Raw genomic sequence first — 72,089 nt, 5'->3', positions numbered from 1 at the left:
ATGTCTGTTGAGCAAATGTAGCTTGCAGACATTCTTTTTTTTCTGTCAGCAGATGAATGCACATTTCAAAATGTAGAAAACACAGAAACCAATCTCAGGCATGTACTCCACCCTTTTAGAATCTGTAAGAGATCCTTTTTTTAATGAATCAGTTGAAATTCATTAATATTCATGCATTGAAATGAAATGGAAGCTAAGTTATGGTAAGAAGGATTTGTCAGTGGATGGATCTCCCTCCAATCTTTTCTCCTGACATCCATTAGTAAACACAGGACACAAATGTAAAGAGGTTATTTTGAACCTGTATTAAACACTGGTTAGATACCACAGCTAGATCTATGTCTCTAAATCTGATCATCTAATTCTATAGAAGCAGTGAAGGTCCTGCAGAGGATACAGATTTGAAATTTTAAGCAAGACATATTGTGGGATATTAAGTGGAATATAAGAAAAATAGTACATCTGATCTGGAACTCATTGTTCTTGGGATTAATAAAAACAATCATTCTGGGGCATCAAAAGGGAATGGATAGGTACTTGAAGGAGAATAGTTTGCACAATAATGAGGAAACAATGGGAGAATGTTTGTCACAGGATTATTCTACTAAAAGACAGCATAAACTTGATTGGCCAAATGGTCTCCTTCTGTAATGTGATACTTCCATGATTCTGTTGCTGACAGCCTCAGACACTGATGGTTTGCAGAGACTCATATGATTAAATAATCCAATCAGAGAATCACATATTATACATCCATACTAGCAAGTGCTTGTACCATAAGTGGACAGTTCACAGGCTACATGCTTCAGATTCTTTTCTCTTCATACCATTTGAGGTAATTCTTGACATGGTCGGTCTCTGATGCTCCAGAGACAATGACATTGTTCTGATCATTAATTCCACCAGTCAGGATTAATTCCAAATGGCTCCTTATTTCATGCATGGATAACAACATCTTGAGAGATGTGTTATTATTTATTCCAATATGTCCTGGTAGAGCATGTCCTAGGGTATGCAGTCACTTCCCAATCTTATCAGATGGCCTAACCAGAGCACTGGTCTTTGTTCAAGTTGGACTGCTGTGCACAATAAATTTGCCCTCTAATTAACTTTTATGATGGTGACTCTATCATGCCATTTGATATTGAGTGACGAAAACTGCTTAACATTTGCTCTTTGTGTGTAAATGTTGTCAATGTTTCACTGCCACACATGAGAATGCTAACACATGGGCTTTTACACTGGTAGATGACTTTACCTGCTTTTTTCACCCTGACATTGATGGCAGGCTTTTCCAGTCTCCCCTAACTTCTCGAATTAAAATTCATCTTTTCAACCATTTCAATCATGTCAAGTGCAAATGAGGAAGGGCATTCTACAATCTGCAGTCCCATCATCATGATAGCCAAGCATTTCTTAAATGATCCCAGCATTTCTGCCTTAACTTTGCCATGGAACTCAAATTTGTATGCCTGTCAATCAATTATGGAGAAGAAATGTAACACCAATTTTAAGTTTCCTTCTACTGGTTTCATCCAGTTTCTTATGAACTAATTATCAAAATTTTAATGTGAAATAATTTTCAACATGCTAACCACTTTATGATGCAACCATTCCATCACTTCCCTCCAAAGTGGAAAAGCCCAAGTTTGACAAGACTTACTTCATATAATGCTTCTCTGATGCAAGAAACCACTCTTGCTGTTCTTCCTTGAACTTTTTCTGGGCTTGACTGTCTCCACTGTGTCTCTTTCACTGGAACAAGATACACCATACAATGTGTATTCATTTGGCTTCCTCCAACTTATACTCTCCAATTTTAGCAATGTAGTTCATCATTCTATTTGCTTTGTTGACCTTGCAGTGATTGAATAGATGTAATGCTGCCCATGTTGAAAGCCCTAAATCTGTTTCATCTTGACTGAGCTATCTCAACAGCAACCTTGAAGTCACTTATTTGTTCTTATCTGATTAACTGTTGATGACTTGTCCATATTCCATTCCTTTTTCTTCTCTGCGTTACAGTTTGATGGTTCATTCAATACACTTAGTAGCCTCCAAAATTGCATCATCAGAATCAATTGCCTTTCAAACTTGGTGTCGTCTGCAAATACATTCCATATGAAGTTTCTGAATCCATGGGAAAGATGGAATTGATCTATGCCAATTATGTCTAAGATTCTGAAGGTGTATTGGCAGACAGTTTTACAATCTGTCTGGTTTTCTTTGCTACTGACTTCCATGGAAAGGAAAAGTGAGAGTGGTGTAAAGCAGGCTATTGATTTACTGTGCCACTGCCATAAACTCGATCTCACCCCAGGTTATGTTTGCAAATTAGAAGCAGTAGGAAGTGCAAACACATGGACACAGAATCATAGAATAGTTAGAGCATGGAAGGAAGCCTTTCAGCCCATGAAATCTGTACCAGCACTATGTGCATGTTAGGCAGTCCCTCAAGAGTAAGGATGACTTGTTTCCATTTTGCCGTTGTGGTTTCTGAGGTGGCTAATGAGGTCCATGTGGGAACTGCAGACTCTTCCACAGATGAGACTGGTGGTGATTGATGGGATAGGTGGATACAGAGTTTGTGAGGTGGTTCTTTCCTTCCATCACCTACATGGGGCGTCTGTGTATCTGCAACCATGGCCTCAAGCTTCTCAATATCATCCCTAAATTTCCTTCTCCAATTTGAGTGGTCATAGGCCAGACATTCCCAGGAATCAGCAGCCAGTGTTACACTTCTTCAAGGAACTCTTGTAACAGTAATCTAGATGGCCCCTCTCCCTTGCAACTTCTTTGCTTTCAGATATTCATCCATCTCCCTCTTTAATGCTACATTTGAATTTGCCTCCATTACTCATTTTGCAGTGCCATCCTGACCCACATTGCTTGCTCCATAAACTGTTTTTACCTCATGTCACTTTTAAGATAAGATATAAGATAAGATTTGATTTCTTTATTAGTCACATTTCTTCATTAGAAACACACAGTGAAATACATCTTTTGTGTAGTGTTCTGGGGGCAGCCAACAAGTGTCGCCACGCTTCCGGTGCCAACATAGCATGCCCGCAACTTCCTAACCCGTACGTCTTTGGAATGTGGGAGGAAACTGTAGCACCCGGAGAAAACCCACGCAGACACACGGGGAGAACGTACAAACTCCCTACAGGCAGTGGCCACTTCTTGTCTCCTCTATCAATCTGAACCGGTTCTTTTTATATGTTTTTAAACTGCTCAAATTCCCTTGCAATCTGCTGTGTTCCAAAGGGAAAAATCCAATTTCTCCAGTCCCTTGTTCCTGGAAGCTTTTTGATAAATCTCCTCTGCCTTTCTCAAGCCTTCACATATTTCCGAAGATTTGGCACCCAGAAATGAACACATAAAATTTCGGCTGTGACTGAACCCGTGTTTTATAAAGGTGCTTTTGTACTCTGTGGCTCAATTTATGAAGTCCAAGATCCTGTGTGCTTTTTCAACCACTTTCTTAACTTGTCTTGCCACTTTCAATAAACCATGCCCATTTACCCCCAGACCTCTCTGTTCTTATATCCCTTTTAGAATTGTGTCCTTTAGTTTATATTGCTAGTCTTTGTATTAAAATGCAACACCACATTTCTCAGCATTAAATTTCACCTTCCACCTCTCTGCACACTCTACCAGCCTCTGTATATCTCATTAATATCAATTACTATTATACTCTCAGTTCACTATGCTTCTAAATTTTGTGTCATCTGAAAATTTTAAAATATTAGTGTACACAGCGAAGTACAAATCATTTAAAAATTATGTACTTAAGTGAGGAACCTCATGTGTCCCCCACAAATATGTATACATGAAATACAATCAGCTGCTTAAACTCAATCTCTGAACTTCCAGAAAGAGGCCTTCACCCCACTGTGTGAGAAAGTACAGATTACCAACAGACTGCATAGGTGGAGAGCAGGTGATGCTAGAACCTCCTAAGCCAGGAAAAAAGATTCCCTGATTGTGGGACAATTTTGTAAGGAACTTGCTGAATCATAGTCCCCAATCCAGACAGAGAGGTCCTCTCCATGCTTTAGTCCTTAACATCTACATAATTTACCAGTGATCAGCCAAAAGTCCCCAGATGACATAATACAATCCCTCACATCCTCTTTGGCGGGATCACCTATACTGGTTACTGCACATAAATGAATGAATCCCTGTCTGCTGCATTTACTGAAATGGTTCACCACAATTACTTGCAATTGTGTGGAGCTCACCATGACATATCTGTGAGGACATGAAATTTATCTCTGCATTGCTCAAGTTAATTGGGATTCTTACACATGGAGAAGTTAACACAGTCACCTCTTGCAGGTCCTTCCTATAGTTGCCCTAACTGGTCTACTGGTCCTCCTCCCAGCAAAGGCAGGTATTGGTGATGAAATTCACTGTCACTTTCACTGCACCTGCACTGTCTTTGACTGACTGAGGAAAAGAGTGTTTGAAAATGAAGGCCTCAAACCTGGCACAAATTTCTGGGCCGCTAGAAAGCAATGATTCCCTACCCTCCTGTATGCTTCTGTATGCACGGATTGCCTATAGCAGCTACCTCAAATCACTGGAGAGATACCAGCCATGTCCTCCAAATGGCAGAGATACTAGAAATGTCCTGGGCCAATGTTGAGGTGCTAAGTACACGTGGTCGACTCCACATTATTTGCCTGGCCAAATCTGGACTCCCATAACATATATGAAAAACACTTTGATGCTGGAGGAACTCAGCGGGCCAGGCAGCATCTGTGGAGAAAAGCAGGTGGTCAACATTTCAGTTCAGGACCCTTCTTCAGGACTGCTTTTCTCCACAGATGCAGAGTACCTCCAGCATCATAATGTTTTTCATCTAGGTTCCAGCATCTCCAATCCCTTGTTTTTCCCAAATCATACACTCTGATCTGATGTCTGTCACCAAGTGAACAGAAGAATTAGATTCAAGGTTACTGCAAAAGCTTACTTGAAAAGGTCCACCATCCTCACCAACTTGTGGGAGTCTCTATCCCATCACTGTCCAGAATGAAGAAGGAGCATTTGAAATGCCACTGAGAAACTAAAGTCCAAACATTGGGAGCACACAGAGGCCTAGTGTAAATAGTGGAAGGATTGTACCACCTCCCAAACTGTCCACCCACCTGCCTTGTTAAGAACCTTCTGCTCCACCTCTAACAACCTCAACAGCCAGCTCAGAATCCACAGAACTGGAGTGAAAACAAGTCATCCTTGACCCTGATGGACTGCATCATAAGAAGAAGGAGAAGATGACAGGCTAAGCACACCAAAAAAGGTTGAAATCCAATTTTTAAAACCTTAAAACTTTCTTTATACAGCACGGTAACAGGCCCTTCCGGCCCAACGAGCCTGCTCTGCCCAATTACACCCATATTAATGTACTAACCCATACGTCTTTGGAATGTGGGAGGAAACTGGAGCACCCGGAGGAAACCCACGCAGACACAGGGGGATCGTACAAACTCCTTACAGACAGCGGTGGGAATTGAACCCCGATTGCTTGTTCTGTAATATTGTCACGTTAACCGCTACGCTACCGTGCCACCTCCATTTCTAGGCAACTGCATGGTAGCATCAGGGATTTGTATCCTTTCTACTTCATTCCACTGAAGTCAATGAAATGAGCTTCCGAAGCAGAGTACAATGAGCTGATGAGCTTCATACAGTCCCTTTGGAACATAAAGCAGAATAGCTCAGACCCACAGAAGCCTTGTCTTTTGAATAAATTTTGCCACTGTTTAGATCAATTAGACTCATCCTTTACAATCGATGCACATACTTTACCCAGTGTTGCAGTAAAGCAGATGGATATATAGATTCTGCACTTGTTTCAAAGAATAAATATCACATTATCCCGTTTCCACATCCATGAAACTTTCACTGTGTTCGTTGCTAATTGTTAATGTCTAACAAAGGTCTTCCTTGTCTCCATTAGTAGATCGTTTTTGTGTCCAAGGATTCATTTAAAACTCTGGGACTTCCAATATTTCAAACTGAAGTTGGTCAATCTTTATGTCAGGAGGTGTGGTGGGGTGGTGGGGGAACCGATTAGGTTGATTTTTCCCTACGATAGGATCAGCTAACATGTCAATGAATGAACCTATCTGGAAAGGTTCTGCACTCGGCGATACACTTACATACTGAAGTGTTGTTAAAATAAAAACTTCATATGCTATTATACCAGAGAAGTAAAATAAACTATTAATGTAAATACTTATTTTTCTAATTACCCAATGTCTGCAAATCGTGAAAAGAAATTAAAAGCTGAGCTGACAGATTTTATTTGTGGTGAATCTTGTTTGATTCTTTACCTTCATTTATAGTAGAGTTTAGTGTCTTCTGTTAACACTTAACACCATTTTAACACAGCCTTTAACCTGCAATAGTTGTAAACTGTTAAAATAATGCTCATAAGAACTTTGCACAAACATTAGCCAGACACTTGCCTAATGAAACCTATTCAGTGATACCATATAATGTCAGAGATCTCCAGAATTAGCCAAACTGAAACTTTCAGTATGTGATGACAAATACCTGAACATCTCATATCTAATTGACAAATATTAAATAAGCAAACCAGACAAGAAGTATTTAATTTTTATATTGAGAAAGCCTGGAATGAGAAAAAAAATGACTCAGTTCTGCTAAAGACTGCAGAAAGTGTATGAGTTACTTTACTTTGATCCCACAAGAAAGGTTAAGTCCTATCTACCCAATTGCGTCACAGCAAGTTTTGATTGTCAGCAAAGAAACTGCACCTCATGGCTTCAAGAAAATAAGATCAAAGGATATCTACAGTATATGAAGACTATTTGCTTTGCTTGGATGAAACATAATAGCATGGATAAAACTTGCCTTTGCTTCATAAGTTCTATTACACAAGACACCTATCCTGAGTTCATGGTTAATGCACAGAGACCTAACAAACAAACAGATTAATTTGCAAGTAGTGTGTATGCACCAAATTATTCCTTTGAGTTTGGTAGCTGTTCAATTTTGAGTGCTAGGGAAAATATAACAGGAACATAAATTAAAGTATTGATGGATAGGTTTACAAAGCAATGGCATTAAATCCGTTACCACACCTATTTGGATTGCTGTCTTTAAAGACCATAAATACAGCTAGATGAATGCAGTCGTAAATTACTGTATCTATAATTTAACTCTTCTAACCATTACACTGAGAAAAATAGCCTAAGCAATTGTGTATGCAGTGATTTTATACAATAGACAGATAAAGATTAAATAGTGCAACGTTGCTTTTAATAAACTAATCACACGTTGCTTAACATAGCTTGAAATGTAGGTCAAACTTCACATATGCAATTTAAGAGATTCATGCTCCATGGCTTCAAAACCCACCAGATTCCCACTGTACATTGGCCAGGTCCCTAGCAGTATGACAAAGTCAAAATTAATCTTCGGACATGAGACAAGGCAGGTCTTATTCGTGCTCCCACCCGCAACATAGCCTATTCAATTTCTTTTCCACCAGGGTAAATGACTTGCATTTCAAAATACCTTTCACAATCTGAGGATGTCCCTTTTCACTTCATAGTCAATGGATGAATTTTGCAGACACCATTGTAAGTTAGGAAGCACAGGAGCTAGAAAGTACACAACAAGCCTCGACAAATGTGATAGTGAAAAGATGACTTAGATGTTTGAAGGATTTATATTAATCATCTAAGTCCCCTATTCTTCTTCAAAGTAGCACCATGGGATTTTATGCATTCATCAGAGAGGGCAGATTGAGTCTCAGCTTGATATCTCATTCAAAAGATAGCGACTATGTAACACCAGTTCAATGGCATACAAGAGAATCAGCTTACATTCCTGTCCTCAAGTTTCTGGCATATGATTTGAACTCACAAGCATCTAACTCAGGAGGAGAGTGCTACCAGCTGACTGGCATGATTCACTTCACTTGCAAAATACACAAGCTTGCAACTCAGATCACAAAGGAGTAAGTGCAATTGTTGCACTCCTGGGTCAAGCTGGAACATATTTAGATATCAGTCATTTGGCAGTTACACTACTAATTTCTGACACAGATCACTCACAGAAATGCCAACATTTCTGCACACAAGAGAATCCCTTAATCAAAGAATTCCACCACTAAAAATGTGAGAACATGAGTGAAGCAACAGTTTCAGGCTAATGTAAGATGCAACAGGTACAATAACAGAAATGTAAATTAATGTTCAAATATCAGGGGAGAGTATGCTAACAATAATTTATATTCAAGTTAAACCTCTTGAATGGAAGGCCATTGTTTGCTTCTTTCATCTTGGCAAGCCTGATAAGGTCATTAAATGAAGTAGCAGGAGTTCATAGCACAGTCAGAAATTGGCAGGTATGACGTTGTGGGCATCACAGAGTCACGGTTGAAAAAAGATCACAGCTGGGAGCTAAACATCCAAGGATACACATCCTATTGAAGAGACAGGCAGATGGGCACAAGGGGTGGGGTGGCTCTGTTGGTAAAAAATGAAATCAAATCCTTAGCAAGAAGTGACATAGGATCAGAAGATGTAGAATCCTTGTGGGCAGAGTTAAGAAACTGCAAGGGTAAAAAGACCCTGATGGGAGTTATATACAGGCTTCTGAATAGTAGCCAGGATGTGGGGTACAAATTACAACAGGAGATAGAAAAAGCATGTAAAAAGTGCAATGCTATGATGGTCATGGAGGATTTCAATGTGCAGGTAGATTGGGAAAATCAGGTTGACACTGGATCCCAAGACAAAGAATTTGTAGATTGCCTGCGAGCTAGTTTTTTAGAGCAGCTTGTGGTCGAGCCCACTAGGGAAAAGGCAATTCTGGAGTTGGTGCTGTGCAATGAACCAGATTTGATGAGGGAGCTTAAGGTAAATAAACCCTTAGGAGGCAGTGATCATAATATGATAGAATTCACCCTGCAGTTTGAGAAAGAGAAGCTAAAATCGGAGGTATTGGTATTGCAGTTGAGTAAAGGTAACTACAGAGGCATGAGAGGGGAGCTGGCCAAAGTTGATTGGAAGGGGACCCTAGCAGAGCAGCAATGGCAGGAGTTTCTGGGAGTAATTTGGAAGACACAGGATCAGTTCCTCCCAAAGAAGAAGAAACATTCTAAAGGGAGGATGAGGCAACTATGGCTGACAAGGGAAGTCAAAGACAGCATAAAAGCAAAAGAGAAGGCATACAATATTGCAAAAATTAGTGGGAAGCTAGAGGACTGGGAAGCTTTTAAAAACCAACAGAAGGCTACTAAAAAAGCAATAAGGGGAGAAAGATGAAATATGAAGGTAAGCTAGCCAATAATATAAAAGAGGATACCAAAAGTTTTTTTCAAATATATAAAGAGTAAATGAGAGGCAAGAGTGGACAATGAACTTCTGGAAACTGACAGTGGAGAGGTAGTAAGGGGGAACAACGAAATGGGGGACAAAGTGAATAAGTATTTTGCGTCAGTCTTTACTATGGAAGACACCAGCAACATGCCAGAAATTTGAGAGGCTCAGGGGGCAGAAGTGAGTGTAGTCGTTATTACTAAGGAGAAGGTGCTTGGGAAGCTGAAAGGTCTGAAGGTGGATAAGTCACCTGGACCAGATAGACTACACACAGGGTTCTGAGAAGGATAGCTGAAGAGACTGTGGAGGCATTAGTAGTGATCTTTCAAGAATCACTAGAGTCAGGAATGGTTCCGGAGGACTAGAAAATCGTAAGTGTCACTCTTAAAGAGGGGAGGGAGGCAAAAGACAGGAATTTATAGGCCAGTTAGCCTGACTTCAGTGGTTGGTAAGATGTTAGGAGTCCATTATTAAGGATGAGGTTTCAGGGTACTTGGAATCTCATGATAAAATTGGCTGGAGTCAGAATGGTTTCCTTCAGGGGAGATCTTGCTTGACAAATCTGTTGGAATTCTTTGAGGAAGTAACAGGCAGGATAGACAAAGGAGAGTCAATGGATGTTGTTTACTTGAACTTTCAGAAGACCTTTGACAAGGTGCCGAACATGAGGCTGCTAAATAAGATAGGAGCCCATGGTGTTACAGGAAAGGTACTAGCATGGATAGAAGTTTGGCTGACTGGCAGAAGGCAAAGAGTGGGAATAAAGGGGGCCTTTTCTGGTTGGCTGCTGGTAACTAGTAGTGTTCTGCAGGGGTTGGTGTTGGGTCCACTACTTTTCGCATTATATGTTAGTGATCTGGATGATGGAATTGATGGCTTTGTGGGCAAATTTGCAGATGATACAAAGATAGGTAGAGGAGAAGGTAGTGCTGAGGAACCAGGGAGTCTGCAGTAAGACTTGGGCAGGCTGGGAGAATGGGCAAAGAAGTGGCAGATGGAATACAGTGTAGGGAAGTGTATGGTTGTGCACTTTAGTAGAAGGAATGAAGTCGAAGACTATTTTCTAAATGGGGAGCGAATTCAGAAATTGGAGGTGCAAAGAGATTTGGGAGTCCTAGTGTAGGATTCCCTAAAGGTTAACTTGCAGGTTGAGTTGGTAGTAAGGAAGGCAAATGCAATGTTAGTATTCAATTTGAGAGGACTAGAATATAAAAGCAAGGATGTAATGCTGAGGCTTTACAAGACGTTGGTCAGACCACATTTGGAGTATTGTGAGCAGTTTTAGGCTCCATATCTAAGGAAAGATGTATTGGTATCGGAGATGGTCCAGAGGAGGTTTACGAGAATGATCCCGGGAATGAAAGGGTTGACATATGAGCAGTGTTTGATAGCTCTGGGCCCGTACTCGCTGGAGTTTAGAAGGATGAGGGGGGATCTCATTGAAACCAACCGAATATTTAAAGGCCTGGATAGAATGGACATGGAGAGGATGTTTCCAGTAGTGGGAGAGTCTAAGACCAGAGGCACAGCCTCAGAATAGAAGGACATAGCTTTAAAACAGAGATGAGGAGGAATTTCTTTTGCCAGAGGGTGGTGAATCTGCGGAATTCATTGGCACAGATGGCTGTGGAGGCCAAGTCATTGGGTGTATTTAAAGTGGAGGTTGATAGGTTCTTGATTAGTAAGGGCATCAAAGGTTATGGAGAGAAGGCAGGAGAATGGGGTTGAGAGGGAAAAATAAATCAGCCATGATCCAATGGCAGAGCAGACTCGAAGGGCTGAATGGCCTAATTCTGCTCCTATGTCTTATGGTCTAAATTTCTCCTTCCTCTGCATGACAAGAACTCCAAGTTAGTTGTTATTTCCTCCCATCATTGCTGTGTCCCAAGTGGATCACTTTCAAAGAGGGCACCATTCTTTACTGCCTTCAGTGGAATTACAATAGCCTTATCCAAAAATAGAGAAAACTGTTCTTTGGAATTCTGCAATACTTGCAAACACTGGGGAATGAGCTTCCATCTCAATGGGTCACAAACCAAACTGTGGCAATAGGTACTTGTTATACATCCCAATCTACCCGCACAATTTTTCATCCTTTTGGAGTCTTTGGAATCAAGCTGGAAGCCTGACATGCTGACTGTCTAATGCTGCCCTTTTTGTAACCACGCAAAAGATTAAGTTCATACCCATGGCTTTTCTGACGCTATATAAAATCTGTACATCACCACGCATGCTTCCTTTTAGCTACTACTTATTACGTTTGACTAAATACAACAATTGTATGAGATCTTATGTCAAGCAACTGGTGAAGTAACTCTGGGTCACAGGTAGTTTTCATGGTCATTTTCAGAAAAGACATGGGGGGGTGGGGTGGGATTGGAGATGGGGAGCAGCACTGCAAAGAGCATTCAGCCTTGCTATACCCTTCCCCAACCTCCTGCTGGTTTCCAGTTGTGCTGTGTGCTTGTCCAACAGATCTAATTTGCCTTCTGTTAAAGCATGTCTCAGATCGGCATAGCATGCCAGTGGTTGTGCAGCAGTTCAAAATGAAATACCTATCCTGCCCTTTCAACCAGAGGAAGCAGGCAAGCCAAGATTAGGAAAGAGGAAAGTAAGAAAACAAACATATGGGAACATGAAACAATAAAGTTGGATTAAATGGAAGTAAATGTTTTCATCTGGGCATTCCTCTTAAGTTCATTAAAAAAATGAACCTTGTTAATTTTTAACATGGAAAAAGAATTGCTAACATGGTGTTCACATGGTTAATGTACCACATAAAGTGCATTTTCAAATTATAGGTTGTCGGTATCTGGTAGTTTGTCTTGCATATTTTAAGTCAATTCTAGGGATTAGACACATATGTGCTTTGTAAATCTAAAACAGTGAAGTGAAACAGAATAGAGAAAAACATCGCAACCACAAAACCCATTAACAAACTGAAAGCTTTTTTAATAAAAAAAAATCTGATATTTATTTTGTTGCTTTTAGTTACATTTATAATATCCTTTTGGAATAAATCTGAAACATTCAGGCTGGAAACACACAAAGATATTTGACAAACTTAATTCAGAGAGAGTTGAAAGCTTTATGGATTCTTGAATAAATTTCACCTGTCTGTAGTATGAAGAATATTTCATCTTGGTTACTGTATTTACTTTAGCCTTGTGTGTAACTTGTTTGAAGTTAAGAGTCCCCTGAGATGGAATACGTATTTTAAAAGTTCAGTATGAAAACCTGAATCATTTTCCAGATATCTTACTTCTTCATGGTATTCCTCTTAACTTATCCTGAAGGTATTTTCATATTTTTGAGTTTGCACCACAACATAGCAATAAACTGAGCGGCCTTTCAGTGGTAACGAAATAAAAGGAAGACTTGTATTTATAAAGCACCTTTCAAAATATCAGGACTTTGCAGCATTCTTTGCTATCAATAAGGTACTTCTTTTTGTAATTACTATTTTAATGTAAACAATGTTTCACAAGTGTAGTCCCTGGCCAGTGTTGCCATTAGCCTTCTCTTGATGGGTACTGTGTCATTTCTGAGCCAGAAGTCCCACACGCTGCTCTTTTTTCCATATAAATTCTAAAATGTTACTTATTAAATTGTTTATCTGTGTAACCTCTTGAAATAAAAGGGCCTGATCATGCCTCATCTGGACCACTCCTCATGCTTGTACGTAGCTACGTTCCACTTCTGCGCTACTTTTAGTGAGCTCAAAGGTTTGACTGAGCTCCAAACCTCCATCCATCAGGTGGCACAGCTGCAAGTAGAGCCGCTGCCTCACAGTGCCAGAGATTTGGGTTTGATCCTGATCTCGGGTGCTGTCTGTCCAGAATTTGCACGTTCTCCCTGTGATCACGTGGGTTTCCTTCGGGTGCTCGAAGATGTGCGGGATGGTGGGGGGGGGGGGGTTAATTGGCCACTGCAAATTGCTCCTCGTATTTAGCCAAACATAATAAGAAGTGATCGAAGTTTGGCAGTGTTGAGTGAATGTAGGAAGAATGGAATTAATGTCAGGTTAGTGTAAATGGGTGGTTAATGGTTGAATGGACTCAGTGGGCCAAAGGGTCTATTTCTATGGTCTATTTCCCTATAACTCTACAACTCTTGACTTTGCTGCTACAGCTTTCCCACAGATCCTGAGGTCCCAGTCCACCTGGAAAAGTGTTTTGACGGCTCATTGATAATCAGGTACATTTACAAATAGAAGAAATAGATTAGAGTAATTTAAAAAAAACTGTTAAAAAGAAAGAAAAACTTAAAATAGAAAATTTACTTCAAAATGTACTCAAGTTATAGAAATTAATTAAAACATTGCGAAAATACAAAGAAAATCCATTTACCTGCACTCAATCCAGGTTTGATGAAGCTGTTTGAGTGAATGGGGTTACACTACATACACCAGCTATCAGTGGTAAAAAAAACTGATGGGGACAGATATAAGGTGTATCCCTCCCCTCAGTTCAGCACAACAGATCCCCATTCCTGGACTCAGTGGTGAGCCCAATGGCAGAAGTGGACACCAGATGTATAGGCTTCTGACTTGTGTTCCTGATTTCTGTGTAGCAATGCACAGGCACAGAAGATAGGAGAACACATACCCACACACTGTGGCTGGATTGTGTTTCTCTACTGCTGACTAACAAGCAGGACAGTCTGGCCTAGTATGACACTGTTTCCACAATTGCTTCTAGATGGGTATTTCATGTCCTAACACATCCTTGCAAAAATAAATCTTCTAAATTTTCCCTTTACTATTTTAGTGACAATTTTAATTTTGCACCCACTTTATCATGAACATAGCAAGCAATCAATTAATTATTGGATTTACCTCATGAAAAGCTTTCATAGTTTTCAACACCTCTTCAGCTCTTTTGTTCTACTGAAATGGAACACAGATTCCATAGATTATCCTCAGAGCTAATACTCCTGACCTCTGGTATTATCTTTATTTGTATTTCCCCGTGGCATTTATATCCTTCCTGAAATAGAATGTCCGAAACTGTAGACTAAATTGGACCAAAGTCTGACCAATGATTTGTCTCAGCTTTACCATTTTCTTCTCATTTCTGTTCTGCATGGCATAGATCATAAAACCTAGAGGCTTGTCTGTGTTTTATAAACTTTAGAAAACTTCCCCTTCTGTTTTTAGGATTTCCCATAACTGATGTCCCTAAGCCTCTCTGTTATGATCCTTTTAATATTTTAGTGACTTTTGCCATTAAGGTTCACACATTATGTTGTGTTGCTTGATAGTTACAGCACAGAAATATGTAATTCAGTCTGTTAAGTCCATTCTGGTATTTGTGCTCCACATGAACCTTCTCCCGTCCCTTTTCCTGAAACCCAATGAACATATGTTTCTATTTCCTTCTTCCTCCCAGTTTCTTCTTAAGAAGCCCCTCTGTTATTTGGCTCAGCTTCTCCTATAATGACAGTGAATTCCAAACCCAAACCACACTCTGGGTGAAGAGGTTTCTCTTGCATTCCCTATTTGAATAAGAACACTTGGGAAATCTTCAGGAGAGAAACAGCCTAGTGTGGAACCTTAACCTGGTGTGGAAGCAATGCCTTCAGCTGTAGAAAGAGATAATCAGGATATGAAATTGGCAGATTCATTAAAAACTGCAAAGTTCCGCAGGTACTGAAGTTGGAAATAAAAACAGAACATGCTGAAAGCACTCACAGCTCAGGCAGCATCTGTGGTGAGGGAAGCAGGTAGTGTTTTATAACTGGAAGTTCTGATAAAAGACCAGATTGCAGGGGATTGACAGAGTGCATGCTGGAGGATGATTCTCCTGGTGGAGTTATCTGGAAGGAGGAAACGCAGCTTCAGAATAACATGAGGAGGAATTTCTTCTCACTGAAGGTCATTGGAATTTTCTGCCCCAGAAAATAAGCAGAGTCACAGAATATATTCAAGGTGAAAACTGACCAGCATTTGAACTGCAAGGAAGCCAAAGAGTGTAGGAAGAGAGCAGGGAAGTAGTTTTGAGGCCAAGACTGGATGAACCATGTTCATGTCGAATAGCAGAGTAGACTAGTGGGGCCAGATGGCCTACTCCTGCTCCTCTGTCTTACACTCTGAAACACTTCTTGTAATTTTTCTTTGCCTGTTGATGTAATCGTGATTCCAAAGTGTTGATTTTGTTGCATTGGAATCTCATGCTATTCTGTAAGACATAATTTATAAATATACAAATCTGCAAAGCCTTCATGCTCTTTTTTGACATTATAGAACACTGTGAAACATTGCATGAGCTAATTGCTCCTACAATGTGTGATCTTATAAATAAATACATTTACACGGCTGAAGGTGAACATCAGTTGCAAAATAAATGTATTGATTATTATTTTTTTGCAATCAACAGACCAAAAATCAAAAACTGCATCTGCATCTATTTTCATGGATATGCTGATGGAGTGTTTATGTTGTGTAATGAAAACAAGGCACGATGTAAAGGGGGGAAGTAAGCTGTGAGGTGGGTGCTATGAATCTGCAAAGTGGCTTGGAGAGGTTAAGTAAGTGGCAAGCAGATGGCAGATGAAGTATATTATGGGAAATGTGAAGTTATGTACATTAGCAGGATTTCTGGGTTGAGGCAGCTACCTATGAGGAGCAATCGAAATTGGCCTATATTGACTTGAATTACAAAAGGTGAGAGGAGAGCACTATATGATACCAAATTCTGAGAAGGATTGATAGGGAAAGCCTGTTTCCTCTAGTTGGAGCCAACAAGTAATGGCCATGTTTTTAAGATAAGTTGTCATTACTCAGAAATGAACTGAAGATAAATTTCATCATGCATGGAGGTTGTATATCTTTGAGTCCTCTTCTTCTGATGAGTTGGGTTCTCATTGATTGAATACAGTCAGTACTAAGATCATTATCTTTTTGAACACTGAGGCAATTAGAGAATACAGAAATCAGGCAGAAAGTGGACATGATCCATGTGATCATCATGATCTTGTGAATGGAGGGGCAAGCTTAAAGAGGCATCTTTCTATTTCTGTTTCCATTTTTTGTTCTCATGTTGAACATAATCTGATAATGTCCTAATTACATCAAGCACTGTCCTTTCTTTTACATTGTGGTGTTTGTGGTATGTTTTTAGTTTTTGTGTTTGCGCAAGAATATTCAGTGACATTTAAAAAACAACAGATGTTTTATACAGGTCAGTGGCATACCAAGTACAACCAAAATATTTTCCAAAGCTCTTTTACGTTATAATTAGGCATCCCTCACCATTAAAATTCTTGCAGATATACCGCTGGAGCCGACATTTTGACTGGGGTCTGAGTGGGGAGGTCATCACTGCTTTCCTGCAAATCAGCAACTGGGTAGGAAAGACAAATAGATAGGGGCGAATCTTTACTGGAGAAAGACAATGGGTCTTACCTGTGTGAAACAACACAATATATCTGCTTAAAAATAATACATGTATAATTTGATTTTCTCTTACTCTGCAGGGGAAATTATTCTGCAAAAACATCATAACTAACTGTGATCAAAGGGCTCCCAGATCTTCAGTGTGGCTGGATAGCAAAAGTGTCATTAGAAGGATAGTGGGGGAGGGAGATGCCTACTAATAATTGGAAAGAGGTTTGGAAAATGTTTTTTTCTTGCACTTGGTATGCCTCTGACCTGTATAAACATCCGCTGGGTTTTAAATGCCACTAAATACGCTTGTGCAAAGGCACAACTAAAAACATGCCAGAAACACCACAATGTAAAAGACAGATTAAGCAAATTTGATGAAACTTGATCTTTATTCTCTCTTAAATCTCATAAAAAAATTCTGTATTGACTCTGCTGGTGGAGTAAGTGCACTGTATGATTCTGACCACTGATACGTTTTCAATCTTACAACAATAAGACTTAGCTGCTCAGTAAAAAGTATGAGTTCTTAGACTCTATGCAACATTCATGTAGTTCTGTGCATTATATATTGAACACATTCTCTCCTTCACAATCTAAAGTTAAAATTGGTTAGACTCTATTTCTAGAATTGTAATATCTTTTAATGTCCTAAAAATGGGTACTGAAATAATGACCTAAATATTCATTCAAAGGTTCAGTACCTGCTGGTTTGATTCTCACCATATATAATTCAAGTTTCTAAAATATCATGTTGCCTATAACTTATACCAACAACAATTTGCAAGGCATCATATTAAAGCTTTTAAAAATTTTACCAATTTATTTCAGTCAACAACTATTGATACCAGGGCCTGAATAAGGACAAAAATAACTGCTAATATATAGAATGGAAGCCAGGTGGACTTGGAATGAACTAAATTGCTTTATTACTTATAACAAAGAACTTTTCCAGGGGCTTTTTTGGTAACAAGAATGTGAGAAATAATTTTTCCCTCAAATATGTTGGCTCAAGCACAACGACTTTTTTGCTTGGTTTAGAACTCCAAATCAAACTCTATGTTGACAGTGGTTCTTGCCTTCGTTAAGGACAATGATCCAATATTAAGTTTAAACTGCAGTAAAACAGAAATGCCAGAAATACGCTGAAGGTCAGACAGCATCTGTGGAAGAGAAATAGAGTTCACGTTTTAGGTCTGAGACCCTTCGTCAGAACTAAGAAGGAGAGAAAAACGAGTTGATTTTCAGCAGCAAAAAAGGTGGGAAGGATTTGGGAGACAAAAGAAACATCTCTGACAGGGTGAAACCAATTAGCTGATGTGGCAGTTAGAACAAGAAAACCTGAGCCAAAAATCACAGATAGATGACTAACAGAAATGGATAGTTTTGATACAGGTGGAAAGAAAGAGTGAGTTACCTAAAGATGGAGAATGCAATATTGAGTCTGGAAGGCTTCAAAATACCCAGATGGAAAATGAGGTGGAAGATCAAGTTTGCTTTGGACCTTGTGCAGAAGGTCACAGAGAGATACGTCAAAATGGGAGTGGGATGGTGAATTAAAGTAGCAGACAACAGGGAGGTCAGGGTCACCCCTGCAGACTGAATGCAAGTGCGTCACAAAGTGATCACTCAATCTGTGTTTGGTTTCCCCAGTACCGGGGAAACCACATTGTGGTCATCGAATGCAGTACACCAGATCGTAAGTGCAATTGAATCGCTTCTTCACCCTGAAAAGCTGTTTGATCCCTGGATGGCGGGAAGGGAAGGAGTGAAAGGCAGGTGTTGCAAACATGGTGGATAGCATCAGAAAGTGCCATAAGGGAAGGAGAGGTTGGTGGGGATGGAAGAGCAGAGTAGGGAGTCAGAAGGAAGCAATCCCTTCAAAATGCTGAAAGAGGATGGGGGCGCAGGATGCGCTTGGTTGTGGAATCTTGTTGGAGATGGTGGAACTTGCAAAAGATGATCCATTGAATACTGAGGCCGGTGGGTTGGAAAATGAGGATTTATTTCAGGAGGGGGAGAGGATGCGAGAGCAGGGGTGTGGGAAATCGATGAGAAGTGGTCAAGGGCTCCATCCACTACAGGAGTGGGAAGGCACAGATCAAGAAAAAGGCACCTCAGAGGCTCTTGTGTGGGAGGTCTCATTACCAGAGCAAATGTAGTAGAAACAGAGGAATATGGAGTCCTTACAGAAGGTGGGGTAGGAGGAATTTTAGCCGAGATAGCTGTGAGCGTCTGTGGACTTGTAGTGAGTGTTTGCAGCTAGCCTATCCCCTGAGGTGGTGACATGGAGATCCAGAAAGGGAAGGGAAGAGTCAAGGATGGACCATGTCAACATGAGGGCAGTGTGGAAATTGGCAGCAAAAGTAATGAAATTTTCGAGTTCTGTATGAGAGCAGAAAGCAGCACCAAAATAGTTATCTAACATACCAGAAAAAGTAGTTGAGGGACTGGGCCTGAATAGGATGGAAACAAATACTGTTCCACATATCCCACAAAAGTAGTGGCTCTTAACATTCAGGGCTAGTTAAGGAAGAAAAATATTCTCTAAAGGGCAGTGCATGGTGCGCATTAACACAATAACAGAGAGGTTGTGACGTATTCTTATTATAGTTGTGCATGGCATATTCTTTATTAATCAAACTGCTGCTCTTTCCATACTGACTGAGGTGTGACTCATATCCACAAAAATCTGTGCTCAGATTGCAGGCAGAGGCAAGGACTTGGAACAGTAATATAAAGAGAAGCAATATGAGTGCTGTGGTGCCCCGCCTCATAGATTTCACTCTAACCATAAAAAGAGTTATTAACTGCTCCTTCAAGTGGAATTTAGAAAACAATGTGTTGCACGTAAAGGAGGTTTCAGTCCTTCCTGTAAAGACAATGCACTCAAGTGCCTAGAAATTAGATCTATCTGCACCATTTTTTACCCAGAAATTATGCACAAGTCCCATTGTGTGCACCTTGGATCACATTGTCAGTCATTTCTGGGTTGATAAGTGACCATCAGGAAATTGGCCTCAGCACTTCAGAATGCAATTCTCCTTAGCTGCTGCCCACCATTGGTCGGACAGGTAATGATTTCACCTGGCAAATGATGTCCTTTTCTGCACATACTGACTGAAATTGGCTGTTACAGGTGCAACGTATGACCTGCGTACACAACTCACAGTAAAATAAGGAACAAATCCTGCAACAGGTCAGCAAGGAGATGTGACATACATGGTTCCTACTATTCCATTAACATATTGCACTCTGGCTCAGTTTTCATCCATCAGGATATTTCTATTAAATTTTCTGGCACTCCCATAACTTATAGGAGCCTTTCCACATATTGTGGAGCAGAGATACATGCTGTAATGTCTGCCAGCATGAACAGCCTATGCTTTATGGTGACATGGAGCCATTCACAGTCTGTGTAGACTGTGTAGATCTATGTAGACAATCAATGTGGCAATTGGGATGGACAGGAATGGTGGCCTGTGTTTTCCCCTCCTTTACTTTCCCTCATCTTTGCTGCAGCTGCTGTGTGCAACCTTTGGGGAGAGTTTCTTTAAAGGTCTAACCACCTTCTCTTCCCCTTTCTTGAAGTGGTAATGATGCAGCAGCTCCCATCTCTGTAGGAATCTAATTGAAAACCATCAGAGCTTTTAAACATTTTTCTTTTACAGGTCAACTGATTGGACTCTCGGACCACACGTTAGCCACACTAACTAAAAGTAAACATTTTCGGCAAAAGCATTTTATTGGAAGAAATATTTTTAAAAATACTTTTCCTGAGAAAGTGATGTTCTACCAGTTTTGATGGCTTAGCAGGCACCCTCTCTTGCATTAGGGTACAATCATGTGACATGCAGTTTTATTAGGAGGTCATAAGACAAAAGAACAGGAATAGATCATTAGAACCTACTCCACCATTTGACCAGCCCATGGGGTAGTTGTCCTGATTTTGGCAATATCCCAGATGTTAATTAGAATGACCTTTTATGCATGTTAAATTGCATTCAATAAACATGGCAATAACTATCTCATATCAAATCATTATTCTTAAATAAAGCAATTAATGCTGGAAATGCTGAACAAGTCAGGCAGCATCTGTGGGTTGATACACTGAGTTAAAGTTGTGGGAAGGTGACCTTTCATTATTCAGGTAATCTCCTTTAGCAATATAGAGGAACAACTGCATAAACTGTTTACTATTGGAACAGCCATTATTTCTCATGAAATAAAATTATTGGCTTAGGCAATGGACACTCCTTATCTATTAATCTAGCCCAGCTCAATGGAATGCAAATGTTTTGATGTCTTCAAGACGAATTGAATTGGGAACATGCTACTGCAGAAAACTACCCTTGTTTTAACTGAGAAAGAAATATTGCCCAAGCCATACTCCCTGTAAGGTCCTTGCTCTTCTACCTGACCAGGTATTTGGAGCCTGTGTTGAAGATCTTATCAATAGTATGTTACTCCAGCAGTGGAGCACTCCTTTGTACATTAGTGTGGGTGTCATTCTTGGTTATGTTGGGATTGCATGTAGAGCTTGAGTCTTCAACCTTTTGTTTCAGAAAAAAACATTATAATGAATTGACACATATTGTAATATGTAATTTTCTCTCATTTGCTTGTGGGGCAGACAGGTACAAATCAGTAGACAGCACTATCTGTCCCTATGCGAACTAAACCTTTATGTGTCAATCGAAACAATAGGCAACACAACCCATTGCACTATGTCATATGCCCTAGCCAGGCCAAACTTTATTGTCAGTGAAGATCAGCTCACTGTTCTTTCACTTCCCTGTCTTTTCTTTATTCAAATCTGTTGGTTCCAGGCTTTTGATGATTTCTCCGATTCAAGTGGTTTTAGACTATGGTCATTGAAATAATTTCACTTGCGCCCAGCGCTAATACATAGATATAAAACTTCACATATTGCCTGCACAAAATACTAAGAATTACAACCATGTTGCCTACTCACTCTGACGCAACAAAGGACAGGTACTTAGCATGAAATTCATTGATGCAACCAATAACACCCACTCATGCTGATGCAATAGTAAGCATCTTTTTTTAGCAACGAGTCAAATGGAGAAGTATGTTAATGATATGGCCTAATTTCTGAAAACAATTGTTGGTTAGGGCGTGTTGAATGTACCTAAGAAATCAAGCTTTCACTGAATTGTTTTTAACCCCATCCAAGCAAAGGTCCAAGGTTTATAAATCTTGCCAATGAATCCACAGACATTCATTTTTCAGGTTCTGGAAGTGTTCTCTTAAGAAGTTCAAATACTTTATTTTCTAATTGATAAGTAGATTGTTAATAAATCATAATTAGTGAGAGAGCAATTTCTAAGTTTAAGAATAGAATCTTAAAAGTGGCAGAAAATTCAACATAATTTAATCAGACAACCCCTTAAAAACCCCACCATATAATGGGCATCCTGATGGTTGATGAAGCTAGAAACCCATAAGTAAACGCCAATTCGGAGCGCAGATTGTGAAAACCTATGGAAGTTAGCATCAACGATCTTGTGAATGACAAGGAGCTGATGGCAGCTACAGAGAATTCAAATAACCTGTCTGAATATAAGTTTATACCAAGAGATATGAATAATATATAAGATGTACATACAATTCAAAATTAGCTATTTTAAATTATTACCACTATCTAGTACTTTAGATCAATGCCATTGTTAATACTACAGATAATACCACTACTATTATGGACTGATTTATTTAAGTGTTTGCAGGCAATGGAGAAAGATTAACTGAATGGAGCCAGAGGGGTAGCTCTTTCAGGGGAGTCACCTAACCTTTCCCCATAACCTGCAAACACATAAATTGGATGAATGCCATCTTTTTCTGTTATATCAGTCTGTGATTCACTCCCTGTCGGAGTGAATCTTCAGAACTAACGGGAAACTGTTCAGCCTATGGGGACTACACTCCAGGTCCATGGTCACCCAATCTTCAGTAGTTGAGCTGCAGCGTGCAGACCATGTTTGCATTTGTGAATGATCAAAGACCAAGCTCCAAGCCACTGTTGACTGAAGCAAATGAGAGGATGAACCTTACACTCAACATCTGAAGGACCAAGGTCCTCCAACAATAGGTGTTCATGGTGAGACCCTGGAAAATATGGACCATTTCTAATATCTCAGGAACCACCTTTCAGCAAAAGCAGACATCGATGATAAAATTCAGCGCTGCCTTTGTTGCACTACATAACCTCTGGTTGATTGGGGATAAGGGTGTTTGCAGATCAAGATCTCAGACCTAGCACAAAACTCATGATCTACAGGACAACAGTGATCCTCTATTTGCTTCAGAGACCTGGATCAGGCACCTCAAGGCACTAGAAAGACAGCACCAATGCTGGTGACATAAAATCTTCCAAGTTTGCTGGAACATAAGCAAACCAGCATCAGTGTCCTCTCCTAGACAACATTCCCAGCACTGAGACCCTAATTACACTCAGCTGGTTCCATTGTCAGCCATACAATTGGTGTGGCCTGCACAATTGTATGCCTGACAATGGATTCACCAAACAGTCTGGACTGGGCTCTGTCACAGGAAGAGACTACCAAAGGAATAGATTCAGAGATGTGTTCAAAACTTCCTTGAAGAAGTACAACATCCCTGTGGAATCCCTGGACTATAACAGCTCGAAGAAGAGAAGAACTTGGAACCTTGTCCATGCAACAGTGGGACACAGAGGCCCTGCGTAATTGGCAGAAGGAGCACACCACCTCACAAACTACCCATCCACGCACCCTGTCAGGCCCCACAGTGGAAGTCTGCAGTTCCCACATTGATTCCTGCATCAACCACCTCAGTACCCACAAAGCCTGAGTGGAAGCATCCTAGATTCTGAGAGACTGCCTAAGAAGGGAAGAAGTCATTGGCATCAAAATTGAAAAGGTTGAAGCAAAGATTTTCTTTATACAGGGGGGATTTTCGGTGCCTTTTACAGAGGAGTGAACAAACATGGAGAAATATGGAGAAATTACAAATGCTTTCTCGATATTCATATTTACAAAATTGCAAAGAACAGCAATAGATCCCCCTCATTTAGGGCATTTTGTTTTCTCAGTGACAATCCATGAAAATTGCTGTAGATTATGGAAAGCTGATTTCATTAATTCATTCATAGCTTTACAGAATGATACATCAGAAGGAAGGCATTTGGTCCATTGACCTTGCATCTGTAGTGAAATAGCTCGCATTTTCAGAGAAATGTGCGACTGATACACACATAATTTATATGTAACTCTCCTGCATTCATCACATTTTCTGGAGAAATTGCCCTGCTTTGACAAGGCACTAATTTCTGTTTTCTCCTCTGTTTGTTGTGAGATCTACACTCTGCCCCACTGCACAAACTGACCTAGTATTGTCAATAAATACTCTGATAAAATATCTGCTGTGTGCATTGTGCATTTACCACACATCAGATGAAAACAACCAATAGCATGGTGCATTAAAATTAAAAAATCAATACCAAAGGCTTCTGTTAAGTGTCAAGCTGAGTAATCAAAGGCCATCAAATGGTGTCAACAGTTCAAGCAGCATCTGTGGAGGGAGAAAGGTTGGGTTAACGTCAGGTCAATAACCCTTCACCAGAACCGCTATAAAAGTTACTCTTCAGTCCAATTATTCACCGCAGACTGCCTGGCACCTTCCATTCTGACAAAAGGTCACCTGCTCAGTGTTTCCCACAGTTTCTGTTTTACACATTTCTCAGAGTTATTTGTCTTATGCAGCACTTTTTTTTAATTTCCTGCAAGTTTTATTTTGTTGTGTTTGATTGCCTCCAGTAGGTCATGGGTTCAATTCCTACCACAGGATGTCTGCTAGAGACTGTCTGTCCTCATGTGAATGTTGAAGATTGCAGAACAGCATTCAATGGAGAGGAGAAAGCTCTTCCAAGGTTCTCACCAACATCCATCCCTCAGCAACACAATCAAGGGCATACAACACTGTTTCTGGGAGCCTTTTACATCCCAATAGTTGGCATAACAGAGACTGCATTTAACAAGAGCAATATATTACTTGTGAATTGCTTTATGCCATTCTAAGGGAAAGGTGGGTGCTATATAAATGAAAGTTATTTTTTGCTTTATTAATGTAACTGTGCCTGTTACTGATAAATTGATGAAATATGCATGCAGCTAAGTGATGACAATCAAACTTCTTCCCCTTCTCAAGGCATGACACGTGTTTTACTTTATCCCTTGCTTGTCATGTTGTTCATACTCCCAACAGGCTAAAGAGTGCAGGAAGCAAAATGCAACTGAAATGTTTGAGGCTCTAATGACCTATGAAAACATCACACAGAAAATCCTTGTGACAGAGTGTAACTGCACATGTCCATTGTTATATAAGTGATGCTTCAGTGACCCAGAATACAATACAAGGGTAAATGCCCAAATTGGAAGGGATCCCAGAAATGACAGGACTTTCACTCTCATTGTGGATGTCACCCTTGTTGCTTATAAATATCGAGGATGATAAATGTAGTGAACTTCTCCCAAGCTCAGGGAATAAGACGATCGGAAGATGGGAGCAGGAACAGGCTAATCCTTGCACATTCTGCCACCCAATGAGCTTAGTCTGTTTCTTAAATCCTTCTGCCCACCATGATAATGGCATCAATCTCATTGTACGACGTCTTGTCCTCTTTCTCACTCACACAGAGGCATGAAGACAACCACACAAACATTACACATCCTTCACAATGGCAGCTCTGTTTGATTACATTTGTTCCTCTTCAGTTATATCTGGAGGAACAACACACCAATGGTCTAATGATCCACAGGAAGTGGCATTCCTCAGATGTCTGTGCTTATAGTATGGTGACAGATGGAGGCTACAACCTGAAGAGTTGACACTTGGCAGGCAAAAGAGGAGGAGCAAGATTGGTGCCAGCATATCAAAACAAACCAGCCTGTGGATGGTCAGATAGCTGCCATTATTTTACATTCTGATGGGTAGAAATGTAGCAGTATAGTCAAAGAGACTTCAGGGATGATTATGCTGATGGCAATGATTAATACATCAGCCGTACGCTTAGTGCATTTACGGGCAGAAGTTCGAATGATGCTGCAGATTGGTATTGGTATTGGTTTATTATTGTCGCTTGTACCGAGGTACAGTGAAAAACTTGTCTTGCATACCGATCGTACAGGTCAATTCATTACACAGTGCAGTTACATTGAGTTAGTACAGGGTGCATTGAGGTAGTATAGATAAAAACAATAACAGTACAGAGTAAAGCGTCACTGCTACAGAGAAAGTGCAGTGCAATAAGGTGCAAGGTCACAATAAGGTAGATCGTGAGGTCAGAGTCCATCTCATCGTATAAGGGAACTGTTCAATAGTCTTATCACAGTGGGATAGAAGCTGTCCTTGAGCCTGGTGGTACTATGGTTAACAGAATGAACCTTGCCAATCCTATGCAGTGGATTGTACACAGGTGTCCCTGCAGTAGATGGTGCCGCTCTGCTCTGTCTCCATGCTGATGGAACCAGTTTCTCTTGGCCTTTCTGCCATAAAGGTATCCCAGGACCTGCAGCTTCTTTGGGTGGCACGACGACAGGTGCAGGCTGCCCGGGATAGGTGACCTCCTTGGCCATCTGTCATCATGTGCTACTTCAACCATGAAATGTTCCATCTGGCCACTGTAAACACAGCCCCCATCATTAATTTTAACTCAGGCTGCCAACTGGCAAGGAATTCTGTACTTTGCAGTTACATGCCTTGGCATTCCCTGAGCTACGATGAAAGTTTGTATTGTAAGAGTCCTTTTACATATTCTCGCCCCCCCCCCTCATCTTTTATGCTATTCCTGTTCTACTGAACACTTATAAATGCTTCAATTATAGTCTGTTTTGTGGTAACTTTGAAGACAATATTTGGTTATTTTTATTTCTATATAAATATTCCCTATGTGTTCTGATGCCAAGGAAAACAAACTAAAACTAGCACCCAAAAGCTACTGAATAAACTGTAAAATAATATCTAGAAATCAGACAAAAAAGTTCTGTCCGTTTGCTCATGGAAGGGCCAATTGTGATCCCTGTTATAGATACAGAAATATTCCCTTTGGCCCACAGTTCTCTCATGCTGACCATCAAGCACCCATCTACACTAATCCCATTTTTTCTCTTGCCTCCCTATCAATCCCACACAAACCACCCCTCCCATTTCTTCTGCCTGCCACTTGGAAGAATTTACAGTGGTGCTACTAAGGAGCAGCTTGTAGAACCATTCCCTCCAATCTCTATGAACCCACTGGAGTTTGTACATTCTCCCTATGACCACGTGGGTTTCTTCCAGGTACTCTGGTTTCTTCCCACATCCTAAAGAGATGCAGTTTGGTTGGTAAACTGACCACTGTAAATTTCCCCTTGTGTGTAAATCAGTGGTATAATCTGGGAAAAGTTAATGGAAGTGTGGGGAGAATGAAATGGTATTAGTATTGGATTAATGCAGGTGAGTGCTTTATGGTTGGCATGGATTTGGTGGGCAGAAGGGCCTCCTTCCAGACTGCATGACTCTGTGACTCAATCAACTGCCCAAGCAGCATGTTTGTCACATGGGAGGAGGACCTGGAGGAAACCCACACTGACAGCACCGGAGGTCAGGATCGAACCCTGGTCTCTGGAGCTGTGAGACAGCAGCACTAATCACTACACTACTGTGCCACCCAGAAAGAACATCCTATTCCTGATGGAATGGAGCAGGAGTGCTGTGAAGCTACAAGACTCAAAGCCTATTCTCGTCTCCAATCCACTGACGGTCATTTTCATTTCAGATTTGTACTTATATTCATTACAATTTAATGCAGATGCTTGTTGCAGAATAGGGCTTTAATAAAGTATTCAAATCAAAATCCCACAATGTCAATAGGATCCTAATGCTGTTGTCATCTTACAATGGGATGGATGGAACACCTTCATTCAGTCTTGTGGGGCAATCCTAACCTTCCAGTCCACTGTCACTTTAATTCTCCATCCCACTCCCATTCTGAACCTTCTGTCTCTACCTTCCTACGTTGTTCAAACAATGTCCAATGTGAACTCAGCAGCACTTCATTTTCTTTCGGGGTTTGTTGGGATTAAAAATTGAATTTAACAATTTTAGGGAACCATGCTCTCCACAAATGTGTCTCTACCTCCTTCTTCAATTTGTTTCTTTTTTTCTTTTTTCTGTTTTCAACTACTGTTTTTTTTTAAAGTGGTTGTTATCTTGTCCGCTTTGGTCTGCATCATATTGGAGACATTTTCTCCACCCATTCCTCTCTCTGCACCTTAACATGTTTGTTCTCTCACTTTTCCCGTTCTGGTGTTGTTGGCCTGAAATGTTGACCCTATTTCTCTTCTTGCTGTTGTGGTTTGACCTGCTGAATGCTTCCACCATTCTCTCTATTTTTTTCTAATTTCCAGTATCATCAGTGTTTTGCTCTTGGAACGTTCTTATCTTAATAACAACACAGAAGGAGCCCATTCAGCCCATCATATCCAGGAGAGCAATCTCATGAGTCCTTTTTCCCCTCTCCTTATTTCCCTGCATCCCTGTAACTTATTATCTCTCATACATGTTCATCAATTCCCCTCTGATTCTTTTTGCCATTAACCTACATCAGGGGCAATTTACAGTCGCCAATTAACCTACCAGCATACCTTTAGAAAATGGGAGGAAACAGGAGGCACCTGAAGGAAGCATATATGGAAGAGAGCATGTAAACTCCACCGAGACACTGCCTGAGGTCAGGATCGAACCTACGTCACAGCAGACTAACTGCTTCTGACTTCTGCTTCTCCACAGGGCTGCCTGACCTGCTGTTTTCTGTTTGTGTTTTAAGATTCCCATTATCTGTACTTTTTATGTCAGCCCAGAGAACCTGGGCATAAGTGATTAATCATGATGGCTTGGCCAACAGAGTTGTCTGTCTGCCCATTGATTTTGTGACTTATAGATCTGGTTTAAATATTTCCAGCTTTTTGAGCATGAGATACTTCTTGATTTTTTTATTCATGTTCACCATAATCAAGTACTTCAGGTTATTTTCAATAAGCTTCAACTTTTAGTGTCTATTAAACACAGCTAAATAAAAGAAAACAATAATAATAACAACAGACATGTATATTTAAAGTTAAATTAACTTATTAAAATTTACTGTTGTCTGCCAGGTTAAAATTCACTGACCAGCACTTCCCCAAACAAGTTGGCCAGTAGTCAACATGGAGAATCTGGAAGCCACATGTGGTGCTCTTAAAGTAACATGTAACTGCTGTAGAGTTGACATTTATTGCTGGCATGAGTTTAGTTGGTCATAGAGTCAAACATCACTGAAATAGGCCCTTCAGTTTAACCATTATTTACATTAATTCTACATTAATCTGATGTTTTTAGTCTTCCCCACATACTCATCAACTAGTGATTCTATCACTCACCAACACGCTAGAGATAATTTACAGTGGTCAATTAACCTACCAACCCACATGTCTGAGGGATGTGGAAGGAAACCAGAGTGCCTGAAGGAAGCCTACACAGTCACAGGACGTACATGCAAACTTCACACAGACAGCACCCGAGGTCAGGATTGTACCCGGCTCTCTAGCACTGTGAACAGAGACTGTACCAGCTGCACCATTGTGCTGCCCTATGCTATAAAGAAATTTAGAAAAATAACTTTTCAATGAAGGTTTTTGTGGGAGTTTTTTTTTGCTTTTCAGGTAAAACTGAAAATTTTAAGCTCTAATTTTCTGTAAGGTTTGAATATTTCATATTTTATGTTCATTTCAGTTCAAGGATCTTCTTAGACTTTTGACTGATATTCAGCAAGGTTGACAATTTTTCATTATTAAAACAAACACCCAAGAGAAGATTTAACCTTCAACCTTCATAAAGTGCAATCAAGTGGAAATGGTAGTATTAACAATTACAAATTGGGTCAGGATGAACCTTAATCGTTTCTTTGGCAAAATAGTCATTTTCTTTCATGTAAATTACAAAGCAATGCTTGTTATCACATTTCCAATTGTGCTTTGATGCATCCAACTTTCTTCACCACTGTTAAGCCACTGACCAATATATTGCACAGACCAATGGGATAGGTTGTTAGTCTATGGGAACATTTGAAAGCTACATATTGGCATTGTTATAGAAAGGTGAATAAAATTGTAAATTGTGCATGGCTGCCATTTAATGCCAGCAAGGAGTTTTAGCAAAAAGTAAAACAAAAACAATTTTTCAAATGGAGATGTTTATCTTTCACTTTTTATTCATTAAAACTGAAAAATATAAACCCGGTGTAAGACACGGAGGTGTCAAATTGCCAGAAAGTGACTGTGATGTGAAAATGAAGGCATTCACCAAAAGGATAAACTCCCTTTGGCTGTTACCAAGTAGAAGCTGAATGCTGACACAAGACAGTGCAGATGCTGGAATATGGAGCCAAAAACAAGTTGCTGGAGGAACATAGTGGGTCAAGCAGCATCTGCGCAGGCAGAGGGATTGTTGACATTTTGGGACATGACCATGCATCAGGTGAATGCTGCTTGTACCTGTTCCATGGCTGGTGAGCGTGAGATTGGAATAAGAAGTGGGGTTGGTGCAATGTAGCTTTGTGATTGGAAAGAGAACATGCTGCTTGGGAAAGGAAGGTACTCATCTTGGATGGATAAGTGTTGTAGCAAGGCAACTTCTTGAGAATTAGAAGTGGCATGTTTGCCATTCATTCCTGGCTGTTTTATTTCTTTTAGTTCTATGCCCTTATCCTTGAGTTAATTATTCTGCTATTGGGCATCAACTCCTATTCAGTCTGACTACAGCACCTGCATGGCCACTCTTCAACAGCTGTGGCAAGATGGTGTGCCTGCTACATGGAGCTTCTGCTGCTGCATCATTGAATCAGGAAGCCCTTACAAGAGATGTCAATGACTGAAAGTTCACCAGAAGCTTAATGCATTACCTTGCCTCTCAAGCTTTAAGCCCACCAGCAACCTTCCTCTGGTATGCAGAGAACTATCAATGATACTGTTATCATTCCATTAATATTCAAGCAGTTCACTGGATGTTTCCACTCAGGCACTTCACTGATGAGATGGAAGTGATACCTGAGGCCTTCTCAGGAAAATATTTTGGCCTACTTCCTATTAACCTCAGATCTCTTTCTATCTCTCTCCATCTATCTATGTTCATCCATCTGCCATGTATCACTGATCTATCCGTCTATTAATTCATGAATCAGTCTAACACAAAACTATCCATATCCAACCATCCATGTTTCAATGAGCTGTCTATAACTTTTGGTCTATCTGACCACCTGTCTATCTATCTCTATAATGACATACTTAGTTGCATAAAGATCTATCCATCTAGATAAAAAACTATCCCTTAGCCTTTAGATCTACCTCAATAAAAACCTTTCCATCTATATATTGAATTCATCACTTCCAGCCCTGGTATGAGAAGCAGATTATATTACATTCAATATTATTAAACATCTGATTTTAACTCCAGTGAGATTCAAAAACATCTGACAACACCCAGAAATATATATGATTGCAGAACACCCTGCAGGGATCTGGATCCTTAGATAATTCAGTTTCAGTGGGGCAGATGAAACCCACAAAACATTCAAAAGATTGCACTTTCTCAATGTCTGCGTTGAATCTAGGCGAGACTGGAGAAGTCTTAAAGATATCTGGGAAGAAAACATTATTAACCCTCCCTGAATTATTTTATACTTCCAGTATCCTCCTTCCCCTGGAGTTCTGTCTACATTGGGGTATTTCCCATGAATCAGGAAGTTTTACAATTTAGAAGGCAGACATTAAAAAAAATCCCTGTTAATTTAGTATGACAGTCAAGTAGTGACATACTAAAACAAAAGGAAAGCCACAAGCAATTCTTGATTTTCAGCCACAAGATTAATTTGAATAGTTGTAGCTGTAAATTCCTGTTGAGCTCTAAATTGCCAATCAGTGAATAGTTTCAACCAGACAGTAGACTTCCATACATTTGAATTCTAAGAATGTGCAACAACAGAAATTGATTAAGATTTGGAAAGGGAGACAGACAGCTCTCTTTCAAGACTTGAGAATAATACTCGCAATAGCTGTCCTCCAGATCAGGTACTAAATTAAAAGCCACCTCAACGTTAAGCATTAGGACAGTTGCTATTGATATTGGTATTGGTTTATTATTGTCACTTGTACCGAGGTACAGTGAAAAGCTTGTCTTACAAGCCGATCGTACAGGTCAATTCATTACACAGTGCAGTTACATTGAGTCAGTACAGAGTGCCCATGAGTCTGAATCCTGGTTTCCACTTGGTTTTCAGTCCCAATGTCTCCAACAGAATAAAGCAGTCTGAGGAGGTCAAATCCCTGGAAGTTCACTCCAAGTACTACTGTTTAGAAGGGAGATCAAGCAAAGCAAATGAGGGCAGCCATGGAGATTTCTGTTAGTGGACCAAGCTGATTATCAGTTCAAGGAACTAATGTGTGGGATGTTGGGGGGGAATTGGTGGGAAGGATGGGGGAGGGTGCATGGAAAGTGTGAAGAGCGGGGTTAAGTAGGTAGGGGGAAATGGGAACAGCTAGGAGAGCAAAATATTAATCTATATATATGTAGCTGCATCTTGCCACAGTTACAAAGGCTTGAGTAATTTTAAGCCAATCCTACAAATGCATAGAGTAATATTTATGCCTCTCAAATGCACAGATTAAATGTAACTAAGTAATGCTAAACAGAATGATGTTTAATTCCTGCCAGCTTGTGGTATGTTCCTCATTAAAAGGGAAATGCATTTAAAAAGAAGTGTACAACCAATGTAACAACATGGAAATGCAAAAGTGTTACAACTTGAGCTTTATTCCAACAACAAAAGTGTGCCTGTTTCCTTGAAAATCGATTAGACAGCCTTAAATGGGCATTTCCTGTTATAATCTCCCTGCTGCTCAGATTTCCGACTCCCTGCGGAACAAGGTCTCAGAAACTGGAAGTATGTCAGATGACAAATACTGTTACGTTTGGCATTACTCCCAACAGAAAATAGTGGAAGGGGTATGGATGAGTAAGAAAACATCCACTGAGGTATTATCCAGCATTAATTTAGGTTCCTGTGGCAATAAGGACACAAGTGAACAACTCTCAGAGGTAGCTCTGTGGCAAAGGTGAGGACATGGTCATTATTAGTTGTGGCGTCAAGCTCAGGAGTCGAATGCATCTTGCCACAGTTACAAAGACTTAAGTAATTTAAAACCAATCTTAAAAATGCATAGTTAATATTAGTGCTGCAGCAAGTTATGTTGCAGCTTTATAAAACTCTGGTTAGGCCGCATCTGGAATATTGCATTCAGTTCTGGTCGCTCCATTATAGGAAGGATATGAAGGCTTTGGAGAAGGTACAGAAGAGGTTTACCAGGATGCTGCCTGTATTAGAGGGCATGTGCTCTAAGGAGAGGTTGGACAAAGTAGGGTTGTTTTCTCTGGAGTGGCGGAGGCTGAGGGGAGACCTAATAAAAGTTTATAAGATCATAAGAGGCAGAGAGAGAGTAGACAGCCAGTATCTTTTTCCCAGGGTCGAAATGTCTAATACTAGAGGGCATGCATTTAAGATGGAAAGGGGTAAGTTCAAAGGAGATGTGCGGGACAGGTTTTTTACACAAAGAGTGGTGGGTGCCTGAAATGTGCTGCCAGGGGTTTTCATGGAAGCAAATATGATAGAAGTATTTAAGAGGCTCTCAGATAGGCACACAAATATGCAGAGAATGGAGGGATATGGACCTTGTGTAGGCAGAAGGGACTAGTTCAGTTAGACTTTTAATTACCAGTTTAATTAGTTCAGCACAACATCATGGGCCAAAGGGCCTGTTCCTGTGTTGTACTGTTCTATGTTCTAACATGGAGTGTGAAACATACCTTGGGGTTTAAGAAGTTACTATAATTTTGCAGCATTTGATTCAGCAGGGAGGGGGAATTCAGCTAGTGGCAAGGAAAGGCACTCATGATATGATCCATAAGTTACAGTATCCATCTTTCTGGCATTCATCTTGAGGAAATATTCACTCTTTCTCACTTGCTTAATGGCAGCAGGGTTTATACTGAAGTGTTTTATTGTGCCAAGTGTCCTACTGAAAAGTGTAGGTGGAGGCTGTTCAGAAAGGTTTCGTTGTGATGTATCCTTCTCTGGATGTACCACCTGAGGCAGTACCAGGCCCACAGATCCAGACCCTTCACAACAGGTACATGCATAATGTATAAACCTGGCCCCATCACTGGCCAGCAGGAGCACAGCTGAGGAATTTCAGAGTGTGACAAGGAGAGAGTGAAGATTGCACCGGGGGATCTCTCGTTGGTGGAGAAATCATGGCAAAAGGTCTGCCTAAGAAACTGGAGGGCAGGAAATTCTGCTCATTCAGAAAACAATCAGAAAATCTATGAAACCTGATCCTAAGGAGATGGTTGAAGCAGGCAGAATTGACTTACAGAAAGTAATATTTTAGCATACAATGCATGAGTGATGTGAGATATGACATGCCCAGAAGAAACACGTGGCTTCAGATCTGTGGTTCCTAAAGCTCCCCATCCCTTTGGGGTTTTCCTCACCTTCAGTAGAAGACTGTTGCAGAGTAATTGATGGAGTTTCATTGCCTGATTACTCAACAACTCTATTACCATCATGTCATGCGATCAGCAAAATGGTAGAAGGCATACAAGATGGTTCTCTGCCCAGCGATCTCCATGATCCTACGTGAGAATTCTCATGTCCTGTCTGAGAGTTGCCCAGGTTTCTGATAATCTGGATCTCATGGAGTCATAGAGATGTACAACACGGAAACAGGCCCTTCGGCCAAATTCATCCATGCCGACCAAGATGTCTAACTGAGCTAGTCCCATTTTCCAAAGTTTGGCCCATATCCCACTAGGTCTTTTCTGCCCATGTACCTGCCCAAATGTCTTTTAAACTTGGTAACTGTACCTGCATCTACAGCTCCCTCTGGCAGCTTGTTCCATATACCAACCATCTTCTGCATGAAAAAGTTGCCCCTCAGGTCCCTTTTAAATCTTTCCCCTCTTACCTTAAGTCTATACCCTCTGGTTTTAGATTCCCCCTCCCCCATCCTGGGAAAGAGACCATGACCACCCAACATATCTACACCCCTCGTGATTTTATAAACCTCTATAAGGTCTATAAACCTCTACCTCCTATGCCCCAGGGAAAAAAAGTTCCCAGTCTATCCAGTTTCACCTTTTAACTCAAGCCCTCCAGTCCAGGGAACATACTTGTGAATCTTCTTCCGCACCCTTTCCAGCTTAATGATATCCTTCCTATAGCTGGGTGACCAGAACGCCACACAATAACTGCTGTACAACCTTGCACCCCTTTTTATTACCTCTAGAAACCCACCTGTGATGGGAATTGCTGTGGACTGCTGGTATTGTGTTCTGCCCACTCACTTCGTCCTCATCATCATCCACTTAATTTCCTTTAAGTGTGCCCTGAAGGCTTCCTTCTTCATGACGAAGCTTCTTTACATTGGGAAATTGTGGCATGGGTGTCACATGATTGCAATCCATAAACCTCCATATATGGCTTAGCCACGTCACCATCCTCAGCATCAATGTTTTTGGGGAGCTGGAGGATTCATCACCATTTCATTGCACCATTTAAATAAGTGCCTGCTTAAGGACAGCTTCTACCCTACTGTGATAAAACTATTGAATGGTTCCCTTATACGATGAGATGGACTCTGACCTCATGATCTACCTTGTGACCTTGCACCTTATTGTCTACCTGCACTGCACTTTCTCTGTAGCTGTGACACTTTACTCTGTACTGTTATTGTTTTTACCTGTACTACCTCAATGCACTCTGTACTAACTCAATGTAACTGCACTGTGTAATGAATTGACCTGTATGATCAGGATGCAAGCCAAGTTTTTCACTATACCTCGGTACAAGTGACAATAATAAAGCAATACCAATACCAATACAAAATACTGTCCATGCCCATTTTTCTCCCCCTCCACTCCATTGAATGGACTAGGCAGAGATCTGATATGTCGGATATGTCAGATCTCTGCTCTCTTTCCAACCAGTGGAAATTTGTGTTCAAGGAGGAAGCATTAAAGATCAGGGAAGTGTGGCGTGTTGCTTCTAAAGGTAACAAAATGTACCACAAATTGTTGGAGGAATACATGCAAAAATTCTTCTTCAAATTAGAGGCTGTCAAAGATTCACAGGAGTTAAAACAATAAGGATTATGTAGCACCATTCACAAAATGTCTCAAAACATTTAACAGCCAATGAGGTAAGGTGTAATCATTGTTGTAATACAAAAGATGCAAGAACCAATGTGTGCATAACAATCTTAAATTAATACAAAACAATAATGACCAATTAATCATGATATTGTCTGAGGCTTAAATGATGGCTTGGACACCAGAGAAAACTTCCCTAATCTTTTAAATATTGCTGTAAGATTACTTAAATTTATCCAAGAGGCTAGATGGGACTTTGGCTCAACATGACCTCTGAAAAATGGCATTTGTGGCCCTGTAGCACACCCTTAATATTGCACTGGAATTTCAACCTGGGTTTTAGTGTTCGAGTTGACTGAAGGTTTCTGAAAGGGTGTTACAGACTTGCATTGTTTTCGTTACTTAAATTCATTGTGATTACCACAGGAATTAAAATGATTTGAGTAGGAGCTATGACAATAGCAGCAGCCTAGCTAATTGGGAAGACAAGTTACAACATTATTCAGTTAGCAAAGCGGAATGATCTAAACTCAAACCTAAATCAGCTAAGCAAAGATTGAGCAAGACATTGCAAACTGTTGATGTAATCATTGAGGCATTCCACATCTTATGATAATCCTTTCTCTCCCTGATTATTTACATAAGCCAAACTTATTGATCAAACATGCAAAATGTTGGCACTTCCTTCAGTTCTTCTGAAACTACCTGAGCAAGTGAACTAGGTCCCGGGTTAAAGTAGGTACACTTCATTAAAAAAAGAGTGAAATTATTACCATATAAATCCTTCCCATTGAAGAACAAAAGAAAAGGTTTCACAATCCCTTTCACCTAGAAACCTAAGATGGGGTTTGCATTATTTTTCCTGGCGATGTAATGTACACGTTGGTTTAGTGAAGTATATATTCCTCTTTCCTCCAAGTATAATGATAGATTGCATGACTTTTTTTCCCACCAATTAGATAAAAATACCTTACTCTCCTTATAGTGATTGAGTGTCTGATATTTTTCTTCAGTGAAGGAATACCTAACATGTCTCCTTTATATGGAATTCATGACCCTTTTCTTTTACCTGAGTATAATGATGGAATTTGTTTTCTAAACAGTAATGTGGGCTGCATTTCCCTTTTCCCAGATAACCTTGCAATGGATGCACATCCCTTTCCCAGAAGTGATGATGGTCATGTTCCTTTATGTGATTCCTCTGCCATCCAAAAAGAGGTTTAACTTTTTTATATGTTTTGGTGCTAAATGATTGAAGAGTCTCAATGGCTCACAGCCTGATTCTGTATTGGATGCCACATTTGTTGGTGTTACCTCCCCACAGAATTGCCCCCACCCCACTGCTCAGCCAGAGCCCATGGCAATTCTGCATGGGAATCATTTGAAGGGTGGGAGGATATAAAAAGATAAGAAGAAAATAAATGGGAGCAAGATTAGTCAACAGGTTCCTCAAGCCTACTTGTTTATTCATTATGAATGTTTGACTGTTAGCCCCAACTCTGCTTTCCTGCTTTATTCCCATAACCCTTGATCCCCCTATAGTCTAAAAATCTATTTATCTCAACCTTGAATACACTTAATGACATAACTCTCTGGAGTATAGAGTTCCAAAGACACACAACCCTTGAGAGAAGACATTTTTCCTCATTTCAGTCTTAAATGGAGGCCCATTTATCATGAGACTAAGCTCCCTATTTGAAGATAAAGGTTAACCCCGCATTAGGGGGTAGGGTCATAGAAAATGGTCCATATCATGATTTTCTGTAACACAAAGCCACAGTGTCTTTTTCTTTTTCAACTCAAAAAATGTGAGTTGAAAAATAATGTATTTATTTATTTACTTACACATAAGTTTCGTAAGAGCAAATATTTATTTGGTATCCCAGAGTTTTTGGTAGTGAGATGTGAATTCTGTAAGGGCGAACTTCTGTAGCCCAAACTGCTGTAACACAGGGCTTGCCTGTATTTCTCACCACGGGAAACACCCTCTCAGCATCTACTGTGTGAAGCCCTCTCGGGATCTTAATAGTTTCAAAATGACCATCTCTCATTTTGGGTGGGTTTGGAGGAGGAGGAATCCTGTCCATTTCCACTCTTTCTCGTTTACAAGGAAAACTAGGATTAAATTTGAATCCTTACTTGCCAGGACCCCTTCTGGACAACCATTCACTTCCTGGGAGAGCTGGTTTGACGATGAATGCAGCCACTCTTGGACCTCCTAACCAAAATTTCCTATTACATCATTGAACCAGTCCGTATATTTGATGAACTACCTGGGTTCCATATTATGGGTGCCCTGCAAGCCTCTTTGAAAGAGTAATGTTAACCTAAGAACATAACAGAAAAGCAATGGGATAAGTGAAGGTAAGTGAGCATCCTCATGTTAACTCCCTCTAGCCCCAGTTTGGTTTCCTCTAATGGGGATGAGAGATGTGAGTCAATAGACTCTTGCTAATATAGAGAGGATTGGTCAGTGCTCAGCAGGATTGGTGTTGCATCTTCAGTTTTACTAGCATCCCAGTGATATAAATCACAAGGAGGTAGAAATTCATCTGTGATCACCTGGGCGGGATCCATGATTTAGCAGGGGTTGAGTATGGTTTTTGTTTTGGAAATATGATGCCAAATGCAGTACAATCCACATACACCATTCTTCTTTGAGGGAGACATATGAACCATTCTCCGAAACACTCCTCTAAGTACAAACTATTACCTTTAGAATGTGAAATTATTGGTCAAGTGACTTTGGGACAAATGATTCTCAGAACTCTTCACTGCTGGGGTTTACCTTGCATGAATCCCTGGTTAGATGAAAGAGATTATTGGAGATACAAAAGACTGCAGATGCTGGAATCTAGAGAAACAAGATGTTGGAGGAACTCAGCGGGTCAGGCAGCATCTGTGGAGGGAAATGGACAGTTGACATTTCAGGGTTGGGACCCTTCATCTGGATTGGGCCACTTCCCTCCATGGATGCTGGCTGACCTGCTGAGTTCCTCTAGTATCTCAAGACTGATCGTTATGAAAAGTCAACAAATATCATTGATCATTGTACCAAGATGGTGGTCCAGTTTCATCTTACAGTTCTTATACATGCTGACTGCATTGGTGTAGTATAGCATACATTGCATTGACATCTTTAGAGGACTCTGATCTTTCAATCACCAGAAGGGCATTGATTATGAAAGATGATTTTACAACAGGTTTGTGAAAAGCACAGGTTTTCTTTGGAGGAAGTAATTAGATGAAACAGATTTTCTGACAGAAAATTGATGGATTGCTCAGCAAATCAAAGCAAATTTTCTAAATATTGACAGTCTTAAAGGGATTCCAGAAATCCTCCCTCAAAGATGTGGCAAAAAATTAGTTCAGCTTCACAAAAATTGAGGACACAAATCTTTATTTCAGTGGTAGCAAAGCAAAATGAGAAAGGAAGAAGGAAACAACATTTACATAACGGTATCATTCTCAGGACAGTGAAAAGCATTTCACATCCAATTAATTATCTTTCGGAGTGATGTCACTCTTCTATCGGCACTTTGCTTACAGAAAAATCCTGCAAACAGCGGGTGAGATCAATGATAATTTAATCAGATAGTTGCGGTATTGGTTGAGGGTGGAATGTTGATTAAGATACAAGGACAACACCCTCCTCCATTTAGAATAATTTATGGGTTTTTATATTCACAATGAACAGGCAAACAGAGCTTTGGTTTAACATCTCAACCAAAAGGCAGCACCCTGAACAATGTAACCTTTCATTATGTGCTCCTGTTCTGGAATGAGACTGAAATCCACAGACTTCTGATTCAGAAGCAAGAGTGTGGGGGCAAATTGACCTAAAAAGTGAAGCAATTTTGCTCTAAGTGTCCTGTGGGCAGCCAAGAGTCATTGAGTAAGGTGGGGCACAGCTATGGTACATACAGCACAAAGTTCTCTGAACAAGGAGAGAGAATAAAGGTTGCAGTTAAAGCCTGCAATATACAGACTCCAGCACAGCATTTGACCTGAGAGACTTTGATCCAAAAGTTAACATGGAGGGGATGGGCTGTTAAAACTGGTGTGGACTCCTGGCTGCCACATGGTCAAGTTGATAGGTTGTCCAAGGAGGGGCAAGTGCAAAATAAATGGCAGTAAGATCCACCAGGAAATCCCACCAAACAAATCCCAGCTATTAACAGCTGAAGACTCTGGGCAGAGGAGATGGAGATGGAGAAAGAGAGGGAAGAACAAGAGGGAGAGAAAATCAAGGCCAAGTTTGAAGGAGCAGGAGGGCAAAGGATTCCTTATGCAGACTGTTTCAGTTCTAAAAGAAAGTGCTGAAGGAAATGCATCTTCGGCACCTATCCTAGTCAGTCTTCACCCCTCATCTTGGACCTGCTGATGTAAAGCTCACAGGGCCAGCTCCCCTGAACTCACAGTTAAACTTTAGTTATGGTCCTGACAATGTCACCAGGCCAGGATTCTTGAATATCAATTAGCCTGCCTTTTGGTGGTCTGAAATGTATTTGTTGAATTTTAAGCAACGTGCAGTGGGATGAGGTTGCTCATTCTTGAAGTGTCCTGCCCCAATTTCTTCCACCCCATCAGATCTTGTTGAGCACCCTTCACCAACCTCAGCACACCCCATAGCACCTCACAACTAAATAAATTCTTTTGAAATATAGTCACTGTTGTAAAGTAGGAAACATTGTGGCCAATTTGTGCACAGCACACTCACACAAACAGCATTGTTATAATAACTAGATAACCTACTTCCAGCAGTGCTAGTTGAGGAAGAACCAATGGCCAGGACTGAGTCAATAACTCCTCTATTATTCTTTGAACAGTGACCAACCTGAGTGGGTAGATGGGGCCTTATCACACCTATTAAACAGCACCTCTGACATTGCAGCACTTCCTCGATGCTGCATAGGAATATAAACCTAGATAGGAGTACAGTCCTCAAGAAGGGTCCTGACCTGAAACGTTGACCGCCAGCTTTTCTCCACGGATGCAGAGTTCCTCCAGCATCATCGTGTTTTTCATCTAGATTCCAGTACCTGCAGTCCTTTGTTTCTCTAAGCCTAGATTATGTTGCTTATGTTTCCAGAGCGAGAACTCAGCACACACAAAAGATCAGTGTGCTGCATTAGAACATCTGGACATAAGAACCAGAAAAAGGACTAGGGCAACCAGCCCATCAAAGCTACTCCACCATTTCCTTGGTGTCCAAATGCCAGGATGTTGCCTGGAATGGAGCGCAGTAATTATAAGGAGAGATTGGATAGGCTGGAACACAGAAATCTAAGGGGTGACCTTAGCAAGCTTTATAAGATTGTGAGGGGCGTAGATAGGAAAGATAGTCTATGTCTTTTTCCCAGGGCAGGGGTCTCTAAAACTAAAGGCCATATGTTCAAGGTGAGAGGAGAGAAACTTAAAGGAAACCTGAGGGGTAAGTTTTTCACGCAGAAGGTGGTGGTTTCCTGGAACAAGCTGCCTGAAGAGATGGTAGAGACAGATACAATTAGAAGACGTTTGGACAGGTACTTAGATTGGAAAAGTGTAGAAGGATATGGGCTTAAAGCAGGTAAGTGGGATTCGCACAGACAGGTATTGCGGTTGGCGTGGATGAGGTGGGCTGCAAGGGCCTGTTTCTGTGCTGCACAATTCTATGTTTCTATCTTTGTCTTGAATTGCCTCAATGGCCAAACAATTGATATAGAGGGAAAAGATAGAACATGAGAATAAGTTAGCAGGATATATAGAATAGATTGCAAGAGCCGCTACAAATTTGTAAAAAAGCAAGAAAGTAGCAAAAGTAAGTGTTGGGAGTTTCACGGGTAAAGGGTGATGAAACTTTTCAACACCTCAAAGATTAGCCATCATCTGCAAGGCACAAGTCAGGATTGTGGTGGACTATTCTCCACTTGCCTGAAAGAAAAACACTCAGGAAGCTCAACATCAAAAAGGCAAAGCAGCACCCTCGGTAAGCACACCATTAACCACTTTAAACATTCATTCCCCACACTGCTGATGCAGTGTGGCTGCAGTGCATACCATCTACAAAATGCACTGTAGTTACTCACCTCAGCCACTCTGACAGCATCCCATTAACCCACAACCACTGTCCTTGAAGAACCAGGGTAGCAGGTGCATGGGAACACCACCACTTGCAGCTTCCTTCTAAAATACCAATCTAATTTGGGAATATTTGGCTGTTCCCTGATTGTCACTGGTCTAAATCCTGGAACTCCCTGACCAATGGCACTGTGGGAGTGTATTCCACTGAAGTACTGCGTTGCTTCAAGAAGGCAGTTCACCCCACAGCTTCTCAAGGGCAGTCAGGGATAGGCAATATACACTAGCCTTGTCAGTAAAGCTCATGTGCTAAAAATGAACAAATAATAGGGTGGCACAGTGATGTAGCATGGACAGCCAGTAACCCAGGTTCAATCCCAACCTCCGATGCTGTCTGTGTGGAGTTTGCATGTTCTTCCAGAATCTCTGGTTCCCTCCCACATCCCAAACACATGCCGTTCAGAAGATTAACTGGCTGGAGTAAGTTGCCCCTAATGTGTAGCTGAATGGTATTTCTGAGGGGAGTTGATGAGAATAACAAAGAATTAAAAGAAAGGATTAATGTAAGGATTAGTGTAAATGTGTAGTTAATGGTCAGTGTGAATTCGGTGGGCTGAAGGGCCTGTTTCCATACTATATTTCTCTATGACTCTAATAAAAAAAATTCTAAAGACCAAGTTGTTAAGCTGTCTCTCAAGCAAAAAAGATGATCTTTAAGATGAACAAAAGGTGTAGTCTTAGAAAAAGATGCTTTTTTTCCAGTTGGTTTTGAGAATGAATTCTGGAGGACAAAGACGTATAATATCACTTTCAAATTGTAAAGCAGAGGTCAGCAAACTGGAGAAGGCATCTGGGAAAGGGAGAAGAGTCAGTCGCAAGCAAATAGAGTTCGTGAAGGAGACCAAGGACATTACCTTTGGCCTTCCTAAAGATTATCTGAAAGGAATTGCAGTTCACCAAGAGTGGTGAGGCCATGTGATGGCACAAAAGCAGTGGAGGGAATCAGAGAGTTTGTGGATGGATGTGCATGATCAGTTTACACATGGAAGTTATCCCTATATCTGCAGATGATGGCATTAAGAGGCAGCACTGAGGTGCAGGAAACAGCAAACTACTGCTCCTTAGTGAGGTGGAGGGTGGGGTGAAATTCTGGGTGTGGGATTAGGAAAAGAAGCAATGATTCAGCTCTGATTGACTGTGAAGCAAATTGAGGCCATTTTCATGAGCTGGATAATGAAAGAGAAATTCTGGAGAGGGGTGGTGTGGTCCATAGTGCTGAGAAATTGAAATGAATGAGCGATGATAATTCTCTGTCAAACGAACAGTATTTTGGTTTAGGGCATTCAGTACTATGAGAACTGCAAAAGGATACTTAGCCGATGGCACAATTTGAATTACACTTGAAGGCATTGCTGAGCCTGTTATGTGTTAAGTACATCTTAATGCATGGCTAAAATACTTCAAGACATTATAGTCACTAACAGTTACAATGATATCTACCCACAGTAGGAATCTTGTCTTCCAAGAACCAAGTCACCACAGCTTCAGTGTGTACCATCCACAAGAGACAGTGCAATTACTCACCAATTGCTACTCTGACAGCACCTCCCAAGCCCATGATCTCTGCCATCAAGAAGGGCAAGGGCAGCAGGCAGATAGGAACACCACCAAATGCAGGTTCCCCTCCAAGTTGCCTCCCCATCCTGACTTGGAAGTGCATCGCTATTCTTTCACTGCCACTGGGTCTTGGTCTTGGAACTCCCCACCCAAATGGCATTGTGGGTGTAACTTCACCAGAAGGACTGCAGCGTTTCAAGAAGGTGGCTCAGCACCACCTCCTCAAGGGCAATTAGGGATGGGCAATTAAATGCTGGTTCAGCCTGCAAAGCCCACATCCTTTGACGGTGACGCCTAGATCCTGAAAAATGAATTACTAAGAAAGAAAATTGATTGGATTTAGCTTTCTCAGAATCTTTTCATTGTTGTCTGTGCTATTTTAATGACTTTATCAGCCTGAACTAATACTGTGGAATGCTTTATCAGCAAAAATCCAATTTGTATATCGCAGAATACTATGTGAAATGCTTATACTTGTAAATAAGGTGACTGTTTTATTTAACAGTTTAATCTTCAGAAACCATTAATTGTGACCAAAAAGTGCTCATGAGACAGCTGTATGTGTCTTGTCATGTTTCATTTTAATGAGACTATAACTTTAATTGCAAGTAAGCTGCAGCACAGGTCTGTACCAAAAGTGCAGCATTTTTGTGACTTCAGTGCTGCCACCTACTGCTGGAAATGGCCAGTCTAAGCCGGGCCAACAATTTTGATGTGTGTTCTCCATTTAATCTGCAATTTTATAATAGCTTAGTGTATGTGATTGGCCCTGCTTTGTCAGGAGTGTGCCCAAAGAAGAAACAGTTGTCCAAAACATCTTTTTCTGTTACAATGGATCCTAAATTACCATTTGCCCTTTCAAAATTCTTGCAAATGTGCATTCTGTTGCAATTCTCATTTTTCATTCTTTGGGATGGTCTGGTCATGATCAAAACCAATGGACTTTTGAAGCTCTTCAGGCTTTACATTCTAACACTTATTTATAAACCCTGATATTTCAAAATTTGGTTTCACAAGAGAAAAAGCTGCTGTCAAATTAAATTATAAATACTAATATTGAAGAACTTGACATTGAAGGAAATAATTTAACTTATTTATTCAAATCATTCACTGTTGTGTAGTCCGCATTAAGATTATTCATTATAGTCATGCAAATAGTTAAAGTGTTGAATGTTCTCCTCAGAATGGAACTAGATCATACATACTTGGAAAGTTCCAAGTTTAATTTCTAGTCCATGTTATATCAGTCAATCTTACTCAACTGTTGAGACATTAGCTAGGCTTTGATTGGTTTTGGGGCTGAGAGAAAGAATATATTTTGCAATCCTTCATCTATCATCCTTCAGCGCCTAACCAAGGTGCTGGTGTGTGAGCAATAAGAGAGAGCAGAATGAAAGAAAGAACTCCATTTATGTAGCGTCCTTGATAAATTCAAGAATTCATTAGCTATAAAACCAATGAAGTTCTTTTTGCAACAAACACAAAACGCTGGAGGAACTCAGCAGGTCAGGCAGCATCTATGGAGGGAAATAAATAGTTGACGTTTCGGGTTGAGACCCTTCATCAGGACTGGAAAGGAAGAGGGCAGAAGCTTCTGGTTCCCCACCTGCTTCCCTTTATTTCATGGTCTACTGTCCTTTCCTATCATATTCCTTCTTCTTCAGCCCTTTGCCTCTTCCACCTATCACCTCCCAGCTTCTCACATCATTCCCTTTCATCCTCCCTCCCCCACTTACCTACCTTCCTCCTCTCACCTGGACTCCCCTATCACCTGCCAGCTTGTGCTCCTCCACACCACCCCCACCCTCACCTTTGTATTCTGACTTCTGCCATCTTCATTTCCAGGTCTGATGAAGGGTCTCGGCCCGAAACGTCGACTGTTTATTTCCCTCCATGGATGTTGCCTGACCTGCTGAGTTCCTCCAGTATTTTGTGTGTGTTGCTCCAGATTCCAGCATCTGCAGAATCTCTTGTGTTGAAGTTCTTTTTTGCTGTCGTGGAAAATTCCACATGGATTCCACCAATGATACTCCTCCCCTGCCTTCCCAGCCCATCCCAAAATAAATCACATTATTTTTAAAGGGGAAAATGTTATTTCTTTATGCCCAAAGGTTATGTGTTGAGCAACTTCTCCCAAAGTAGGAAATTTATCATGCCCCTTGGATACCAGCTTGCTAGCATGAGTTACAGCTCCTCAGGATGACTCTGCTGAAACTTCTCACCACCTTCACCCAAGTAATGCTGTCTATATCGGTCCTTTATCTTTCTGGCCCTGCCATTGTGTGTAAACTAAGAGTTCTCTGTCCATTCTGCACATCAGAGGAAGATTAATGGTGGGGCCTATGGGAGGTCTCATTGGAGACACTTCAACAGTTTGCACTTGCATTGCTTCCCCACCAAAATTACTTAACGGTGGAATAAAATTGAAGTTGTAGGACTAAAATTTAAGTAGCTCCTGAGTGATGTTGAGCCATCCAGACAAAGAAGGAAACCAACCCACTTGAGGTTAAGAGTATAGCTTGACATTCTATGTGATCCTTCCAGTGTCAGCGTACAACAGGTCCGTTCAAGGGTCTGAAAACAATGGGATAGAAGTTGTCCTTGAGCCTGGTGGTTCGTGCTCTCTGGCTTTTGTATCTTCTGCTTGACCAGAGAGGGGAGAAGAGAGAATGACCAGGGTGAGAGAGGTCCTTGATTATATCAGCTGCTTTCCCAAAGCAGCAGGACGTGTAGACGGAGTCAACGGACAGGAGGCTGGTTTGCCTGATGGACTGGGCTGCATTCACAACTCTCTGGAATTTCTTGTGGTCTTGGGCAGAGCGGTTAGTCATACTGCCTCAGCCCTATCTACAATCAAACAGCTCACTGCCTAAGCTCGTCCATGAAGGAATGTTGCCCAGGTCAGGCACAGGAGGATTGTCACAAGATCACAAGATCACAAGACAAGGGAGCAGAAGTAGGCCATTCAGCCCATTGAGCCTGCTCCATGAGTTAAAGAAAAAGAAAAAAAGAAAAAGAAAAATAAGAAAAAGAAAGCTATTCCTTTCTAGCCCCAGTTTCCAGCCTTATCCCCATATCCCTTCATACCTTGACTAATTAGATACCCGTCTATCTCCTCCTTAAACGCCTCCAATAATCGGGCCTCCACTGCTATGTGTGACAAAGAATTCCATAAATTCACTACCCTCTGGCTAAAGAAATTTCTCCTCATCTTTGTTTTAAACCGGTACCCTCTAATTCTAAGATTGTGCCCTCTGGTCCTGGACTCACCCACCAAGGGAAACAGCTTAGCCACATCTACTGTGACCAGTGCTTTCAACATTCTAAATGTTTCTATGAGGTCCCCTCTCATTCTTCTGTACTCCAGTGAGTACAGTCCAAGAGCCAACAAACGTTCATCATATGTAAGCCCTTTCATTCCGGGAATCATCCTCGTAAATCTCCTCTGAACCCTCTCCAACATCAGTACATCCTTCCTAAGATATGGGGCCCAAAACTGCACACTGTCATTGAAACTAAAGGGAAAATAGTTCTGTACCATTGGAAGGAGGGTAGAGGTGAGGGGCTGGGAATTATGTCAAGGGAGAGGAGGTTATTTGGGAGCTTCACAAAAGAATTTAAAAACCTATTAACATTTTGGGAAACATTGTCAGGTTGGAAACTGCTATTTCAAAGAAAAAGTAACCCCTTGTATTAAAAATATTTTCAGTATAAAGTTCTTTATGAAAGAAAAAATGTTAAAGTTTTGGCAGAGAATTGCCCAGGGCTGCACACCTGACCATTCCTCACCCAATAGCCTCATCACAATTTAATGCACTGCCACATTTATTCTTTCCTCCCTTTTCAAAGCCTCCTAATGAGCTCCAGAAGCAATTACACAGTCATTTCAGAGCTCAGCGAGTGCACTGTGCCAATACACCTGTGCCTGACGTTATCCATGCCCCAAACGTAGAAACTTGGCTAAACAAGTGGATCTGTTATTAAAACAAAAAGTTAAAGAGAGTAATCAACCTCTGCCAAATGTAAGATCAATATAGACAAAACTAAAAGTGCTTTGTTATGTTTTGCAATAGGATAATGAGGAGAGACAGTGGTAATTCAATAATGTAGTGTGTGTGAGAGACCAAATCTGTCACTTTAGTAAAGCTGCTGAGTTAACACACAAAGGCAAAGATCTACTGTGTAAATCAAGTTAATAAATGCTGTATTTGAAGCTTCATCCCCAGTTGATATGTGGGTAAAGGCGCTGCCCAGTGTGGTAGGGAGGCAACAAGGATCACTATCTGATGCCTGGATTATGCACAGAGAACTAACCTTGGAGAACATTGTGGCAGAGTTACTATCATTGCATTAAGTTTTCTGAGTTACTGACAAAAGAAACAAAATCACCCTTGTTTCCCACTCCTGAATATCAACCCCTGCTCCATCCTGGCAAATGCACATGATAAAACCAGATGAAAAAAGATAGAGCATGAATTCATTACTTCAGGATGGCTTTGTAGCCAATGAATTACTGCTGAAATGCAATTAATCATCCTGGAATTGAGACAGACAATATACATACAGCTAAGTCTTACAAAAATCTGTTGCAGTGATGTTGATTGAAGCATAAATATTGGCATGGACACCGGACATAACTCACCTTTGGTGTTTGAAATAGTCCATAAGGATCTTTCACATCCATCTGAGTCAACAAACAGTTTAATGACTCATCCAAAAAGTGGCATCTCCGACAGTGGGGCACTCCCTCAGTACTGCACTGGAATGCCAACCTAGATTTTGGTGTTCAGATCTTTAGAGTGGAATGTGAACTCACAACCTTCAGTGAGAATAGTTCCTGGCTGGCATGAAATATCTCATTGGTAAAGCAACATGTCAATCTGGAGAGGCACAAGAGACTGTGGATGCTGGAATCGGGAGCAACAAACAATCTGCTGGAGGAACTCAGTGGGTTGAGCAGCATTTGTGGAAGGAAAGGAATTGTCAACATTGTGTGTTGAAACCCTGCATCAGTCCTGAGACATCGACAAATACTTCCCTCCCACAGATGCTGCTTGACCCGTTCAGTTCCTCCAGCAGATTGTTTGTTACAACACATCAATCTAATTGTACACATGAAGAATAGCCACTTGATTAAGATTCCAGAGGGTGGGCGTTATATCTCAGGAAGGTCTCAAGACCTTTAGGAGAGTAGAAAAATTGATGAGAAAAAAAATGTTTTGGAGTATTCATCAAATAATGAACACCTGGGAGTGATTACAAGGCAGTAATCTAATTGAAGGGTTCAGATGATGTCATAAACCACTAGAGCAAAGTTTGAGTAGCTTGTCTCTGTCATCTGAACCCCTGACATTAGATAAGATTACAGCCTCATAATTACTCTGTGGTATTTGTTATTTTTCATTATACCGTAAAATTTGGTGTATAAGTAGCACTTTCACACAGGTTTTCTGACCTGCAGAAATGTCCCAATACATCAGTATGGACATTTATAGGCGTATGACAGATCGGCATTCTGGGTTACTGGATCAATCTTTGGATTGGCTGTAACTATCACTACTAATTCTGATAGCGTATGATAATGTTCTCATTCAGGCAATTATAATTATTAGGCCATTAACTGATTAACCTCAGCAAACTTAAAAATAAAGAAAAATGCCTGCTAAAATTTAACTGAGCATACTATTGAAGGTCAATAATAAGCACAGAAACAATTACTTATTGTGAATATGTTAAATATAATAGGAGAATTGACCCAGTTTATGCTTTGCTGGCCGGGGCTATTGATGGCTTTGAAGGACACTGCTGACTATCGAACTTAAGTCGTTCTTGAGTGAAGGTCCAATCACTTGTGGGAAAGCAGTTCCTAGGAAAATGCAATGCTAAATATGGAACTGAGACATACAGACCTAGAGAATCTTAGGCTTGATTCCCTGGATCTGTACTGAGTTGAACAATTACAAAAACGAAAGTAATCCATTTTAACAATTGGCAAAAGTAAATATTAGGCCAATTAGCTTAAAATAACTGCAAGAGAATCAAGGTGAGAAAAAAAGGTTTGAAACACCATGTATAATTATTACAGTGGTAAAAGTATGGGGAGAAGATACAGTCACAACTTTCAAAAGAGAAGTAGGTATATATTTGTAAAGTAAATATTTATAGGGCATTTGAGAAAAGAGCACAGTGCTGGGATTGATTGGAACTTTCCAAGGATCTAGCATAGAGATAATTGGTTGAAAGGCCACCTCATGCAGTACCAGAGATTAGAAGTGTGGAACCCTGCTTGTTTCCCTAAACGGGGCAGTTTCCAGAGCAGGTGGCACCTGACAATAGATGTTCCCAACAAGAATATTCAAATTAAGTGGACAATGTTATTTCACTATCAAAACCATTTGCAGTATTTAAACAGATTTGTTCCTCAATGTGCATGTAAATGATAGTTGCCCAGGATTGTTAGGTTAGTACAAGGAAGTAAGTTTATATGGCAGAGTAAGAAGTTTCATTCAACAGTTTCAAGGCTGTTTTGTACTACTTCTCTTTCTGTTACTGTTGATTCACTACCCTGGGTGGTGGAGGCCAGATCACTAAAAGTTTTAAAGGTGGAGATCAAGGAATTGAGGGTTATGGGGAACTGGCATAGGAGAGGAGTTGAGGCCAGTCTAGATCAGCCATGGTCATTTTGGATGGCGGGGCAGGCTTGAGGGGACTTAGTGGTCTGTTCCTGCTCTTATTTTCTTGTGTTCCTGTGTTTTCTTTTATCACACTGTTGCCCCTTTGGCAATTTGGGCAATGAGTTGAAGCTTCATCTACCTTTCCCCACCACCTCTAGTTTTCCAGTGGGAATGGCCCAATTTGTAAGGGGCTCACCCAAACGAAATGGTGAGCCAAGAGACTGTACTGAAGGAATTTAACATCCTGTTCTCCCTTCAGAATACTTCTGCGCCATTGTCATGGAGGTACACATACTTTATATTTGCAGGGGAAGCATACAAGCACAATCTAGGACACAAAGGACCAAGCATGATATCTAAATGCCTGACTAAAAGCTCTTTAGTCACATTATATTATCTCTTATGAAAACCTATACAAAGGCTTGGCCAGATCCAGAGTGCTGTGTGTTGCGCCATCACTAAAAAACCAAGAAGGCATTTAGCTTCTGGGAATAATACGAATTAAGAGAAACATAGTTAAAACCTTACATGAACCTGGGTTATAAGGAGAGACTGCATGATTTTCACCTTGGCAAGATGCAACTACGAAGTGTTCGTAAAGAGGCATATTACATTAACCAATGGAAAAGAGAACTCTGTGATATTAGGATGGATTAAAATTGTAAGTGTTGTATGACCACACAAGTTGAAATTAATGAAGGAAACCTTACTATTGATACCAGGATCTTCTTCTTCACACAAGGGATTGTCAATATCTGGGCCAAATCTCTGAATCAGTAAAGAAGCATTTAGGTGCTTCAGCGAGCAACTATATGATTTTTCAGGACAATGAAGTAACATGATTTTAATGGCCCTTATCACCCATAAATTACTTGTAATCCATCCACTTACACTGCCTACATCTTTCTAGTATTTTATTGCATTCACATTGGTGTCTTTTTTATTGCTTGCCATCTTTTATTCCATCTGCTTTACTTCTAATTTTGCAGTCCAAATCAAGTTGTGTTTGAAGAATTCAATGCCTTGCACAAACATCTCCAAAATATATTAACACTTTATCACAATAACACTATCTGTACAGTAAATGTTAGATGTGTTGAAATTATAAGATGTTTCACAGCAATACTCTCCTCTATGAATTCAAAGCTGCGTTGCATAACTTCAGTCACAGCGGGTAACTTTAACATTTTTGTTGCTTGCAGCAAGCCTCTGAGTTGGTCTTTCATCCGAGTTCTATGATTTACTAATAAAACAAATACCACCAAAATACCACCGTGAATAAAACACTTAATCCTTGCTTTAAAGAATGCAGCAGGGAATATTGACCCCGGTCAGTCCTATTCATGGAATGAAACCACATCTACAATGTTACCCCCCCCCCACAACATCTTTAAGACTTTCATATTCTTCAGACAACAAATAATTTGCAATTGCTTAAATCAAAGTGCATCAGCAAATCAATAACGTATTTGATTACATCACAGTAAGTGTTAATGAGTATGAGGAGAAAGGTTTTCAACAAGTGAATGAAAGCTGAATAAGTAGATGTGTTTCCTTTTTAAATCTCAGCACCGTGTGTATCCTGTACAAAAACAAATTGCAACACATGAGCTCAGCGCTGTCACCCAGAACTCAAAGTCCAAAGTGTTGTAAACTGCTTGAATTATGCTGTCACGGCTTATGATGTCAGTGAAACTCATTGACAGTATATGACATTCTTGCCAGCACTCTGAGAGACCAAGTATTGTACACTTAATTCCAGCAACAGTTACAGAATATAGTCAATGTTGTAATGCCTTAACTACAATTTGGTGTGGTAGTTCTTGCAACTGTTGACTTAACACCTTATTAAAATCTATTTTCTACACACCAGACTGAGATCACTTTCGGACATTAATAAGATGATGCAGAGTTAGTCCTTGGACTTGCCAAGTCTAGCCAGCCAATATACCAGTGCTTTCTGCTTTAGCTGATATCTGCATTTGGCTTAATCTTTAGACCACTCCTCCTCCAGTTATTTTCTATTGATATAAAAATTTCTATTTATTTTCCACTAATATAAAATTTGTAATGGAAGGGAAAAGCCATTCAGGGTGACTGTTACCTAACTCCCATTTACTCACCTTTTGCAGTATCACTTCAATGTCACAACTAAGAAGTGCTGCATTGTCAAAGGCGCAGTCTTTTAGGTGAGATGGTAAACTGAGGCCTTTTCTGCTGTCTCAGGTGAATGTAAGAGAAGGGAATTAAACAAGCCCATATTTAAACCTGAATCAACATCACTAAAAGCAGTTTACTTGGCCACATATCATATTGTTGTTTGTTTAATGTTGCACAAATTACTTGCTTTCACATTTCATACATTAATTGGATCGAGGCACTATAAAAATGCACATCTTTCTTTTATTTCTTTATGCCTCCCACCTCAGTTCCTCTTCAAAATCATATCTGGGCAGCTCTTCAATCTATTTACATGATATGCATCAATGGCTTTCTTTGATGACTGGTTGCCCAGGTTTTTTTATCATTTATGTAACAATACCTGTTGTGACTTCACTTCTTTTCAAATTTGTAAATGCTTCATTTATATTCCTTGCTGTTTGAATTATTTACAGTAGTAGTCAATTTACCTGGATGAGGATTATGGAAATGATATTTTGTTAACAATGGTACTCCTTCTGTGAGAGCCAAATTTGGGAAAAGAGATTATACAAATTAGGGTTGTATTCCCTGGAATTTAGACATTTAAGGGGTGATTTCATCAAGGTTTTCAAGATATTAAGAGGAACTGATAGGGTAAATGGAGAGAGCTATTTCCGCTGGTTAAGGAGTCTAGGACTAGAGGGCATAGTCTTAAAATTAAAGCCAGGCCTCTCAGAAGTGATGTTAAGAAACAATTCTACATCTTGAGGGTGAAAGAAATTTGGAGTTCGGCAAGGAGCAGTTGATGCTAAAGCACATGTAAGTTTTAAATCTGATACTGAGAGATTTTTGCAAACCAAAGATAAAAAGGTTAATTGGTCAAGGCATACCTGTGAAAATCAGCAATGAATAGGAGTAAAGATTTAAGGGGCTAAATGATCTAATTGTGTTCCAGAAGCTTCCTTTCCTTAATCTTAAACAATTCAATGAAGTCAAAGACCATTCATTTAAAAAAAGACAAGTTCTTCTTCCCTGATCAATTTTCAGAAGGATTTAAACACTATCCTTCTGCATCCCTTTGATACATACTGTATACTGTACACAACTGGGTGTGGGACAAACAGCTCCATCTGGATCCTGCCAGAATCACAGAAATGGAATCCTCCATGCTCAGGCCATGGTGGAAGTAGATTCTTTGGTGTTTCAGGTCCAACCACAAAACACTAGTACCGACCTTTATCAGCAAAAGTCAACCCTTTCCCACTACACAGTCCCCCATTAACACCCCCCCCCCCCCCACTCATGCACAAACACAACCCAAACCAATGCACAAACCACCTAAGGACAGCCAATGAATGTGTCCGTACATTGTTGCTAGTCTTCAAAATATGTCCAATATAGCTTCATTTGAAGAGCGCGGAACAAATCTTCACCTTCAGTGAATGAGTTATATACCAACATAGTGGAATATTTACCTTTCCAGGCCACAGAATCAGGCAGATTCTATAATGATTGGATATTTGTTCTGTCTTTACTGCTCCCTGGATAAAACATACCCAATGAAGCCATAGTGCATAGATTATGATACAAAAACATTATCCAGCTGATTTGAAACCATGGGAGTCAGATTTTGAAACAGAAGCAATACATCTTCTATTCATCTAATAATATATAAATGTACTCTTGAACTCCTGATACACAGCAACAACTTGGCTGCTTGCCTGAGGAACTTATCAAGCCAAGAATATCCTTCCTATGTTTAAGTGATCAAGACTACACAACTTCTCCAGGAGAGATGTAGGAATGATGCAGGGGATTACAAATTGTCCCTTGCATTATTTTGGCATTAAAGAAGTATTGTGTGTCACGACTTCAGGACGTCTTGAGTTGCCTTACAATGAATTAAGTATTTCTTGGTTTAAGGCCAATGTTGTAAGGCAGGAACTAAAGCAGCCAACTCATGTTCTGGCAGATGGCAATGAGGAGAACCTCCAAGTGATCATTTTTATTGATGCTGCTTGGGTGATAAATATTTACCAGAACAGGAGGAGGAATTCCCCCAGCTGTTCTTCAAAGTATTTTTGGGGTAATTTTCACATTGACCTGCAAGGTCAGAAGGGGTTTATTTATCAGCTTACTTCAGAATAGTACCTTCACAGTCTAGCGTTCCCTTGGTACTGCACAGGCAATGTCAGTCCCTGAAATGAGATATAAATACACGTTAGGGTGATGAAGAGGCATAAATGCTACACTGAGCCACACCTGACAGTGCATGTACATTACTCAGTAGAAATTTGAATGTCATTTTTTTCGCACCAGCTCATCAACCAATTAATTGCAGTAATTTCCCAAAGCTCTTTACTCTGGCTGTGAGGTGCATTTATTGATTGTGGTAGAAAATAGAGATGGCGGGAAAATCTCAGTTTACTCATAAAGCACCATTGAAACCAAAACTGGTCATTCAGAGTCTGCCTCAATAATGAAATACACTAAGCCATTGTTGTAGCCAGTCCTTTAATATAACAAATGAGACATTTTAGCCAGGAACTTTTTTTTATGCAAGTTCTAATGTGTCCTTCTCCACCCACTTCTGTTACTTTGACACTTTCACCCTGCAAGCTGTCCTGTACACATTACAGGACTAACATTTGCTTATTGACTTGCTGCATCCCCACTTTTCCCAGAAATTATATTCAAAAGTATACATGCATATGAAGATGATGGTTTTTTTCTTTCTCATGGAGGAAAATGTATTCTTCAGTATTATTTTGTAAAAACATGCATCTATATTCGGGCTCGTGAATTTGTTATGGTAAATAATCCTCTGTTTCTTTTTCAGGTAGGTAAAGAATTTGAATAGCTCCCTGTAGTATATTGTTCTGGACGAGAGTAATGAATCCAAGATTGAGTTAAAACAGTACTTACTTTTGTCATTGCAGGAACAACATTTTTAATTAATCCTTTCTTTTAAGATTACAGGTCTATATCCAGACAAGAGCAAGATTTTGGGTTTTGTATTTGAAGAAGACAACTGATGGTTGAAGGAGCTGCATCAATTTGAGGGACTGCTCTTTATTAATAATATTACCAAGGAATTTTTAACATAGTCCTTTCCTCAGTTCCTCTCTTTGTTAATTCTTACAGCACCACATTTTTCCTTCACATAACCTGATATTGCTAATATCTAGTCAGAAAGGCATCTGTATGAGGCTATCAATATATTTCTAGGCCCAACAAAATACTGGGCTAACAATTTCATACTTACCAGCAAGAAAAACTGCAAATTATTTGTTTATCCATAAGTTGTATGACAGTCCTATTTAATGCAAACTCCCCTCTTGCTATGAATGTATTTATGTTCTTACCCTTAGTTACACACTTCATAAGCTCAGTGAAACATAGCCCAAGGTTTCACATCCTCAAAATTGCAACAAAAAAAAGTTGGAAAAAATAACTCATGATGATTTCAACATAAAAATATTCTCTTTCTAATAATTCCTCATGGCAATTTGACACATATTGATGTAAATATCAGGGATGTGATATACATTAGAGGAAAAAGGTGAGAATATTTAAATACAAAATTCTTCTTCAGAAGTTCATAACCTTGGGGAATATACAGTAGCTAGAATGCTTGATGATAAGACTTTTGGTTAGGAAAGTCAGATTTCAATTCCAGTCTCGACTGCCTTTCCCGGAGGGGGAAGGGGAGGAAGAGTTTAACAGTATGAACTGGGCTGTTTGAGAGTGGAAGGATAATTGGCCAGGGAGGAGCCCCTTCCTGCAACCCCATGAGTGGCAGGCTGACTAAAGAACATCACTGATGCTATCTCTGGAAATGTCTGCAGGCCAAACTGTTTCGCCCTCTCAACAAAGAATTGTAGTGTGGAAAGAATGGAAAAGGTTAATAAAGGGGAGAAAAATAAGAGCATTTAAAAACCTCGGTAAAAATGATTGCAGACTGTGCTCTGCTGTATTTGAGGGAAGGAGGTGAAGTAGTTGAGTAGATACCTATAAATTCAGTTAACATTTCAATCAATTATTCAGATTGTTTAGGATGTATGTTTAGCATACTTCAACCCTTGCAATAGCAGAAGGTGTTGACTCAAAATGACAAGACATTGCTGAGAGTCTAATCCTCCATTATGAATGGAATGATGATTGCTCATCTCATGGTCATTGGCCAACTGTATTAGGGAATTCCAAATTCTCTATCGGTTACCTGTCAGTTGCAAGCATCAGCAGCACAAGAGCACCAAGTTAAACCAAGCTGGATTAAAAACTTGCAAAGCGTGCTCAGTAGCTAAGAAAACAAACAGCTGCAAAGCAAACGAGCCTAGGGGAAGCTTGAATAGCTGTTAATAGGACCATTGCCCTGCTCATTGATAAAGTTCTAAATATTATAACATGCACAGTGGCAGATGGTCTGAGCAGATGTTTAGGGGGCCAGATGTAGTGCTGATCAAGCATGTAGCTGAAGTTCCTCAACTAAGTAGACACCTGTAAGAGTGAAATATGCTAAGAAATATGTAAAATGTCAATTGCATCAACTGAACAGATATAATAATAATTGCTTATACTTAGACTAATGATGTTAAATGGTATTAAATCACTTATATTTCACTCTTGAGATATAGGCATTCTTGGCACGACCAACATTTATTGCACAACTCTATTTGCCTTTGGTGGCCCAATGCAGAATATTCTGAAGGTACTTGCATGGTGTGTATAGATAGCGAGTTCCACAACTTTAAACCATTCATCATGAAGGAACACAAGTATAGTCATGATACATAGCTTGGAAGGGAACTTGGATGTGGTGAAGTCACAGGTTTGAATGGTATTGTCAAAGAAGCCTCACTAAGTTACAGTAGATGTCACACACTACAGTCATGGTATGATAAGGGGCAAGTGAATGGCTGTTTAAGGTAGTCTCACCAAGTGTCATTGTTATAATGAACAATAACTTGAAATACAGTTAAAAACACCTGTGGTGACCGATGCTTTATCTGGGCAGATTCTTGTGCTGGTGATACCTTAATCGAGCAAGCACTTGTTTAATGGAAAGCAAGTTCTTTAATCTTAGAACATCCTTAGTTGTTGTACTCTTAGTGGCTGACATTTGAATACTTCAGATATTGGACAGATATAGTTGCTGTCCGATATCAGTGCTTCTAAGAAAACTCTTGAGATAATGCTAAACTTGACAATACACAATTCAAATAAATCTGCTGTCTGCAAAAAGAAAATAAAGCCAGTATATCTATAATTACCCAGTAATTTAATATTAACCACTTTTTTGAAGGTTGAGGCACAACATCATATCAGACACAGAATTTCTGTAAACTATTCTTTCTGCATATATGGGGAAATCTTTCCAATGTTTTTAATAATATTATGCAATTATTATCTTGGTTTTCAAAAACCCACACTACTGAAAATATGCAAGTGGTTACAAAAAATGGCCATATTTAACTAAAAGTGGCAGAAATGAAATTCAAAATGTTTTCCAGCCTTAAAGCACTAAACAAAATCTATTTGGACAGCTTTATTTTCTTTTACAGCAGGATTGTGTTGGATCCATTTCACTCATCAGGTTCCAATGTAGTAATGACGTGTGTACATACAGTATGTAGGGCTAGTTATTTCCATAATGTCACAAACGTTCTGATGTTTGTCTCCAACATCTGTGCTTTGAGGGAGAAAGCAATTCTGAGACAAATCTATGTAAGTGTGTGTGTGTGTGTGTGTGTGTGTGTGTGTGTGTTTATGTGTGTGCAGGCATGTGTTTTACGTGTGCGTGTGTGTGTTTATGTGTGTGAGTTAATGCATGTGTGTTTACGTGTGTGTGTTTATGTGAGTGTGTATGCTTGCGTGTGTCTGTGTGTGTGCATGTGTGCATGTATGGATATGTGTGTGTCTCTGTGCACATGAATGCATCTGTGATTGCATCATTTTCAAACATTTTCTTTACAACTCCAATAGGTGCTAATTTGACTGTCATATTTGGCCTGTATCAAGGTGTGTGCGTCATTATAATGTTACGGAGATAAAAGTGTTTTCTTTTATTCCTTGCACAAAGCCAAGTAGTACAGGCATTGGCCCCAGCCTCTGCATTCGAGTGGAACAAGAAATTCCAGCACAGTGAGAGTACAGTGTGCATTTTGTAAGTGCACACAGTTGGAACAGAAATACTCTGATTATACACAGTAGATAGGAAAGTTATGTGTGAGTAATGCCTAGTGCAGGAGATCTTTGGAATGGATGAGTGTATAATTTCCACACTGGGATTAATGTAAGGTTTTTACAGTTTAGCAATGAAAACAAACCATTACGCTCGCAACAGCCTTATTTTATCAGGAAGTGAAATTACCCTTTGAAATTTAGCATTTGTTCCGCAGTAAGCTTTCCTTTAAAATATTTGTCAGACTTTCACTGAACTTTACATTGGACTGGACACATAACGACTTGCTGCTCCTGAGTAGAATGAAGGCAGCGATTCAGTGAGAGAGTAATTCTGCAGCAATTTACTACTGCTGGTGTGGTCAAGTTGTTTCAGCTTAAATTTAGACCATATGAGCTTCGAAAAAAAAATTCATAGAAATGAACAAAATCAGAAGCTTCAAATAAACCATATTGTAGATTTCTACATGAACTGAGCTTATTTTTTTGTTTTGGCCTAGTATTACTGAGTAGGAATAAACGATACAAAGCTATAGTGGAGATTTATCATAACTCGGGTGTATATTATTTGTAGGAACACAGCTAAAGAGGAGGTAGATTTATTTTTGAATGATCAAGGAATTGAGGGTGATGGAGAACTGGCACAAGAGGAATTGGGTGCTGGGGCAAATCAGCCATGGTCTTATTGAAGGGCAGAGGCCAGGCAACCAATTCCTGCATCTATTTTCTTTCTTGTGGGTAAACTGAGTTCCATTTGAAATCAATTCCATTTCCTCCATCCTTTTCCCAAAGAGGCAGAGCTTGGAGAAGCAGGTGGGTAGAGAGAGTCAGGCGAGTATGGTCCCACAGATGTTGGCAGCTTTATTTTAGGATGGCAAGGCCAAAAGCACATTGAACTCCATATCCTAAAATAGTAGGAATTACATTATTGAAATTAATGAATTAATTTTGTAAGTCTTTGTGTGAGAACACAACATGAAAACTGTAAACATCTCTGGCCCCCAGGAGTCATGGAGGCAATCCGTTTAGCCGAATTCTGCAACTGTCTACAGAATCCCAAGAGGCCTTATATTTCAAGCTTGGAATAATTATTCTTGTGTTTAATATTATGTTGCTGGGTAATTATACAAATGCTGGTCTTTATTTCCTTCTCTCAGATTGCAGATTCCTTTGAATTCAGTAATGACATGCTTAAGATTATCTCAAGAGTTTTGTACTGGCAACACCATGACAAGGTTCTGGTTTATGAAGAACAAATTGGAGAATTAGACTTTTCAGCACATGAGAGGTGATCCTAAAGCGGCAGGCAATAGTCTTAAGCTGTTAGACAAAGTTAAGTCAGAATCTCACTCCAAATTATGTTCAAATCAGAGGAAAAACATTTGGATATCACAAAACCACTTCTTCACACATTCATCCTAAAAACAGGATGCAGCAGGAAAATGAACAAGAGATTTTTTTAAGGAACAACTGGATTGCTAGGATCTCACTAAACTAAACACTGGCATAGAATAGACATGTTGGGCCAAATGACCTTCCTCATCTTGTAATTATCCTAGAACTGTGCAATCTCACTTCACAAGCATGGACAGTGGCAGTATATTCCACAGTGGAATCAGTGAAATAATCCAATCCAAAGATTAGGAGTGATAAGAGGAAACCAGGGGATTTTATTTCTCTTTAGTTGATGGACACTGAGAACATTTATAACATTCCAATAATCACTCCAGCTGATATCAGAAAAGTCAGCAAAACCCAGGGATCAAACATGGAATTTTGTAATCTGAATGCATCAGTACAGCGTCTAACCTTTTTGCTGTTAAACCCACTTTTTTCACATTTTAAAACTCAACATGACAAAACCTGCCATCTATAGGTCAAGCGGGGTCCCAGCTAACACTGAAAGAGTTTATACATAGTCTGCTGTGTATAAACTAAAAATAAATTTAGCAAAGTAAACAAGAAGTTCCTGGTTGGGGCTCCAATGGCCAGGTTATCTCGCAAAGTGAAAAAGCAAAATATCAAGTGAATTAAAACTGCAGCTAAACAACATGTTTGCAGCAACATAAGAACATGAGATGTTGCCAATGTATGCAACAGGCTGACTCCACAACAGGATAGATAAATTCAGGGAACATGATATATTATTATAGAAGAACAAGCATGAACTTTATTTAAAAAAATAACAAATCTCAGAAAGCATGTAAAAGGGAACTTGACAGTCATATTTGGAATTTGTGTCATCTTCAGCGAAGAAGATATTGAACCCTCTACTGAGAACCTTTAGGAGATGGGAAGGTATAAATTTTGTGTAAAAACAAAAGGATTTTACTTTGAGATGTAAAAATCTGATAAAAAGCACTGCTTGATCCTTAAATATCATATGTCATATTTACAACAGATCTGGGAACTAATGAGTTGGTTAAAGTTGGGTGTTTGCATTGGATTAGGGTAGGGAATGGTGGTGGGGTTAGATTTTAATGAGAGAACGGGATATTCTGTTCAAGGCTTGCTAGGGACTGTGTCTACTCAGGCAAAGACAACTTTTGATAGTTCTCATCTCTAGCCATACTTTCTGTATATCACAAAGGCTTACACCATATCCTTCATGTTCAAGGCATCCCCCATTATCCCTGAGAGAGTACGCACTGTGGACTGAACCCCTCCTACTACATCACCTACCCTTCACTGCTGCTCCAGTTGATCAATGCTCCCACTCCCCAACTCCTTTCAACTGAGCTATTGCATCTGCATTCAGATGACGAGTACTACAGTCATTCCAGGATTATCTCTGTCTTCATCATTTTCTTATATTCCGCTTGTAGTAAAAACCCTGTTCAAACCCACCTCTCTGACTCTCTGAAAAGTCTATCTGTGCTGGAGGATGGAAGGCTTTGTGATGGTGTATCCTCAAAGTGAGTGACTTTCTCTAAGGTGGAATCATTGCCATCCTCCTACTGCACATCTTTCAAGTCCCATGGAGGACTGGAGATGTGAATTAAAACTTTTAAGGTGCGAAGTTTATAGCGCTGATTGTACACACAATCACTTTTCACTTGTGATGTCCAGTCTAGAGAAATGAATATCACATGCAAGGTAGCTGGATGGGATGAAATGATTTCATGAGAGAGATGTTAGACTCCCACCTCCCTTTAAGTAATGCCCATGTGTTTTGGTTCTGCAGAATATTCAACACCATCTCCTCTGCAGATGTCAGTGGTGGATTAGTGGATTACTATTGCCTGTTATCCATCTCTCACTGGAGTTCTGTCATTTTTTTCTCCTCAAATCATGCCAAGAAGAAACAAATCCTTGTGAGGATTGTCATATGTTGTGCAAATGGGTGAATGGAAATATGGTGATCAGCAGAAAGGCAAGACAAATATCTAAAGATGAGCTTGAACATCTGTGGTTACTGTACCAAAGAAGTTACAGGAATGTGCATGTGTGTACCTGCAAGGTGCGTAGGTGGGAGGAGTGATGCAATACAGTAGAATTGAAGCAGAATGAGGAAATTGGAGCAATTTGCACTTCTGGACATGGGTGGATGCAACAAACTGTTTGTCCTTCCTAATCGAGAGCTATTAAACTATTTGTAGCACTGAATCCAAGAGTGGAGAAAGTGCAGGTATCTTCCTCCTGTGATTTCTTTGCATCGCCTTACTTCCCCCAGCATAACATCCAGCCTTGGCATGTACGCTGTCCATTCACCACTTCCCATCAGCAGCATAGGCAGCTACAGATGACGTCACCCCACCCACTTCTAAGGTTCCTTTAAATCCATGCACTGCAATTTATTCCTGTGTGTTTTCATCACATCTGCTTTTCCTAATTGGTTGGGAAACCTATTTTGTGAGATCATGCAATTCCAGGATAATTACAGGATGAGGAGATAATTACAAGATTGGTCTAACAGGTCTATTCTATGCCTTGTTTAGTTCAGTGAAATCCTAACAATCCAGTTGTTCCTTAAAAGATTCCTGAGCTTTGTCCTGCACCACGTTATCTGCATGATTATCTCACACTTTGACCATCCTTTGTGTGAGGAAGTTGTTCCTGATATCCTAAAGTACCCTCTCCATTTTGAACATGAATCCTCTATTTGATTTGAAGTAAGATTCTCTAAATGCCTAACAATCTTCTCTGCCTCTTTAGGATAAACTCTCTGGTGCTAAAAAAGCCTAATCCGCTCCAGATCATTCCTTGTAACCCAGACCCTTCACATTGGGAATAAGCCTTATAGATTTGCTCTGTACTGTCTCCAGTACTTGAATGTCTCCTCAGTTCCTGATGACTGTAATTTAGTACAATGTTCTGGGTATAGTCAGATAAAGTTTGATCACTATTTTCATCAGATTAACATTAAAAATTGGGTCTCCCCCAGAACAGTATGCAAAAGATTCATTTCACTGTGTGTTTCGATGTACATGTGACTAATAAAAGATCTCTTATATTATCTTATTAACAAACCACTGCCCCCAGCATAACGGAAGGTTGAAATTCTCCTGAAAAGACATGTTATTGAATTGAGCAAGTAACCATCAATAGACAGTGACAGACATGCACCTTAACTAAAATTTTAAGTATTACTTCAAACCCAAATGCACCTTTTCTCCCTGTGAGAAAGTAGTACAGTAATGACTGGGGACATTGAATCTAATGGTTATCTTTGCCTGAACCTTGGAAATCAGCTCAAATAATTACAGGTCAATGTCATGTGAATGCAATATGGGGATAGGCTAGCTGGTTGGTCATGAGTTGCTGATGGGATATCTAAGGGGTCCCATTTATACAATGGTTTTTGTTGCTGTTGCTGGGTGGTACTAAAGAACATGTAGCTGGTAAGAAACCATTCTGATGATTATATCACGTCCATTAGTCTCGAGTAAAAAAATAAATAAAATTATCAGCTCTTTGCATCAAAGAGAATAGATGACAATTCAATAGTTTTTTTTAATACTTGAAATACTTTTCTTCAATTATATCCTTATGTTCTGAGAACTGTGACAATTAGATACAATGCAACAAAAACATTATCTGGTCACTGTTACGGAATCCTTACTGTCCCATCTACTGAAATAACCAAATAGCACAGTCCTGGCAATAGACTTGGGACATCTCCTCATCTTCCATGGCTCAACTCTGTATTCCGCTATAAGCAACATTCACTTCTTCTGCTGTTAATGGGGACCACTACACACTTCTGACTTAATTATTTGATATCAGGGTGCAAGTACTTCACAGTTATCAAGAATACAATTCATCTTGCCAATTTTTCTTCCTACAGCTGCTACCTGCACCTAAATTTGGGTCTGGAACTTCATTTAAACCCAAAATAGCATCCTTTATAAGCTCTTCAATTCTAGGATCACTGAAAGGTGGCATTGATCAGCAAGTGTAGAGTTTTCCCCTTTCTAACCCAGAACTAATGAGGCCACTTCAGCATTCATGCTGCCACCTCAATTGAGATTAGCAAACTTCACACAGGCCAATATCAAACCTGGGATCATTTTGATCTCTTGGGACTCAGTTGCACGTTCATCAACTGGGCTACTGGCAGAAATATGCATCATAATCTTATAAACAAGCTTTCCAATTAAACTATTGTTCCCTGCAATCTATATTAGAAACAATTCAGGATGATAGTGAAATCTTCTAGATCTAAGTAAAATTCTCTCTGTTGATTCCCATTTAACAGCGGAAGTTTGCTTCTAAAATCTATCCATCACACTTATGAGTCTTGGACTATTGAACAGAAATTAACCGAAATTGAAAATAGCTTTATCATAAAACGCAAGAGAATGCACAGGAGTTGGGATGGGGGATCGCAAGGAAGAAATTTGGCCTCCCAACAATCATCCAAACAAAATATCCAAAGCTTGAGATCCTGAATTGATTTGCATATGTTTATCCCATTCAGGATGGGTGTGAGCACCCCTTCAAAAGCCACCAAGTGTAAAGTTTTGTACAAAACCCTGTAAAAGCATTGAAAATTGCTGGTTGAGCAGCATTGACTATTTCATCGTGAGCCTTCTTCAGAGCTGCAGATGAATCAGATGAAATATTCAGCAGGTAGCAGACAAAGCTACAAAATTAGTTCCCCAGTTAACACATAAGTAAAAGACATACTTGTTGGCAAGCGAAGCAGTCAAAATTATAAATTATCTTAAGGCCTTGTACGAAGACACCTGAAATGGCACTGAGTTGCATTTAATTGTTTAATCTGTGTTTAGAGATGTTTAAGGTTGAAGGTAAATTGTGGAAGCACTAAAGTTCATGGTAAACAAGGCAGCTGATAAATGCGTCCACTCAAAGAGGTTATTTTGTGTAGATAAGCAATCACTTTTGTGACAGGGTCAAAAGGTGATGTTAACCTTCTTGGTGACTCATTCAGATTGTATTCTCTGAAAAAAATAATGCTTCATAATATCAGAACTATTTTTGTGTGTTTCTGCTGTTAGATGTAAGGAATTGCTATCTTAAAGAATATCTGATGAGCTTGATAAGGGTCAGGTGTTCAATGAGAATGAAAGGGGTGGGCTGTGGTGGTTGGGGAGAACAAAAGTATGGGAAGCAACAGTGCATCTGCTTTCCATGCTGTTTTTCCTTTCTGGTAAATATTAATGAATTCCTGGTAAATTTACTTCCGGTGTACCTTTGGCTCGAAGTACTTTGAAAAAGTTTTCATTTTAAGGCTTTCCATAGGTTGCAAATGTGGTCATACCTCCTGATTATGAAATTCTAGTGGTGTAAAACATAAAATATTTATAAATTATATCTAACTGCCCTCAATTAGTATCAGACATAAATATTATAACCATTTTACACTATTTTCCAGTATAAATAATGAGCCAATTTGTGGTCAAGAAATGTGTTTCATATTTTAAATACAGAAGGTGCATTTGCTTAATTTGAGATGTTTAATTGTTGCAGTGTGGTCATTAGTTTATTGTGCTTTGTATATTTTCAATAAAATGGAGCAAAACAAATATTAGGTACCTTAATAAGTCCCATAGAGGGAGCAAACTAAAGCGTTTTCATGAAAGAGGGGAATGAGAGTTGAATCTGACTGTGGGTCTGAAATTTCCTTCAATGGAAATGAATTTCAAAAAAGGGGTTCTACATGCAAGCAACTAGTGCAGACAACAAAGGATAAATTAGTATTCTACGGTCTTTAAAAGTTTTCAGAATGTCTCAAAGCATTGCCTGCTCATTAAATTACTGTTGGATTATTGGAATTGTTGTTGCAGAGGCAAATATATTTTACACTGAGACAAATGACGAAATAATCTAGAAGAAATGTTGGGTGGGACACCAACAGAATGCTCCTGCTTTTCATAAGTGGTGTTATAGGACATTTTACATTCACTCGAGTAAGGTGGTGGACCTCAGTCTAAGGACTAAATCAGAAAGGCAGAACCTCCAACTTTGCAGGACTCTCTAAATATAGTCAAGCAATGTGCACAAGACCTGAACAGGTACTTGAACTCATGACTTACTGCTTCAGTGACCTGTGTATTACCACTGAACCGGGTTGGCATTTGCTTTTGAAGACTTCTGTTGGTAGATTTTCTTCCTTTTAAAGGTGGGCTTTAAGATTTTTTCCAAGCATTCACGCTTGATCTCACTAGAAGTTGAATAACGGGTCCATTTTGCCTCTGGCCTCTATCTAATTTAACCACCTGTAAACTACAAGGAGCAGCCCCAGTGTTATTTTACACTGTTTGCTATTTAGACATTGCTACAATTACTTTTGTATGCATTCCAATCCCTAAACCCTTCATCTTATTATCGGTAAGCTTTTCAAGATTGCTATGCCAAAAATTTTAATGTGCCACATGTCAGAAAACACTTTGAAAAGATGGGACTCACGTTGGTACACGTTCTGGAACATTTTAGAGTCTTAGTTTGCCTGCCCCCAGCTGAGAAAAAAGGTTTCACTGCAAGTTTTCTTTCAACCATATATACTTCAGACAGATGTGGATTGACGATTTATGTACAAACCCTATATTTATCTTTGATTACATATAAATACAAATTAGCTATTTTCTAAAAGTGGTTACAATAGCAATAAATACAAAATAAGAATTTGACCATTATACTTCATATGTTGGGGGTTAAACCCATATAAACATGTACATCTGAAATACAATTAAACATCATTTAAAAGGAACAATTCTCTGATTAAAATATTTATTTTCCCAATTTCTTTTTAAGTAGACATAAATATATTTTCAAAATAGATGTTCCTATTTTGTTAATTTTTTTTATATAAATAGTGTCTTCATTGGGAAAGAGTAAAGTGTCAAGTTTTTTTGTTCTCTGATAATTTTTCCTGCTTTAACGACATCCACAACCCTCCACAACCATATCCTGGTAATTCTTTAATACAACTTTGTCGTGTTCATCAAGATAAAGCATTGAGATGGGACTAAGGTCTGTTGGGACGCAACACGCCCTGGGAATGTTTGCATTGACAGAGTTCACCAATGTCTGCACAATAGCATGGTTTGTTGAGTTTAAGTGGTCTGCCAGTGGAAACGGGCACTCCCCTTGGCAGTAAAAAGCATGGTATCCTGGAGGTGCCACTATCCAGTCATTCCACCCCACATCACTGAAATCCACGTATAAAGGATGTCGCTTGCAGCTGGACCTGAGTCTCTTCTTCTGCTTGTGTTTGGCCTGGCGCCGCACTCTTTTCTCAAGAGTGTGTCCCTTGCCATCATGACTAAACGTCACCAATAAAGGCCTCATCTGGGGCCAGCTTTCCTCATCCTGGTGCAAAGACCGACTGACCCTGACGTGTCCCTTTGAATGTTTGCACTCCTGGTCCAAGTGGATGACTTCCACCATAAACCCATGGTTGGGCTGGCCCTGTACGGTCCATCTCATTACGGAAGGGCTGACGTCAAAGCTCTCCCATTGGCTCGCATTGTGGCGCACCAGCTTTGTGTCCAGCAACCGCGTGATTGGATCGCGGCTAGACGACGCCGTTGACTTGAGAATCTCATAAACGTTGATGCGATGGTAACCACCGCTGGCATTCAGGCAGGCCTCTCGCACCTGTTCACGGTAGATCCGCAGTTCTGCTGAGGTGATGAGTTCCTCCTTCGGTATAGAGTTCAAATTAAAGAAAAAGCGACGGGTTGTTTCTCCTCTGGCTCCAGGCAACTCCTCCATTAGTTCTGTTATAGGAAAGACATCAGAACCACTATCAGACACAACATTAGAAGGCTCATTGGGAACTTTACTTGACATGATGATGAAATACATAATTTGAGATACATAATGTTGAGATACATAATGTTGAGATATATTATGCTGAGATACACTAGGTCCGATGCTGATGCAGAATCATACATCTTATTTGAGTCAAATGTTACGTAATGCATTAACTACAATGATAGTCAATAGGAATAAATCCGTTACAGCAATGTGTTTGTACTTTGGATAAAAAGACATGCTGATTATTTTATTATTGATCTAACTTTCAATAATAAAATATCAATTATTTGCTACATCTCAACCTCTCAAAATGAAAAACGCACACAAGCAACAGACTCAATTCAAATGCAGTTTGTTTTTCTTCCCTTGCTAATCAAGTTGTAGGTTCTGAAATGATATTTGTGTATCAGCTGTTTAAGGACGGGTTGTAAATGAGAGATGTTTAAGTAGATCTGTTTACTTTTAGTTTAAAACCTCAACTATTAGGAAGAGGAAACATATCCAGGAGCTCATGCTACTTGTGCCTAGTATTTGACTGAAGTCCTTATTTTGCTTAAATATCACAACCACAGGAATGTTTACAAATTGTTAGGATATGTCTGTGCAGGGGATCCAAACGGAATCACCAAAAACTTCATTTGAAAACCAGCAAAAATTAGCAAAATTCATTTGCTCAGCTTGGCGAGTTAAGTCAGGAATTCACACTTCAATGTTTCACTCACACAGTCTCAAGGAACAAATAATAGCAAAAGGGGAATTCATTCCAATTTGGTCATATGCAATGAGCCTAAAGGGTCCCTTGATTTCAAGTGTAGTATAGCACTGGTCCAAACCACACTCTCCCTGAACACCACAAACGCACCAATTGGTAAACACTCTGGTCCATACCAGAGATTGTGCCATATTATGTAATTACTTTTCAAAGGGTTTGCTCCAGGCCATTTGAAAATAGTTCCACTAACATTGGAAATGTGCCACATTGTTTTATTCATTGCTAACATGTATGCATTTGTTGAAATGTGGAATATGGCGTTAACATCGCTGAGAAATGCTATAAATACTTGGACTTGTTCTAAGAATATATGCTCCATACTTAATAATATGGTCATTTTTCACACTTGTTTTTAGCTGGGAGCGGTCTCCCTGAAAATAAATGAACTCCATTTGGCTTCTTGTAATTAAAAGTTCAGTGGTTTCTAAACAAAAAAAAATCAAAAGCTGGAATGTGCCTACAGTCTGGACTGGGTTTAGCCAGGACAGTTTTTTTTAAATTCAAGTCGGTGTATGCAAAAAGAACAGCTTTAGTGCACTAACAACTTCGCGGCCGTTAGGACCTCGAAGACACCTTAAGTTCCAACACTCGAGATTGGCAAGAGATGCAAACTTTTTTACTGAATACAGTGGATTTATTAAGACTTGCTTAGGTTTTGTTGAGGGTGTTTGTGGGGGGGGGGGGGGGGGGGGCGGGGTATGCTGATTCCTGTAAATAAAACTGCTGCGCTTCTGAACCAAGTATACTTACATTTAATATATCTGGAATGATCTTTTGAAAGATCTGCAATGCTTGGACCAAACTAATGAGAATTAACTTTCAAAAAGGCTAATCTAAGTAATGCAAAGCAACACATTTTATCGGCTTGGTGTGGGAATCCCTGCACCAATGTCCACCAAATATTATGAAGGACTTCGTCCCTCCACCACTCTATCCCCAGGTAGGCAACAGCCCGGGCTATCTTCAAAAAAAGTACAAATGCTCGGCAAATAATCACTGTTTAGTCTCTACAGATAACTAGTATCAATTATTGAAAGATAAGTGTGAACGACAAAAGATTCGTTCACCGGTTTGTCAGCAATCGCCATGAAGGATTATTAAAGTATCAAGTCCCATGTATCTGCGTGTGTGTGTGTGAGAGAGAGAGACAGAGATCTATGCGACATCCCGTGAAAAACAAAGACTTCTGGAGGCACGCAAATGCCGTGTAACTTCTCCGCAAACAAGAGGCAAACCCCAGATAAGATAAGCTTCAGGTGTTCTGGAGAGAATAAATACATTTGCCCATTGTTGGATGCCATATCTTGCTCTGCAAAAATGTGCCCACGACATAAAACCTGCAAACCATTAACCAGGTCGGTCCACAAAACTCATTCCACGATAATACAGCCAGAACGTTGACTGTCACAACAAAGTAATCTGCATTTTCTCCTCTCGCGGTTCCAGGGCAGGTGCACTGCCGGTCGGCTGGCAACGTATGAAGTGGATTTATTTAGACGGTGTGGGGGCTGGGGGAGGTTGGTACGAGGAAAGAGAGCGTGTATTCTACTTGCTTGGAGCTGACTGTGCTGTGAACCCAACGGCCCGACCAACAGGAAATGCAACTTGTAAAAAAAAGTCTGGGTGAGAGCTGAAATCAAGTAATTTTACCCTTCAATTCAGTTACACGCCAAAGTGCTGATAGCACAGTTCTTGTGCAGTATGTGCGTGTGAGAGACAGTGTGTCACTCCTATACATCAAAGTTGGCTGTCTGTACTTTACAAACATAGAAATATTAATATGCATGTTGGATATTATTATGTGGCCACACACAAGCATGCACGCACAGTGTACCGGTCTGCTTGGTAGGTCAGACTTTATGTTGCCCCTACACTAAGGGTGTACACTGAGCTGGGTACGAACTCGGGTCACCTGGCAGACTGCTACCACTCAGACCTACCTTCGTGGTGGAAGCTCCTGACTGTGTTGGCGCGGCTGGCTGGTTTCTCGGGGAAATGGGACAGGACCGATGTGCCTTCGTGGTGCTGAGCTTCCTCGCCGGCGTGCAGCTTGTACAGATCCACCATGTACTGCGGGATCACCGGATTCTTGCCGGGGTGAGGGCGGCGCCGGAGACCGAACATGTTGAGCAGGCGCAACTCGAACTCCTGGAGCATGCCTTCGGTTTGGAGCGGACTCGTCCCTTTCGAGTTGGCTTGGTGCTCGGCGAACTTCTTGCGGCCGATCTCGGGGATGAGCCCGGCCGAGCCTCCAAAGAGAACTTGACAGAGGAAGAGCACCATCAGAGATCGTCTCCCGGCCGTCATCGTGTCTCTGCGGGGAGCAACATGGGGGAGGGAAGATGTTATTTCAGGGTTATATGTGGGAACACGCAGACACGCACAGAGTGAGCAGATAGTGGGGGACAGGCGGGCAAATAAATGCAATGGCAGGTAGACCGACATGGGGGCGGGGAGAGACACGCTAAATAAGAAATCCCTTCTGAGTAAGGGACAGCCAGACAGGAAGTGGGGAGAGGGAGAAAAGGAGGGTTATTAAGAGTGAAATCGAGGAACAATCCCCAATTTGGGATTTTGAATTAGTCACTCCACTGTATCTCGGTACATGTGACAATAATAAACCAATTACCAATTGGACTGCTAGAGTGAGAAGGTGGGCGGCGGGACGAGGGCAGGGGAAGGAAGCGGGGGCATCTTCCTTTAATTCTGAATTAGTCCAGCGAGTTAAGTAAGACGGAGGAGAAGCCAAAAAAAAAGAAAAGCTGAACGGGAGCGGGCTAACCACACGTGTGTATGTATGTGTGTTTGAGAGAGAGAGAGAGGAGAGAGAGGCGAGTTGTTTACGTTTGCTGAACTTATTGTGTCTGGGATGGGACAGATCACAGGGCTGCGCAGTAGACGCACAGGTGCTGTCTCCGCCGCTGCTGGTGCCTCGGCGCACTGCCGCACAATGCCAGGAACCGGTTACCTTTCACTAAGCAGCCGACCAGCTCACAGGAAGCCGCACCGTCGAAAAGTCCATTTAATCGCGTGAAGTCTTTGAGAGTTTTCTTTTCTTTTAAAAAAAGTTACCAGACTCCCCCCTCTCTCTCTCTCCTGTCCGCAGGAAACAGCTTGCCGCACTCTGCCAGCCCAGTCTCGGCTAGCTCCTATTTCTCTCTTCCCACCCTCTTTTCCGGAAAAAAAGACTCGTAAGACGCCGAAACATCTGGTTTGGGAGGGGGTAATATGTTTCAGAAGATCGTTCACCCTTTTTTTTCCCTTTTCGGTCGTTCTCCCGTCCACCGGAGGTTGATTTCCCCACAGTTCACCAAGTGCCCGGGACGTGACTCCGCTCTCACACGCACTCGCTTTCTCTGGCACACACCAGCCTCTAAAGCCGGGGCCGGCGTGCC

The 72,089-nt window shown here is 40.3% G+C and overlaps 1 protein-coding gene and 1 long non-coding RNA gene across 5 annotated transcripts in view; both read right to left on the bottom strand.

The window, feature by feature from the left end:
* Positions 1 to 12,459: 12,459 nt before the first annotated feature.
* LOC127568599 (uncharacterized) lies at positions 12,460 to 43,796 on the bottom strand. Its single transcript, XR_007956037.1, has 3 exons — positions 43,666 to 43,796; positions 14,200 to 14,250; positions 12,460 to 12,559 (listed from the first exon to the last, which is right to left on the bottom strand). It is a non-coding gene; the product is annotated as an uncharacterized LOC127568599 (long non-coding RNA).
* Positions 43,797 to 63,704: 19,908 nt separating this feature from the next.
* The window catches only part of LOC127568080 (bone morphogenetic protein 2-like), a 10,994-nt gene continuing 2,609 nt past the window's right edge, over positions 63,705 to 72,089 (bottom strand). The window contains exons 1-3 of one of the 4 annotated variants that reach the window (XM_052011365.1): positions 71,944 to 72,089; positions 70,635 to 71,008; positions 63,705 to 67,882 (exon numbers count right to left, since the gene is read on the bottom strand). The exon at positions 71,944 to 72,089 is cut by the window's right edge and continues 518 nt beyond it. In XM_052011365.1, the coding sequence (XP_051867325.1) occupies positions 67,038 to 67,882; positions 70,635 to 71,001 (1,212 nt within the window). In that variant the 5' untranslated portion in view covers positions 71,002 to 71,008; positions 71,944 to 72,089 and the 3' untranslated portion in view covers positions 63,705 to 67,037. The other 3 variants (XM_052011366.1, XM_052011364.1, XM_052011363.1) reach the window with 3 other exon arrangements.

Source organism: Pristis pectinata, chromosome 3 (genome assembly GCF_009764475.1).
Source record: "Pristis pectinata isolate sPriPec2 chromosome 3, sPriPec2.1.pri, whole genome shotgun sequence".
Classification (NCBI taxonomy): Eukaryota; Metazoa; Chordata; class Chondrichthyes; order Rhinopristiformes; family Pristidae; genus Pristis; species Pristis pectinata.
This window is presented reverse-complemented; position numbering and strand designations above follow the sequence as displayed.